At 43.1% G+C, this 72089-nt stretch overlaps 1 protein-coding gene and 1 non-coding gene across 2 annotated transcripts; both read right to left on the bottom strand.

Annotated features, from left to right (window-relative positions):
- Positions 1-42106: 42106 nt before the first annotated feature.
- Positions 42107-46929, bottom strand: LOC124606184 (cuticle protein 16.5-like). The gene is made up of 4 exons (XM_047138152.1): positions 46750-46929; positions 44427-44642; positions 44034-44189; positions 42107-42507 (listed from the first exon to the last, which is right to left on the bottom strand). The coding sequence occupies exons 1-4, from the start codon at positions 46927-46929 to the stop codon at positions 42253-42255; spliced, it is 807 nt and encodes a 268-aa protein (XP_046994108.1). The 3' UTR covers positions 42107-42252.
- An 11078-nt stretch (positions 46930-58007) lies between these two features.
- Trnat-ugu lies at positions 58008-58082 on the bottom strand. The gene has a single exon. It is a non-coding gene; the product is annotated as a tRNA-Thr (tRNA).
- Between the last annotated feature and the right edge of the window lie 14007 nt (positions 58083-72089).

The raw sequence follows: 72089 nt of genomic DNA, 5'->3' as shown, positions 1-72089 counted from the left end.
CGACTGTATGAGGCAAGACATTTTCAAGTGTAAGATGACGCTTTCTGGGCACCATCAAACGTACTGGGCAGTGTGGAAAGTGTAGGCGAAACTTCGGATAGTTCCATCCATCGCACTAAGTGCAGGCTCCGCTAGGGAGTCGACATACACATGACTACCAGAACTTGTCGGTGCCAACTACCGACGCTTCCTTTGGGTATCAACCAGTAGGAGGTCTCGATTTACAGCTGCAGACATTCTACAAGACGCAGACTCTAACGAAGATTTCAGAGAAGAACACTAACCTTATCATCCTGAAATACATAAAAATAACTTAATGCATGTAACTTACTTCCTGTGAGGTCTGTAATCAATATATAACTATCTAATCAATGCTAAAATCTGAAATTGTGACGCTGAATTATATTCTTTGTGTCTAGTTAGTAATACAAAATTGTCTATCAATAGAAGTGTATTGTATGTAGAACAGTACTAGACCCAGCAGACTGTACTAACTAAGGTGTTGCCAAGTCGCATTAGGTAATCCGAGTCTGATGCAGTAGTTTAGGAATAGTTTGTAGTTAAGATTTAGGAGCGGTGAGACTCGACTCAGTGCGATATCTCCACTAGTTGTAGGAGTAATATACGAGGGCAGTTCAATAAGTAATGCAACACATTTTTTTTCTCGGCCAATTTTGGTGGAAAAAACCGGAAATTTCTTGTGGAATATTTTCAAACATTCCCGCTTCGTCTCGTATAGTTTCATTGACTTCCGACAGGTGGCAGCGCTGTACGGAGCTGTTAAAATGGCGTCTGTAATGGATGTGCGTTGCAAACAACGGGCAGTGATCGAGTTTCTTTTGGCGGAAAACCAGGGCATCTCAGATATTCATAGGCGCTTGCAGAATGTCTACAGTGATCTGGCAGTGGACAAAAGCACCGTGAGTCGTTGGGCAAAGCGTGTGTCATCATCGCCGCAAGGTCAAGCAAGACTGATCTCCCGCGTGCGGGCCGGCCGTGCACAGCTGTGACTCCTGCAATGGCGAAGCGTGCGAAACACACTCGTTCGAGATGATCGACGGATCACCATCAAACAACTCAGTGCTCAACTTGAAATCTCTGTTGGTAGTGCTGCCACAATTGTTCACCAGTTGGGATATTCAAAGGTTTGTTCCCGCTGGGTCCCTCGTTGTCTAACCGAACACCATAAAGAGCAAAGGAGAACCATCTGTGCGGAATTGCTTGCTCGTCATGTGGCTGAGGGTGACAATTTCTTGTCAAAGATTGTTACAGGCGATGAAACACGGGTTCATCACTTCGAACCTGAAACAAAACGGCAATCAATGGAGTGGCGCCACACCCACTCCCCTACCAAGAAAAAGTTTAAAGCCATACCCTGAGCCGGTAAAGTGATGGTTACAGTCTTCTGGGACGCTGAAGGGGTTATTCTGTTCGATGTCCTTCCCCATGGTCAAACGATCAACTCTGAAGTGTATTGTGCTACTCTTCAGAAATTGAAGAAACGACTTCAGCGTCTTCGTAGGCACAAAAATCTGAACGAACTTCTCCTTCTTCATGACAACGCAAGACCTCACACAAGTCTTCGCACCCGAGAGGAGCTCACAAAACTTCAGTGGACTGTTCTTCCTCATGCACCCTACAGCCCCGATCTCGCACCGTCGGATTTCCATATGTTTGGCCCAATGAAGGACGCAATCCGTGGGAGGCACTACGCGGATGATGAAGAATTTATTGATGCAGTACGACGTTGGCTCCGACATCGATCAGTGGAATGGTACCGTGCAGGCATACAGGCCCTCATTTCAAGGTGGCGTAAGGCCGTAGCATTGAATGGAGATTACGCTGAAAAATAGTGTTGTATAGCTAAAAGATTGGGGAATAACCTGGTGTATTTCAATGCTGAATAAAACAACCCCTGTTTGAGAAAAAAATGTGTTGCATTACTTATTGAACTGCCCTCGTATTAGTAGCAGATGGAAATTACGTTTTATTTTTTCTTTATTTTTTATTTTAAAATTTTTGTGTGTGATAAATGCTAATTAATTTGTATTTGATGGGGAACCATATTTCATATCTGTACAATCTCCACGGCCTGCTATTGTAAACTAGACAGCAGATGATTGTAATGTAGGAAATAAATAAATAAGTCTACATTCTGCTGGACTGGTCATTAAATGTATGTCTACAAGTTTCTGTGGCGAACCGTGAACAGTAAAGTGTGGTAAGCAAACACGATAAACAACTGTGTACAGTCTTTATAGGCAAGATCACAGACGTCGAGTTCCGAGGCAGCTATTCGCTATGGAACATAGGAAGTTTACCAACAAGCTTTAATCCACGTTTATTCATATTTAAAATGTTTCCTAACAAATGGCAAGGTGGTACAGCAACCAGTACTATACGATGAAGAAACAGTCAGTTTTGGTTGCAGGAATGTATTAAATATTTGTTTACCTATGACGCTTTTCGCCTGATTCACTCGTCTTCAGACTGGACGAATATTAGATGGTGTTAGGTGCATGGGATGCCGAGCATACAGAACGTCCGAGCAAATCATTGCCCTCGTTTCCAAATATTTGACGAGGGCAATTATTTTCTGAAAATTCTGTATGCTCCAAGTCCCATTTACTTAACACCATCTAATATTCAGCCAATCAGAACATCCTGAACTGGTGAAACGCGTTACTGGTAAATAAATAATAACGCGTCCCTGCAACCAAGACTGAGAGTTGTTTCTTCATTTATTCATATTATACATTTGTGGGCGCGTCTTAATTCAGTACACAATAAATATGAATAATTACGCCTTCAGTCATAAAAAAAGTTTTAGTGTTTTGTTAGATCATACCCTAGGGGTCCATTACCATACACGAAAAGTATGTTCCAAAAGATCCAGGAGGAACATCTTTAACGCAGTAGTGTCAGAAATCGTTGATTTATCCATTCCGTAATTGTGCATCACGTCGCTCAAGGCACACACTTGTTACTATACTATGTGTTTCGAAGACCACAGAATTAAAAATTTTCTTCCTGGCTCGCTCAAGGGTGGACGTAAATAAATTTGTAAACGATTTGCACCTGTTGGCTGATCCACAGCGCAGAAATGCTTCGTGGATTTAATAAAACCAAACACGTTCTGCTCATCGAGATCTGGAACAATCTCAAATATATTTATTTCGGAGCATTCTTATACGTTAAGTTTAGGATATTGTATTGTCTGTGCGACCCGGCTGGTCATTAAGTAGAACTGCTTCATTTTTAATTGGTGCGATTATATTTATGAAGAATGGATTACAGGTAATGATTAAATTTGTTTTACCTGAGGCAGCAGTTTGATAATAATGCAAAATTCTTGGTTCGTCAGACATCCAGATCAGGAATCTTTGTGCTTTTGATTTTTTGCCAGGATTTATCGATCATTGAGAGAGAAATGAATTTAAGAATTAGATTTTGGAATCTTATTTAAGGAGACATGTACATGTGAAGTTCAATTTTCTTAAGTTCAGTTTTTGGGTAATGTCCAAGAACGCTTGCAAGCAATATATATCGAATGCACGACTGCAGTGGAGCAAGATATCGATTTTGTTTACAGCGATGACATAATCTGCGGCAAGGTACAAATGGTTCAAATAGCTCTGAGCACTATGGGACTTAATATTTGAGGTCATCAGTCCCCTAGAACTTAGAACTACTTAAACCTAACTAACTTAAGGACATAACACACACCCATGGCCGAGGCAGGATTCGAACTTGCGACCGTAGCAGTCGCGCAGTTCCGGACTGAAGCGCCTAGACCCGCGGCAAGGAATCTCTCTTCGAGCGACAACAATGACACATTTCAGTATTCTCTTAGATATGACTGAAGCGGCTACAATTCCGAGTAGTATTACTCTCAAGTGAAGGAATTTGTTTCCTAAAGAGAATACCGTTCAATATTGTTTGGATTACTGTTGGGAGTATCATCTGCTGCCTACTCTCGACACTAGAAACTGCATGGATTGAAATGGGCATAACAGTGTCAAATTTTATTAAAAACTAGTGATTTTGACCTTCCATTACACTTACATTGCACCCGACGTCGGAAAAGAACAAGTATAAGAAAAAAAAACATGTGGTTTGATGCTTCTAAACTTACAATACAACAAAATTCTTGTTGGGTTAAGGTTTACACACTGCAAAACACAGCTTCAAAAGCTGGGTTGTTGATTAATACTGTTTGTGATTACTACTAAGATATTGATGTCGAGTAAGGTAAGTGAAAATACATTTAATGTCAGTATTGGACGATATTCACGTATGGTTGTTCTTGTTACTAACTCTATAAACAAAATTCATATCGTTCACCTTTCGTCGTTATTGGTGCCATTACTGAATACAAAATCGATATCGCACTACCTGGCAGTCGCCATCAATTGCTGGTATGTCCGAATTTGTTTGCACAGATTAGTGTGTTTATATGAAGGGCTTATTTCAATAGTGGTACAAGTCCATTTTTGTTCGTTCTGAGATACAGAGCCCTAAAGTTAAATGAACGTTGAAAAATCTGCAGTTGAGATACCAGAAATATTCAAGTATATAAAATCTGCAGTTGAGATACTAGAAATATTCAAGTATATATATTTGAATGTTTCTGGTATCTCAACTGCAGATTTTTGAGCGCTCATTTAACTTTAGGACTCTGTATCTCAGAGTATATATACTTGAATATTTCTGGTATCTCAGGCGCAGAATTTTCAGCGCTCATTTAACTTTAGGATCTCAGAACGAACAAAAATGGACTCTTACCACTATTGAAATTATCCCTTCATATATTCTTAGAAATTATCGGTTTTTGTAATTCTCGGATTTTTGTTAGGTGATTTCAGAGAAATATTAAGCGTTCTTGAATTTTCATTAAGTGTTATGAAGTCAAAGGAAACGAAATTGGAACTGAGTTCATTTAAACCAGAGTCGCTGCCCACATCACAAGGGTTAATTAATTTTCAATTTAATTAAAAGCAGACATCAAAAATTACGAACAAGATTGATAGCATGTTCTTAGAGTACGCATTGCACCTGAGCGTTTCTCTGTAGTTAGATTTGGCAGTTCTATTATCGAGAAGCGCTGTAGCTACGAGAGCAGTTTGCACCGAAGTAAGACAAACCGTGTAAAGAGCAGATTCTTCGTTTAGTTAAATTTTATTGGAACAGGTTTACCTTCAAAGTAATCAATTTCCTTTTATCAAAGTTCACAGTCAGATTTTGGGATTACAATAGCTTTCAGACAGGGTACGTTTTTCTTAACCATTCTCGCAGTTAGATTTATCTGTGAATTCTCGCAGTTGAATTTTTGGTACCAACAGTTAGCGTTAAGCTAACTACAGATGTACTTTTACTTTTAGATCGACTTTCACATTAACTCGCAGAAACAAAACGAAACAGATAACTTTCAAGGAGAGCCCAGTCACTTCTAACTCTGATTAGTGACTAGATGTCACCTGAGCAACAAATCCGTTAGGGACATTTCAGTCCTAAAGTTGCCACGTCGACCGTTGGTGGCGCGATTTCGAAGCGGAAACGCGAAGGAAAAAGCACAGCTAAACAGCGGCCAAGCAGATCTCATGTAATGACGCTCAGGGACCGTCGAGCGTCGTGGAGGGTGGTTATAAAAAATCTCATGAAATCATCGAAGTGTCCACTCACGAGTTCCAAAGTAAGTGCTACCGGCAGTCGACATAGCACAATGACAGAGCGTAGGTAATTGAAAAGAATGAGGTATAGTGGTGCAGCAGCTACTCATAAGCCAAACATTGGCACTTGAGATGGGGTACAAAGCGACGCCACTGGGCAGTGGCTCACTGAAAACGAATAATTTGGAGATATGAATCACACTGTACCCTTCGGCAATCTGATGGAAGGATTAAGGTTTGGTGAATGTCTGGAGAATCAGAACTGCCATTACGTGTTTCATCAAGTGGTGTTAGGGTGTGGGGATGTTTTTCGTAGTTAGGGTGTGATCTCCTTATTGCGCCTAATAAAACAATAAATGCAGAAGGATATGAACACACTTTACAGCATACTGCACTGTATACAGTAAAACAACGATTCGGAGACGACAATTGTATCAGCATGTCAATGCATCCTGTGATAAAGCAGCATCTGTGTGTGAATGGTTTGAGGACAATAACATTCGTGAAGCGGAATCGACTGTCCGGAATCCCGACCTGAACCCAATGGAAAATATTTGGGATGAGTTAGAACACCGACTTCGCTGTAGGCGTCAGCGACCAACATGACTGCCTTCTGTGGTTTCCAATCTTGAGGAGGAATCGGTTGCCTTCAACCACAGACATTTATACACCCCACTGAATGTATTCCCATCAGAATTCAAGCCATAATAAAGGCGAAAGGTGGACAATCCGCATGTTAACTTCCGTCAATATATGTCCATCGGATAGGATATAAATTTTCGTTTGCTACTGTTGATGATATTAATGACTGACAATAATATTCACTCGTTATGGGGATTTAGGGGGTTCGTCATTGGAAATAAATAATTACTGCAGCTGGAGATTATCACTATGTACAAATCATCAGTTATCCAAATGAGTACAGCTGGTTACATCTTCTGGTTCAAAAAACTGGTTCAAATAGCTCTGAGCACTATGGGACTTAACAGCTATGGTCATTAGTCCCCTAGAACTTAGAACTACTTAAACCTAACTAACCTAAGGACATCACCTAACACCCAGTCATCACGAGGCAGAGAAAATCCCTGACCCCGCCGGGAATCGAATCCGGGAACCCGGGCGTGGGAAGCGAGAACGCTACCGCACGACCTACATCTTCTGGTATTTACGTATTTACTGCTAGTGTGCCCTTATGAAGTCTACACAGGAGTGACGAAAGTCATGGAATACCTCCAAATATCGTATCGGACCGTCTTTTACCCGGCAAAATGGAGCAACTTGACGTGCCATAGGCTCAACAAGCCGTTGGAAGTCCCCTACTGAAATACTGAGCCATGCTGCCTCTGTAGCCGTCCATAATTTCGAAAGCGTTGCCAGTGCAGGATTTTGTGCACGAATTGACCTCTCGGCTATGTCCCATAAATGTCTGATGGGATTCATGTGGGACGATCTAAGTGACGAAATCATTCGCTCGGATCCAGAACGTTTTTCAAATCAATCGGGAACAACTACGGCCCGGTGACATGGCGCATTGTCATAAAAAAAAGACAATTACGCCGTCGTTTGGAACATGAAATCCATAAATGACTGCAAATGGTCTTCAAGTAGCCGAGCGTAACCATTTCCAGTCTATGATCGCTTCATCTGGACCAGAAGGCCCAATCCATTCCATATAAACACAGCCCACAGTGTCATGGAGCCACCAGCAGCCTGTACAGTGCCCTGTTGTCCATTGGGTAGTGGGATCTACGCCACACTCGAATCCTAACATCAGTTTTGAACTAATTTGTCCAGTCCACGGTTTACTAGTCGTCCAGGGTCCAACTGATACGGTCACGAGTCCAGGAGAGGCGCTGCAGGCAATTTCGTGCTGTTAGCAATGGCACTCGCATCGTTCGTCTACTGCCATAGCCCATTAACGCCAGATTTCGTCGCAGTGTCCTAGCGGATACGTTCGTCGTACGGCCCACGTTAATTTCTACGGTTATTTCACGCGGTGTTGCTTGTCTGTTAGCCCTGAATAGTCTACGGAAACGCCGCTAGTCTCCGTCGGCAAATGAGGCCGTCGACCACTGCGTTGTCCGTGGTGTGAGGTAATGCTTGAAATTTGGTATTCTTGGCCCACTCCTGACAGTGTGGATCTCGGAATACTGAATTCCATAATGATTTCTGAGGTGGAATGTCCCATCCATGTTACTCCAACTACCATTCGCGTTCAAAGTCTGTTAATTCCCGTTGTGCGGCCATAATAAAGTCGGAAATCGTTTCACGTAAGTCATATCGTAAGTGGGCTGTTTAGGTTTTTATGTTGGTAACCCCACGTAGCGATCTGTATGAAAATCACTGACTGTGCTGTGTATAGTCTGTGGCTGATTGGACACACTTTTGGAATATTCGCTTGTGTAATGTTGGGCGGTTGGATGTGAACAGCGCGTAGCGTTGTGCAGTTGGAGGTGAGCCGCCAGCAGTGGTGGATGTGGGGAGAGAGAGGGCAGAGTTTTGAGAGCGGACGATCTGGACGTGTGTCCGTCAGAAAAAGGAAATTTGTAAGACTGGATGTCATGAACTGATATATACATTGTTTGTTCTCTATCAAAATCTTTCATTTGCTAACTATGCCTATCAGTAGTTAGTGCCTTCAGTAGTTAGAATATTTTATTTAGCTGGCAGTATTGGCGCTCGCTGTGCTGGAGTAGTTCGAGTAATGAAGATTTTTGTGAGGTAAGTGATTCATGAAAGGTATAGGTTATTGTTAGTCAGGGCCATTCTTTTGTAGGGATTATTGAAAGTCAGATTGTGTTGCGCTAAAAAAAATATTGTGTGTCAGTTTAGTGTTGATCAGAATAAGTAAAGAGAGAAATACCTGAGTACGTTCAGTTTTGCTCAGCTGTTTGAAAATCATATAACGTAAGAGGTTTATCAGCAGAGTCATTTATAAATTTTTCTAATGGGATGTTTCAGTATGAATAGAAATGACAACTCCACCTTTGCACTGCCCTTTTGTACCTTGTGTATGCGATACTACCGCCATCTGTATATGTACATATCGCTATCCCATGACTTTTGTCGACTCAATCTATCGCGTAATGTGGATACTGTCGTTCGATCCCTTGACATCTTGGGATTTGGAGGTGAATGCCTGTCTCTTGAAAGTATCTTGAGATGTGAACATAGATTTTTGGCTGATGGACAAAGTTCGTGACACCAGCAGTTAGTTGGATTCTTAGTTTGACGACTGCTTTATGAAGTGTGGTCTGCTGGCCGCCTTAACGAGAACAGCCGGCCAGGACGTGGTTCGGACGACCCTGTACTGAAGGATGGTCTTCACAACATCGAGAGTTTAAAACTGCGGTTCCGGATAACACCAGAGTCTATTTCGCAATCTTAGTTCTGGTGTTGTATGTTGTCTTGTACGTTGTCACTTTGAATACCTAGTGCTTTTAGGAATGAATAGGTGAGTCTTTGCCAAGTTTTGCCCTCTCTTCATTTGAGAGGTGTCCTAGGATCAGTACCATTCATCTTTCTTCGTAATGGCTAAGAAGGCTCTGTAAAGTAGATGTACTATTTTCGTTGCCTCTGGTGTCATGACTATACGCCAGGTAACGAGCGGGAATGTGTCGATGTGTATCTAGATCTACGTGAAAATCTGCTCAAACGTCCATAGGGCAGCATGCTGAATTTTGTGGTAATCAGTCTCTCATCGCTATGCTAAGAATTATGCATTGTCGAACGCACCCTGAGGCTTGTGCAGCGGTACGAATAGGCGGATAAGTCACCACATTTCCATAATGCCAACAGTCCATTAAAATGTAATTAAAACTTGTACATCATCAGGATGCACGACTAGAAAATTTAAGTCTATCTATTTATAGACTTACACAAGCGCATTCTGTTGTATCCGGACTCTCTACGTTCGCGGAGCGAGATATATAAATGCGGCCAAGGAAGCGCTAAAAGCGGATTACGAAAATGTTTGTTTACCATCTGATTCGGTCCCAGTAGCGTCGAATTTTACTGTATCTACTCGAGTCCCGGAAAACATAATTAGCATTACTTTCGCAAATCGTTCGCATAAATACACAACTTTCTTTGAGTAACCATGCCTCTGAGGCCGGGCTCCAAGACCACACGCAGTAACGCGTATAATGTGACGTAAAAAATTGTATAATATTCTTTGAAATGAAAGAACTGCTTTCGTTTTGTGTTGACACTGAAAGAAAATACTCTTATTTAACAACTCACAACAGTTCACTTGTATTAGATAAGCTCTAAACGTGTTGTTCAATGAGAAGAACTGGGGAGATCACGCTACGGAGAAAAAAGTGACAAATGAATCCAATAAGTAACGTCTCTAACATAAGTGTGGAACTTTGGGAATGGGTAGTGACTATAAACGCTTAATACCATGTAGTTACTATTGGTTCTAAAGAAATTATGAAATGATGAGTGTCAAGAAATTCTGCTGGGCGAATTGTTTCGGTAATCTCTAACTAAGTGGTATAAGTCGACCTACTGAAAAGAAGTTCAAGCAATTCATCACAAGGACACTGACCCAGGAACTGGACGGTAGTCACGATGAAATTGTTGTTCATCCCTTATATTATCCGTTTCTGTCCTAAGAGACTGATATTTTTAAGCATTCATATCCTACTTCACGCAGTGAAACAGTTTTAGCAGCAATTTCAAAGGCATTTGCGAATTATTTCTTCTGTTCAACGCAATGTAATTTAATGCTAGTGTCATTAATATGTAAGGTGCCTCTTACGTGAGGAAGACATTTTTACCAGTTTTAATAAATTATTGTCTCTTATTGATGTATTCACGATAGTTAGGAAGTGCTGTATTCCGTAGCCGGCCATGAATCGGTGAGCATTTCCCACGTTGGCTGGCTAGGTGACGAAGCGACCATATGTCGCGTGTAGTGGGGTGGGGCTCGGCGCTGAACAGTGGCAACAAGCGTCAGCCTGGGAAATATACATGACGGGAAGTACCACCATCTTGGCGCCAAAGTCACCGATTTTGTTTATTTATATTTAATAATTAAAGTCATTTATGACAACATGAATACTAGGAGGAGCCTCTGGATGTTTAAAGCTACTTATCATAATTTTGCCTCGTTAAAATTCACACTCGTTCATTAACAAATGCATATCTTAGTAAGTACGAACTTGATCGGAAATCCACGAACTGTGACGAAACTAGTAAGAGATACGGACTGCGCGCCAAAGTCGGCAGTCGGCGTTATGAGCTCTTCTTGTCTTGTTCGATGGTAGCCATGGTCTCGGTTACGAGTAGTTTGTGACATGAGTGTTTCATTATTGATCTAATAGGAATAAAAGTGATATTACGGCATTCTGAATGTTAATTTCGAGTAAATAGATACCCCAAAGTTGACCGACAGCAATTTCAGATAATTAGCTTCCACCGACAGAGACATCCAATGCACCAATGAAGAATCTGCACGGGACGACATTTGCGAGAGCTGCACCGCGCACAGGTAGGAGGAAATCCGACGACACGACCCACCAAGGCGGATCAAGGAAAGTCCGACATACACTCGCAAATTCCGGGTGGAAATGCTGACCAGTCATACTGTACGTCACATATTCCACCCTCTACGTATTCGCGGCTAAGCTGAGAAATAACAGTATCAGCGTAGAAGCGAGGGGATCTAGCAAGCAGTAAAAGAATAAATCTGTGGTTGTTTATAATTTCGAGAAATTAACTTTCATTTTCAATGAGCTATTACTGTTGAAAATTTCACTCGTATGTCAGAACGCACCAACGTAATATTTGTGTTACTAAATATTCTTCAGTGCTGCATACAGAGTAAACAGAAGCCTTTTGCTTTGAGTCATTAGTTTTCTGACTGATCTGCTGCGTCCTGCCACGAATTCCTCTCTTGTGTCAACCTTTCCGTCTCAGAGTAACACTTGCTACTTATGTTCTCAATTATTTGCTGAATGTATTCCAATCTCTGTCTTCCTGTACTACTTTTGCTCTCTACAGCTACCTCTAGTACCATGGAAGCTATTTCCTGGTGTCTTAACAGAGGTCCTGTCCCATCATCTTGTCAGTGTTTTCCATGTATTTCTCTCCTCTCCGATTTTGCGGAGGAACTCCTCATTACTTACCTTATCAGTCCACCTAATTTTCAACATTCTTCTGCAGTACCACATCGCAAATGCTTCGATTCTCTCATATTCCGGTTTTCCCACAGTCCACTCAAGCTACACCAACGAGATTTCTGAGGTTATCCAGACGTGTTCTCTAAGTACTTTAGTACAAGCGATCCATGGTCTCCAGAGGGTGGTTGCAGAATAATAATATAATTCCGATTTATTCGATTTGTTATCGTAACTACATTTGTTTCTGTGAAAATACCCTCGTAACAGTGAATATTCCGGTAATATGTCACCAATAAAGTTTGGTTGCCATTTCTGCAGGAACAGCTCGGCATAGCGTCGCTGTGCTGCTCTTCCACTGCATTCAGTGAATCCATACACGAGGTGCATATCGGCCAGTTTTGTCCATACTGCTCTGAATCGCTATTAATGAGCAACTAGCACTGGCGGAGTTACCTCCGTAGTTGAGTGGTCAGCGTAGACGGCTGCCATGCAGAGGATCCGGATCTGGGTCCCGGTACTGTCAATCATTTTTCCTTGGTAGGAGGACTGGTCTGAGGCGCTCTTAGCCTCGTGGTATTAACTGAGGAGCTACTTTACAGAGTAGTAGGGGCTCCACGGTGTAGAAAGTCTGCATAACGGCCGGGAGAGCGGCCTACTGACCACATGCCCCCTTATATGGCATCCATACGAAGATGATGACACGGCGGCCGATAGACGTCCCTAGGAGCTACACAGCTTGACGATGAACACAGCTGGAAAAACAAACCAGATATACAAGGGCATGCTCCAAAGTAATATCTCCGAACTTTTTATGTGAAAACTCTCAAAGCTTTTTAAACAATATGTTTAAAAATGTTTTTAAACATTATTAATATACTACATCTTTATTCGCTATGTCTACATATGTGTTTCTCAGTATTGTCCCTCTAGCGACGAACACATTTCTCCCAACGAGAGATAAGTTCGTTGATGCCGTCACCGTAGAATGTCTGACGTTGTTGACGAAGCATAGCGTCACCTCTGCTTGCACCACTTCGTCACTGTCAAAGGCATGTGATTGAAGGTAGGCTCTAAGTGTTGGGGACAGATGAAAGTCGGATGGAGCCATATCGGGACTGTATGGAGGATATTCGATGGCAGTGAACCGAAGGCATTGGATTGTTACATATCTCGCAGCGCCCTTGTGTGGTCTGGCACTATCATGCTCATGGAGGGATGCTTCATGTGTGGACAAACTCATCGAATTCGAGAAGTCGATTACAGCCCGTTGTTCCTCACTCATCCACATAGTTACGTTACACACTGCCATGTTACACACTACAAGTCGGTGCGCTCTGGAGGCAGAAGGTTGCATATATGAAGAATAAGGATGTAGAATATTAATAACGTTTATTTCATTTAAAAAGATGTACTTGTTTTCGCACTAAAAATCGGAGGTATTACTTTTCAGCACTCCCTCGCGAAACCGAATGACTGCAATAAATGCAAGCGTGAGGGCGAAGAATAAATTGGGCATTACTGTTGTAAAGAGCATGTTCCATAAGTGAATGGAACAAGCTTGTTCTCTAATTAGACACACAGTGTTTACCGTACATATTAGCAGTATTGTGCAGATATTTTGAGTGCAATACCGATATAGACACCAATACAGATGGGGCTGTTGATGAAACAAAATGAAGTTACCTGTAACGATCTGCTCGACTCCACGTTTTATCCTAATCTGCATAGGTAGAACACGGTTTATGATCACTTGCACTGCCACTGACACAGAGGCTGGCGGAACAAAGAGATGGCTCTTGTGGTCGACGACGGTGGAGTTAACGAAGTGAACTATTAGGCAGAGCATAGTCCAGAGCATGGTGGAAGTCGTCATAAGTGGGCGCAAACGGTCCATGAAGCAGTCGGAACTGAAAGTGAAAACACAGAAACGTCAGTCAGTTTACTAATCAATGGCACGTATCGAAGACCTCAATGAAATAGTGGGACTGACGGACAAGTGCGGGCCCGTAGTATTTGCTGGCGTCATCCCATCAGTGGCCGGGTGCCCCGTGACATGTTAATAGTCGTGGCGGCGGCTCTACGAGACCGAGTAATGTGAAGCCTGAGTGTTTCTGACCTCTCATCAGGATTGATATTCGGGCTGGGCAGGGAATCCGAATCACTGTCTGACACCAAACTACGTGTATCCTACACCAGAAGAGTCAGCAAACATGCCTCAACAAGCTTCAAAATTTTCTTCTTGGTGTTTGCATTCACCCTCCATATTTACCATGCACAGGTTCGTGTATAAGGATTTAGACAAAATAAACCAGTGTAAGGAGCTAACATAAAAGGTTTCTTTCCATAAAAGAAGATTGTGTCGTGTGGTGACTCTACGGAAGTAAGAACAGATTACGTGAGTTAGAAGTAAATTTGCAAACAGCGCGTTTTATTGGGGATGGTGAACCAGTCAGCCCGCTAGGATAAGGGCATTGTTCACGGTAGGCGTATCCATCTGAAAGTTTCAGAGTTACAGACACAAGTGCCCACTGCATTCCGCGGTCCTAACGACGCAGAAAGTGGAGTGCTTGAAGCAGGGAGTGGCCGTGCGGCGCTGTTTTGGACCTGGAGGCCGGCGGTCAGCGCTGCCGACCTTGTGCTCTGGGCGCGGCTGAGGCTGCGGCGGCGACCGCCGGCTGTCCAAAGCTGACGAGGGGAGCTGCCGGGTCACGCCCAGGCCAGCAGCGTGTGAGGGGAAACCCGACTAGCCCGGCGACGTGGACATTGATCAGCAGCATCACGCACATCTAGAGCAGATAAGCAGTTACTAGCATCCCACTTAGTAAATGAATCGACTTCATTTACTTCCGGTACGATGGACGTGGAAGAATTACGGGCAAATTTTAAACACATTGTAAATCACGCATTGGACAAGTATGCGCCGAAAAAGTGGGTTACGGACGGAAAAGACCCACCGTCGGTTTAACGGAGCAATTCGGAGACTGCTCAGGAAGCAAAGACAGTTGCACTTGCGGCACAAGGAAGGTCGGGAGAATGAGGACAGGCAAAAGTTAGTAGAGATTCGTGCTGCTGTGAAAAGAGCGATGCGCGAAGCATACAACCACTACCACCGTCATACCTTAGCAAAAGATCTTGCTGAAAACCCCAGGAAATTCTGGTCTTACGTAAAATCGGTAAGCGGGTCGAAGACTTCCATCCAGTCACTCACTGATCAGTCTGGCCTGGCAACGGAAGACAACAAAACGAAAGCTGAAAATTTAAATTTAGCATTTGAGAAATCTTTCACGCAGGAGGATCCTACAAACATACCGCGTTTAAATCTCGTATAGATTCCAGTATGGAGGACATACTGATAGACATCCCTGGGGTTATGAAGCAGCTGAATGGGTTGAAAATAAATACATTGCCAGGTCCTGATGGGATTCCAATTCGGTTTTACAGAGAGTACTCTACTGCATTGGCTCCTTACTTAGCTTGCAGTTATCGCGAATCTCTTACCCAACGTAAAGTCCCGAGCGACTGGAAAAAAGCGCAGGTGACGCCTGTATATAAGAACGGTAGACGGACGGGTCCTCAAAATTACAGACCAATATCCTTAACATCGGTTTGTTGCAGTATTCTCGAACATATTCTCAGTTCGAATATAATGAATTTCCTTGAGACAGAGAAGTTGCTCTCCATGGATCAGCACGGCTTTAGAAAGCATCGCTCCTGCGAAACGCAACTCGCCCTTTTTTCACATGATATCTTGCGAACCATGGATGAAGGGTATCAGACGGATGCCATATTCCTTGACTTCCGGAAAGCGTTTGACTCGGTGCCCCACAGCAGACTCCTAACTAAGGTACGAGCATATGGGATTGGTTCCCAAATATGTGAGTGGCTCGAAGACTTCTTAAGTAATAGAACCCAGTATGTTGTCCTCGATGGCGAGCTTTCATCGGAGGTGAGGGTATCATCTGGAGTGCCCCAGGGAAGTGTGGTAGGTCCGCTGTTGTTTTCTATCTACATAAATGATCTTTTGGATAGGTGGATAGCAATGTTCGGCTGTTTGCTGATGATGCTGTGGTGTACGGGAAGGTGTCGTCGTTGAGGATTGTAGGAGGATACAAAATGACATGGACAGGATTTGTGATTGGTGTAAAGAATGGCAGCTAACTCTAAATATAGGTAAATGTAAATTAATGCAGATGAATAGGAAAAAGAATCCCTTAATTTTTGAATACTCCATTAGTAGTGTAGCGCTTGACACAGTCACGTCGATTAAATATTTGGGCGTAACATTGCAGAGCGATATGAAGTGGGATAAGCATGTAATGCCAGTTGTGGGGAAGGTGGATAGTCGTCTTCGGTTCATTGGTAGAATTTTGGGAAGATGTGGTTTATCTGTAAAGGAGACCGCTTATAAAACACTAATACGACCTATTCTTGAGTACTGCTCGAGCGTTTCGGATCCCTATCAGGCCGGATTGAGGGAGGACTTAGAAGCAATTCAGAGGCGGGCTGCTAGATTTGTTACTGGTAGGTTTGATCATCACGCGAGTGTTACGGAAGTGCTTCAGGAACTCGGGTGGGTGTCTCTAGAGGAAAGGAGGCGTGCTTTTCGTGAATCGCTCCTGATGAAATTTAGAGAACCCGCATTTGAGGCTGACTGCAGTACAATTTTAGTGCCGCCAACTTATGTTTCGCAGAAAGACCTCAAAGATAAGATAAGAGAGATTAGGGTTCGTACAGAGGCATATAGGCAGTCATTTTTCCCTCGTTCTGTTTGGTAGTGGAACAGGGAGAGAAGATGCTACTTGTGGTACGAGGTATCCTCCGCCACGCAACGTATGGTGGATTGCGGAGTATGTATGTAGATGTAGATGTAGCAATCACCCACTTCAGAAGATAGGAGCATTGTTACATCGGGAGCTCAACCGACAAAATTCTGGAGGTGATTCAAGGAGTCTGTTGAGTATTTTGATACCAGGGACCCGTGGTCTCCGCCGGCTCGTTACGCAGCCATTACATTTCCTTTGATTTCTTACCCTCATTTATTTTTGTATCTGTATCGCACTCAGGACACCTGATCAACACTGTAAATGTCAACGACGCACACTTAACTTTTGTCGTTTCAGAGCAGACTTGTTCCATTCACCCATAGAACCTGCTGTTTAGAACAGTAATTCCCTCAACAGTTCAGTTCTATTCTGTTTCGGGTTTCATTTACCCAGCAGTGTTAGTTGTATGGCATTCTCACCAGGGAAGCCCCATGTGGGGGAGTTCGGTCACCGTATTGCAAGTCCTTTTTAGTTGACGCCACATCGGCGACTTGCGAGTCAATGATGATGAAATGATGATGAATGACACACAACATCCAGTTGTCTCGAGGCAGAGAAAATCCCTGACGCCGGCGAGAATCGAACCCGGGACCCCACGCGCGGGTAGCGAGAATGCTACTGCAAGACGGTGAGGTGACAATAGTCATGAGACACCTCCTAATACAGCGTCGGACCTCCTTTAGTCCGGTGTAGTACAGCAGCTTGATGTGGCACAGACTCAACAACTCGTTGGAAGTACTCTGCAGAAATACTCAGCCATGCTGCAAAAAATGGTTCAAATGGCTCTGAGCACTATGGGACTTAACAGCTGAGGTCATCAGTCCCCTAGAACTTACAACTACTTAAACCTAACTAACCTAAGGACATCACACACATCCATGCCGAGGCAGGATTCGAACCTGCGACCGTAGCGGTCGCGCAGTTCCAGACTGTAGAGCTAAGCTGCCTCTACGGCCGTCCATAATTGGGAAATGGTTGCCGGTTCAGGACTTCGCGCACGAACTGACCTCTCGATTATGTCCCATAAATGTTCGATGAGATTCAAGTGGGGCGACTTACGTGACGGAATCATTCGCTCGAACTGTTCAGTACCAATTGCGAGCAATTGTGGCCCGGTGACATGGCGCATTGTCATCCATAAAAATTCCATTGTTGTTTGAGAACATTAAGACCACGAATTGCTACAAATGGTCTTCAAGTAGCCAAACATAAACATTTCCAATAAATGATCACTTCGGTTAGACTAGAGGACCGACTTCATTCCATGAAAAGATAGCGCACACCGTTATGGAGCCACCACCACCTTTCAGGCTGCCTCATTGACTACCTGAGTCCATGGCTTCTTGAGGTCTGCACCACATTCGAACGCTAACATCAGATCTCACCAACTGACATTGGGACTTATCTGACCAGGCCACGGTTTTCGAATTGTCTAGCATCCAATCGAAATGCTCACGAGCCCTGGAGAGGCGCTGCAGGCGATATCGTGCTGTTAGCAAAGGCACTCGCGTTGGTTGTCTGTTGCCATAGTCCATTAACGCCAAATTTCGCCTTACTGTCCTAACAGATACGTTCGTCGTGCGTCCCCCATTGATTTCTGCGGTTATTTCACAAAGTGTTGCTTGCCTGTTAGCACTGAAAACTATACGCGATCACCGCTGCTCTCGATCGTTAAGTGAGGCCTTTGGCCACTGCGCTGTCCGTGGTGAGAGGTAATGCCTGAAATTTGGTACTCTCGGCACACTCTTGACTCTGTGGATTTCGGAATATTGAATTCTCTAACGATTTCCGTAATGGAACACTTCATGGGTCTAGATCCAACTAACATTCCGCGTTCAAAGTCTACTAATTCCAGTCGTGCACCCATAAGAGCGTTGGAAAGCTTTTCGCACGAATCACCTGAGTCCAAATGACAACTCCGCTATGCAGTGCCCTTTTATGTGTTATGTACACGGTGCTACCGCCGTCTGTATATATGCATATCGCTATTCCGTAAGTTTTGTCACCTCAGCGCACGTTAACACTGATAAGAAGCAGCTTGGGTAGGTTTGCTGGTGAAGAGTTGGCTGATGTGCATCTTGTGTGTGGATTCACTGAATGAAATGGAAGAGGGTCTCAAAGACACTACGGTGGGCTGTTCTCGCAGCGCCGGCAACCATATCACCGCTCTTTGGTAACTGTACGCCGCCCCTTTCTTTTTGTTTTCTGTTGAAACTTTTGCTGAATGTACATTACAGTGTGGTTCACTGTTGCGAAGGTATTTTCATAGGGACAAAGGCAGCTGACACAACAAACCGAATAAATCATTATAACGTTATCTGTATTACTAGACGGGTAAAACCCGATCCACAGCGCACGGTGCCAGTGGAATTGTTGAGACACAGAGGTGAGGCCGGCAGTTGTGGCCGAGTAATTCTAGGCGCTTCAGTCTGGAACCACGCAACCGCTACGGTCGCAGCTTCGAATCCTGCCTCGGGCATGGATGTGTGTAGTAGTTCTGAGTTCTAGGGGACTGATGACCTCGAATGTTAAGTTCCATAGTGCTCAGAGCCATTTGAACCACAGAGGTGAATAGATCAACCAAGATGAGAAGGTGGGTCAACGCATGAAAAGAGCTGTAAGACTAGTGACCATAGTTTAGCTGTTAGACATATCTCGTTTATAAAAAGCTATCTGATAACAGAAAGCAGAACATTAAAATAATTTTTGAGAGAATACCCAAAAGAACTTGGGAACAAAACCTATCAGATGCAGTTATGGGGTTTACTTTACTGTGAACGCGCTGCATCTTTCCACATTGTATCCATTTCACACCGATGGCTACGGATTCTACAGCTAATTAGGATAAAAACGTGTTTCTCTTAATTATGATGCTACAGTTTCCGAACTTTGATGCCTCACGTAGTCTTAATTATTTTTCTGTGGACAAGGATTACCTCGTCACAAATAAACGGTTCGACGTTCTGTACGATATTCTATACGCTGACTGTCTTCTGCACAAATTCTGGATATATATATATAATGCGGAAAGCCGACGGAATATAGCAAACATTTCATCATCGACAAACAACAACAAATGCCCAATAGAAAGCAGATGAACTCAATCATTCTGTCCACAGCATGTCGATTTCATAACAAGTCTCTAATGGAAGTCTTGAATGACTGTGTTTCTTGCACCAATAAAGAAAATACTGGATCTTAGGAATTATTACGAAAGAAAGATCAGATATTCTGAGCACTGTGAGGGTTTTGATATAAATGAAATTTAGTTTTATTCGTTGGAAATATTGTGCAATAAGATAAATCAAACTCAAATTTTATGAATGGAACAATATTGTTAATATACGTTATGGACGCTGAACACCTGTGTATGGTTCGTTTAGAATGAATTAAATATGATTACTGTGCCATCAGAAACTTTTTTCATCTTGAGCATTAATTAATCGCTTTAGCTGTATTTAGTTCTTTATTTTTATATCACTACCGGTTTCGCGGCACTAAAAGCCACATCTTCAGGTGAACTTATAACTGAAACATTAGAAGTAATTGTAGTATATTAGCTATATATTCACCAGAAGATGTGGCTTTTAATGCCGCGAAACCGGTAGTATTCTAAGAATAAAGGACTAAATACAGCTGAAGAGGTTTATTAATACCCAAGATGATTACTCATAGCTGTGGTTGCTCTACCTCGATGTTGCCTGCAGAAACTTTCTTGTTTTGTACGGCCAGTCGCCACTAGAGGCCAATGTTGGCGAATGTTTATAAGGAAACCTCTTTCAACTGCGAATAATGCACAGAGGAATTCAAAAGTTCCTTGGCCTTTGTCGTGGAGGACGTCTCAAAATTGCTGCTATAGGCAGAAACATCGAAAAAGGGTACAATGTGTTATTGGGTTATAAAGAATACACAGATACGAAACAGCTGTCGCCATAGGCGAATCAGAAGAAAGTGTTTTGCATGAATGATTAGCTATCAGAAAGCTTTGTCAAAAATGGTGCAACATTTCTTGAATGCTGACCAAAAGCTAGAGTGCAAGCGAATTTATAAGCAGTTTCCTGTCCTTAGAGAAAAATATCGACATTATTTTTTTATTATTGTAGATGAGACATGACGTCACCTCTTCATACCAGAAACAAACGAGGAACGCTCTAGTGGACTGTATGTAATAGCTCCGCAGAGAAAAAGAAAATTTTTTTCACTTTGAAGAATATGGCCATTAATTCCCAGAACGAAAAACGGGTTCTTGTATTTGATTATTTGATTCATCGTGGCTTTTCCTGTCTGGTTTGAGATTATCAGAGAAAATACAAATACACTATGTGATCAAAAGTTTCCGGACACCTGGCTGAAAATGACTTACAACTTCGTGGCGCCTTCCATCGATAATGCTGGAATTCAATACTGTGTTGGTCCACCATTAGCGTTGATGACAACGTCCACTCTCGTAGGCATACGTTCAATCAGGCGCTGGAAGGTTTCTTGGGGAATGGCAGCTCATTCTTCACGGGGTACTGCATTGAGAAGGGTTATCGATATCGGTCGGTGAGGCTTGCCACGAAGTCGGCTTTCCAAAACATCCAAAAGGTGTTCTGTAGGATTCAGGTCAGGACTCTGTGCAGGCCAGTCCATTACTGTGATGTTACTGCCGTGTAACCACTCTGCCACAGGCCGTGCATTATGAGCAAGTGCTCGATCGTGTTGAAACATGCAGTCACCATCCCCCAACTGCTCTTCAACAGTGGGAAGCAAGAGGGTGCTTAAAATATCAATGTAGACCTATGCTGTGATAGTGCCACGCAAAACAACAAGGGGTGCAAGCCCCCTCCATGAAAAACACATTCACACCTTAACACCACCGCCTCCGAATTTTACTGTTCGCACTACACACAATGGCAGATGACATTCACCGGCCACCTGCCATACCCACACTCTACCATCGGATCGCTGCATTGAGTACCGTGATTCGTCACTCCACACAAAGTTATTCCACTGTTCAATCGTCCAATGTTAATGCTCCTTACACCAAGTGAGGCGTCGCTTGGCATTTATCGCCCTGATGTGTAATTTATGAGCAGCCGCTCGACCATGAAATCCAAGTTTCCTCACCTCCCGCCTGTCACAGTACTTGCAGTGGATCCTGATGCAGTTTGGAATTCCTGTGTGATTGTCTGGATAGATGTCTGCCTATTACATATTACGACCCTCTTCTACTGTCGGCGGTCCCTGTCAGACAGCCGGCCTCTGTGGTCGAGCGGTTCTAGGCGCTTCGGTCCGGAACAGCACTGCTGCTACGGTCGCTGGTTAAATCCTGCCTCGGCATGGATGTGTGTGATGTCCTTAGGTTACTTAAGTTTAAGTAGTTCTAAGTCTAGGGGACTGATGACCTCAGATGTTAAGTCCCATAGTGCTTAGAGCCATTACTTATGTGTCAGTCAACAGACGAGGTCGGCCTGTCGCTTTTGTGCTGTACGTGTCCCTTCAAGTTTCCACTTGACTATCACATCGGAAACAGTGGACCTAGGGATGTTTAGGAGTATGAAAATCTCGCGTACAGACGTATAATATAAGTGATACCCAATCACCTGACCCCGTTCGAAGTCCTTGAGTTCCGCCGAGTCCCCCATTCTGCTCTCTCACGATGTCTAATGAGTACTGAGGTCGCTGATATGGAGTATATCTACATCTATATCTACATTTATACTCCGCAAGCCACACAACGATGTGTGGTGGAGGGCACTTTACGTGCCACTGTCACTACCTCTCTTACCTGTTCCAGTCGCGAATGGTTCGCGGGAAGAACGACTGCCGGAAAGCCTCCGTGCGCGCTCGAATCTCTCTAATTTTACATTCGTGATCTCCTCGGGAGGTATAAGTAGGGGGAAGCAATATATTCGACACCTCATCCAGAACCGCACCCCCTCGAAACCTGGACAGCAAGGTACACCGCGATGCAGAGTCTGCCACTTGAGTTTGCTAAACATCTCCGTAACGCTATCATGCTTACCAAATAACCCTGTGACGAAACGCGCCACTCTTCTTTGGATCTTCTCTATCTCCTCCGTCAACCCGATCTGGTACGGATCCCACACTGATGAGCAATACTCAAGTATAAGTCGAACGAGTGTTTTGTAAGCCACCTCCTTTGTTGATGTACTACATTTTCTAAGGACTCTCCCAGTGAATCTCAACCTGGTACCCGCCTTACCAACAATTAATTTTATATGATAATTCCACTTCAAATTGTTCCGCACGCATACTCCCAGATATTTTACAGAAGTAACTGCTACCATTGTTTGTTTCGCTGTCATATAATCATACAATAAAGGATCCTTCTATGTATTCGCAATACATTACATTTGTCTATGTTAAGGGTCAGTTGCCACTCCCTGCACCAAGTGCCTATCCACTGCAGATCTTCCTGCATTTTCTAATGCTGCAACTACTCTGTATACTACAGCATCATCCGCGAAAAGCCGCATGGAACCTCCGACACTATCTACTAGGTCATTTATATATGTTGTGAAAAGCAATGGTCCCATAACACTTCCCTGTGGCACGCCAAAGCTTACTTTAACGTCTGTAGACGTCTCTCCATTGAGAACAACATGCTGTGTTCTGCTTGCTAAAAACTCTTCAATCCAGCCACACAACTGGTCTGATATTCCGTAGGCTCTTTCTTTGTTTATCAGGCGACAGTGTGGAACTGTATCGAACGCCTTCCGGAAGTCAAGGAAAATAGCATCTACCAGGGAGCCTGTATCTAATATTTTCTGGGTCTCATGAACAAATAAGCGAGTTGGGCCTCACACTATCGCTGTTTCCGGAATCCATGTTGATTCCTACAGAGTAGATTCTGGGCTTCCAGAAACGACATGACACGCGAGCAAAAAACATGTTCTAAAATTCTACCTGGTAGTAGGTGTCAGCACAATGTACCTAATATGAAAAGCGTATGTTTTTGGCAGTGGCCGGATACTTTTGATCACATAGTGTAATAATAAGTAATGATAATAGTATGTGATCAGTTTATACAAACGTTGCGCGCTTGACAATGGCTTTTTTCGAAAGGTCCGTTCATTATGAGTTTTATCGTGAATGATTTTTCTGAAAATATTTCTTTATCGGACTTCTACATTGAATAATTCCAAAGCTTTGGTTCATATTGGATCTTTGATGTAATTTGTATCACGGAACCTTTAGTTTTGCCAAGGCCGTTTAATTGGAACAATAGCCTGCAACATTAATGAAACACAAGATTAAATAATATCACAGTATTCACAAAATATTATACTAAATTAAATTACTTAGACACTTATATTGATCCTGTAGCTGTGCAAAACTATGAGTACGCCTGGTAAGATTACGTCCCATAGAATAATGGGAGTGTGCCAAATAATTATCTGCAACAATGGCAGATATGCGTCCGATCAGGACGGCTTCCAGAACAAAATGGGTGCCGTCTTCTCTGCAAGACAACCGAATTGCGTAATTATTCTAATGTTTCAGCGGTTGCCTGCCATAATCGGTACAACCGCTTATACTGATAAATTTCTTAAGTAACTCTTTATTTCTATTCTGAACTTATATCTACGTTTTTGCTATATATCCACACTCATCCGGCAAATGTGCCTTAAATTTCTCCCTGAACTGCGAGGCGAGAGGACAAACTGCAGGCGAGCAATTCACCCTAAAGCACATTCAGTACAATATTTACATATATATTCAAATACAGTTCATGCTGTATAATATTTGAATGAGGCGCAAGCGCCCAGAAGATTTCAATGTCGGTGTTGCGGTTGCCGCTCATGCGCAGTTGCGTGTATTTCAGTCTGATGGTAGCCGTTTGTTGAGCTCGCGACACGGAGATCACAGTTTATATATATACAGTTCGTAAGTGCGTGTGCACAAGACATCACTGTGACAGGACATTCCAAGAAGGTTTTACAAAAAATATGCACTAACATTTAAAACAGGTACAACATTCTTAAGACTACTACATATGTTAAAGTAAAATGTATTTTATTGCTGGTCATTGTCTCTCATGGAAAGCATAGCATTTAAAATGTCTTTCTGTTTCAGATTAGCTGTCCTTGTACGATGTGCCGTCCTTTGCAGTTCATATATGTAATACATACAACAATACCGCAAAGTCGAGCTTGTTTTTGTAGTTTGCCTAACGTAAATGTTATTGCATATGGACGTCACTGTTCACAGATTTGACAACCGATATGTGGGCATGTTCACTCGTTGCAATGTTTATTTTCGCTGATAACTTCCTACGTCATGCGTCGCGTGATTGAAGACCAGTGGATTTCCATTCCGCAACATAAGGTATCGTGAAGGCATGGGTGCAAGACTTCGAACGGCAAACTGCTGGCATCGATCCTTGAATTGCCCAGGTAAGAGTGGCCGTCGTATTCCAACAGCATTACATTGCCTGAAATCCCATCTAAAATTCCTGCACCCGTGGAGTGTCTTCAATGATTTTGTGCGTCGCGACTGTCGGTGCAGTGGTTTACCAATTTCTTAATTTGCACGGCTGCATCGCGGTAAATATCATTAGGCGATGGACTACAAATGCTATTGCACTTTACATGCACAGTTCCAGCGCGCTCACAGTTTATCTGGCGACGTACAAAGAATGTTTGTTATTGAGTTTTTACATAAATATTTCATCGCGATAGTTCTCATAGTGATATACGAAGAATAGTTTTAACAATTTTGCACACAAACTTCATAGCGGTTTCAGGCATTGCGATGTATGTAGAATGTCTTTGAAGCAGTCTCTTTCACATAAATACCGTGGTATTACACATTTTGATACACATTACAAATTCTGATCACATTTACATACCAACATATTATATTTTGCTTTATATCAATATAGATAATTACACATAAATACATATATGACATTTTGGCTTTATATGGAATACAAGTATTTACATAATTTTACAGACATTACAGATTTATGAACCAAATTTTGCATTCGCGCAATGATGTCACTTGAAATTGGAAAGATTAGAGACAACATCTTGATACATCGGCAAACAAGCCCAAGCGCACATATTCTAGGAATGTAGTTACGTGAGAATCGTCTGATGGCTGCGTTAGCAGTTGCAGATTTTACGGCGTACTCCTTAACACGTTTAGAAAATTTGTCATAAAATGCTAAAATATACTTGTAAGCCCAACTGCTAGTATAGATTTCCTGGATATTAGCTTAAAGACAGAAGACAGCAATCATAAATTTAAAATTTATCGCAAAGACTCCTTCACTGTCATTCACCCCGGCATCCTCCCAACATCCTACAGCCTATAAACATGCGGCATTTAACCACTTGACCCACCATCCCCTTTCTATCCCATGTCCAAAGAAGACTTTGACCAGGAACTTAATACAAAAAAATAATTAACCATAAATAATAAATTGCCCCAAACATCATTGACGAAATTCGCAACAAAAAGATGAGGCAAGCCAGGTGCCTACTGTCTCCAACGTACAAACCGGAAAAGAAATGATGCGGATTATCTTTTATAGGGGAAACTTCAAACAGGATAAGTAACATTTTGAAGGCAAAGGCTTTCTTTGTTCATTTCTACGTCCCTCAGACTATAGGTAGTTGCTTGTTCAACGCAAAAGGCAAACAACCACATGTCAGAAAAGAGTGAGACTTGTAAGATCGTATATCGGGAGTGTCAATCTTGCTAGACTGGATGGACTGGGAGGTCAGTCTGCACATGGCGCTACAGTCTGGAACCGCGCGACCGCTACAGTCGCAGGTTCGAATCCTGTCGCGGGCATGGATGTGTGTGATGTCCTTAGGTTAGTTAGGTTCAAGTTGCTCTAAGTTCTAGGGGACTGATGACCTTAGAAGTTAAGTCCCATAGTGCTCAGAGCCAACCGAAACACAGATTCGCCGGGCATCACGCACTTATATTCAGAGGTATTGCCTTGCAGACAAGCGGATTTTTTACAGGTGATACCGGAAAATACAGCTCATTTAAGTCCAAAGGATGGCCGGTTCTTCCTTCAACTTCATTGTCAACGTGTGCTTCATCATTTCTGTGAATGTTGTGCACTAAGTTTGTGCAGTGAATTGTGTATTAACTTTTAGTAAGTTGGGAGCGTCTTGAATTTTTATCATGAAAATTTCAATCTGCCTGTAAAAATGAACACAGGGTTGGGAAAATAGAATAAATTTGGGAAGGATAATCATTACGGTGCAGGTGGATGTTTTCTTTCATCTACAAAAATTTGATCCGAAGGTGTCTGACCATTCTCCTCTCTCCAAGAGTCAATAAAGCGTAGAAATTTTTCTTGTTCCGCGTACGGAACAATGACAGATTTTAAAAACCCTTCGCAGTGCGCTTAAGTGAACTTTCCTGATTTCGTGTTGGTCACAATTATGTTTTATAATTTATCAGTTAATTCATCAACTCTTTTTTGAACAGACCGATCAGATTTCCCGGATGGTTCTTGCATACACACGAAGTCATGAGGAAATATATGATTTTCTTATGTTTTCTTATGGATACAAGAACCATGTGGGAAATTTGATCGGATTTTTCTTTTCCACAAAGTACCTACTGTACCTCGATTGGAACTTGCAGCTGGTTTGATCGGTATTAACATATTCGAAGTCAAAATTGGGGATTAGTATTTTGTCTGTATCTGGAATCTTTTCGTAGCTGCTAACACTTCTTCCGTCGTTGTGAACTTTTCTGAGCTGGACAAGAATTGGGAATTTTAATTACGAACCACAAGCGGAATACAAATTTTTAAGGAAGTTCACTATGTTGATTAATTTATTAATGAAATTACTGCGGCAAAAATGACTGCTTTTGAAGGATTTTGCATAAGATTTACTATTTAATAATATTCTGTACGGTGAAATTGAGAAAAAAAGGGGGAGGGGGAAAGTGATTAACGGTACAGATGCAGCAGGTGAGCATAAATCTTCAACATTGATTTTTCTCGGAAACTAGGAACCGTAGCGTGAAAAGCTGCTAGCCAGGTACTCAGGACACGTCCCTCTACAGCGTACCGACGAGTCATCAAAACCCGTGATTAACGGGTCTGATGGTCCCCTCGTAAGTGTTGTAGTCTTCTTCTGGAAAACCAAGATCATTGTATCCTCCTGTGCAACTCTTTCCTAAAGAAGACTACAACCATATTTTAAAGATCGTCTTCTAAAAGACTGACAATGTCAGGTAATTATAGAAGAACTTAAGTAATCTACCTAGTGGTTTTCGTCGTATATTGTTAATAAAATTGCAAACGAGATGTGTTAAACTTGCTACAATTATGTACAATACAAAAGATCCACTGCCAGTGGTTACACAAGGCTCTCAGAGGCTGATACTGCCATACGACTTATTATACAGTCGATTATGAAGTAATTACATGCAGTATAACAGAACCAGTAATTGTCATTATACAAAATGAGTAATTGTCATTATACAAAATGATCATCACTATACAATGAAAGCAGTTACACTAAACAAGTGTTGTCATTGAAGAAATGAAAGAATAAAAAATAACTGCACAATGTAGTTCTTGTCGTTTGTTGCTAACAAATTAAACTCTGTCGAATTTACTACATATGTGTACGATATATATATATATATATATATATATATATATATATATATATATATATATATATATATATATATAAGATGTTATCTGGAATTGGATTTTCACGTAAGATCTAAGAGATAATGTGGTATGTTTGCCTTCAGTTCCGGTGAGACATTCAGTCCCCGTTGCCACCAAGCAGAGCCGCAGAGTCATATACATTGGCAAGCGTCGCACATAGAGATGATTCATTTTGTTAAGGTTGTTTCAGTTGGACTCACTGCAGTGTATTCTTTATTCTGTCGAATTTTTAAAATCTGTTAAATCGAAGGTCTATGTGTATGTTGAGATGGGGACGATTAAGGCTACATAGCGCAAGAGAGAGAGAGAAAACCATGTGCACTGACGTGTCCTGGGTTCAAGAACTCTCCTGTACACGTCGTATAACTTATTTTGAACCTACACAGGCGCTCCACTTTTGCACAGGTTACATTTCTTTGTTGGTACTGTAACACACTTGAGATTATTTGTAATATTCATTCGTTTGAGATAAGGTTTTGCCTGTACTTTACGTATATTCTGTCATTATTTATATTTATTTCCGATTTTTTTGCCAAATATGAACCATTTCCATACATATAATGCGTGAAAATGTACTAGAAGTTGCTGATCTGTATATAAGGTCGATGGAATTGTAGTGGTAGAGAAGCTTCAAGGAGGTCCCCCAGTGTTGAGGAAGCAAAGGCGCGACAGTAGAAAATGTGGAGAGTGCGCAGAACTGACCACGAGTCAGGAGTCAGCCATTATAGTTAGGCTTACCATGTTTTTTAGATCGAACCCACGACAAATCGCCATTTTTCTTGGTTTCAACCCAGAATATTATTGTGAAATTACTGTGGGTCTTAACAGTTTATAGAAATACTAAAGATTATTTATTCAGTTGTATTTTTCACTAGACACACATTTTTTGGAAATGGTATGTTTGATGTAATTACATTACAAAATCCACAACAAGAAAGTTCTGAACTAATTTTAACATTTAGTAGATGTTTAATAGTAATAATGAATTTCTGTCCCATTACGCAGGCCAAATATTACCCATAACTGAAAAAATTCTATAAATTGGTGCCGATGTCCCAAGCAGACATCGCAAGCTCACCCATTTTAGAAATACTGCAAGATGAAATGACAGCCTTTTGAAACAATTCAAAGATTGCTTTTAACATTCTGATAACATTCTGATAACTCCAGATGCAGTACTAACGGGTGGACTGCATAACCCGAAAGTGCTGCTGCCGGTCCCAAGCCCGGATGAAGGACGAGGGTTGGCACCCAAATAAGCAGTAAAAGAGAAGCCAGGTCACATCTCAAGGCACCTCTGAGGCTAACTATCCCAGTTGTAACCCTGTCAACGCCTAGGTGTTGACCCCAACATAAATCATTCGATTCAGCATTATGGCAAGTTCGCTTATGGAAAGTACTACCCCCAGTGGTAATCAGTCCACCGTTGTCAATGAAAGCGTTAGAGAGCCAATGGATTCTGGGGAGCTCACACCAGCCTTCAAGAGATTGAAAAGTAAGATAGTGTCATACTTTGCTACCTTCAATGTTAACTCAATCCTCAAAACTGGAAAACTGAAACATCTTACTGATACTTTGGCCAGGCAAAAAATCATTGTAACTGCATTACAAGAAAGAAGATATACAGAAGAACCATCATTTGAATTGGAAGGATATCACATTCTGAAGGGAAAACCTGGCAAGAGAGTAATGAAGAATGTACCTCAACTGGGCACAGGCTTTATAATCAATAAACAAACCCTGGGAGTCATCACAGACTTCAGTACTAGAAACATTAGACTTTCCAGACTTACCTTTAGGGGAACAAGTAAGATCTATACCATGGCCAATGTACATACTCCCACAAATCAGACTACTAGAACCGACCCAGAGAAAGTAGAAGAACTTTTGGGAAGACCTGGAGGAAACACTATCCAAGATTCTAACTAAGAATGTTATCATACTACTTGGAGACTTCAATGCTCAGCTAGGAAATGAGAGAAAGTTCAGAAACATAATTGGGAACTATCCAGCCCGCAACAGGAGTAATCGGAATAGCGAACGACTAGTGGAAACTTGTGAGACCTTTGATCTCATAGTGAAATCAACGACGTTTAAACGCCTTCCAAGATACAGAAAAGATGGGTATCTCCCATTCCATTACTAGGAGAGTTCCAGCTTGACCATGCAGTGATATCAAGACATGCAGAGAAGGAAATTCAAAATGTCAAAGTCCTCAGGGGTGAAAATTTAGACTCAGATCACTTTCTATCCAAAATAAAAGTCAAAATTCTACCAAGAGCCCATCAGACCAAAAACACTACCAGTATTGTGAAGTACGATACAGAGAAACTTAGAACTAGCAGAGATAGAACTATCAAGTTTGGGAACAGCTGAAAGATCCACTGATTGACAGCGCAAAGGAAACACTTCGCTCGGAGAAGAGGAAGAAACATGCATGGTGGTCGGTAGAAGGATATAAAGCAATCGAAAAGCGTCGGAAAGCGCGGGTTGATTGGTACTCTCATAAAACACGAGAAAATCTAAAGTACTTACAAGCAGTAAGGAAAACCACTGCTAAAACTATCAGAAATCTCAAGAGGAAATATTTACAAGAATGTTTAACTCAAATAGAAGAAGACTTCCAGAAGAACAACACGAAAGACTTCTGAAGAACATTGAAGACCAACTTAAATAGATACGATCTTCCAAACCTCAGCTTTAAGAATAAAGAAGGAAAGACAGTGTATGGAGACATGGAAAACAGTCAGATCTTGGAGGAATACTTTGAAGACCTACTGAATTGTGAAGCGCCATCCGAGACATTCAATTACAATCAGAAAGAACCAAATCCCGACTCGGAACCACCAGCTGTAGAAGAGGTTAGGAACATTATAAGAACCTCGAAAAATAACAAAGGACCTGGGGAAGACGGACTCATCACAGAACTCTTAAAGTATACGAACGAGAATGTGATCATAGAACTAACACAAATTATACGAAAAATCTGGGAAGAAGGGCAGCTTCCAGAAGGTTGGACATCAGCACTAATGCATCCTATACACAAGAAAGGCGATAAGACGGAACCTGGGAACTACCGGGGAATTTCTTTAATACCTGTGACCTATAAGGTATTCTCAAAAGCACTGCTAAATAGAGTGGAAGAACAACAAACTCATACTCAGATACGTGAAAACTTTTATACATTTTTATAACAATTAAAAATTGTTGTATAAACGTTTTCACAGATCTGAGTATGAGTAAGAGTAACGAAACTTAAGGAGCTCTGTTAATATGTAGAAACGGTAAGAGTAATTTTGCTAGTGTGAAGACCAGAGAATGGAAACGTTTTCAGAAAAGTTCACATTATCTTTGGTAGACCTACTTTAAGAATTGGTTGCTCGGCCCATGCTGTACACATTTCAGTACACCCATCATGTGATTTTCTACCCTGATAGTAGAGGTTAATTGTTATAAAAACGTATAAACGCTTTCACATATCTGAGTCTGAGTAAGAGTAACGAAACTTAAGGAGCTCTGTGAATGTGTAGAAATATATCACAAAAAAATTATTATATATACAGGTTGGTCCATTGATAGTGACTAGGCCAAATATCTCACGAAATCAGCATCAAACGAAAAAACTACAAAGAACGAAACTCGTCTAGCTTGAAGGGGGAAACCAGATGGCGCTATGGTGCCATATGTAATAAAAAATTGGGTTCCTATTTTTAAAAAACGCAATTGATATCCGTTTGACCTATGGCAGCGCCATCTAGCGGGCCAACCTTAGCGCCATCTGGTTTCCTCCTTCAAGCTAGACAAGTTTCGGCAAGTTTCGTTCTTCGTGAAGTACGGTAGTGGCAAGACACAATCAATATATTCACTGTTAGATATCAGTGGTAATATTACCGATGACAGCGCGACTAAGGAGTTATTGAATTTAGTTATCCGAAATTCGTTCATCAAGAAGGACGAAATAAATATTCCAGAATTCGAATCAAGAACAGCTGCCAAGGTAAATGCCTTAGAAATAGATACCCTCGTTGCAGCGAAGAAGCTTAAAGCAGAATGAATTTTCACTCTACAACGTAGTGTGCCTCGATATTAAAATTCCTGGCAGAGTAATAGTGCGTTCCAGACCACGACTCGAACTCGGGACCATTGCCGTTTGCGGGCAAGTGCTCTACCGACTGAACTACCCACGACAAATTCTCACAGCTTTACTTGCGCCAGTAGCTCATGTCTACCTTCCAAATTTCACAGAAGCTCTCCTGCGAAACTTACAGGGCTAACACTCCTGGAAGTAAAGATATTGCTGAGATACGTCTTAATTACAAAAAATGGTTCAAATGGCTCTGAGCACTATGGGACTTAAATTCTGAGGTCATCAGTCCCCTAAAACTTGGACTACTTAAACCTAACTAACCTAAGGGCATCAAACACATCCATGCCCGAGGCAGGATTCGAACCTGCGACCGTAGCGGTCGCGCGTTTCCAGACTGTAGCGCCTAGAACCGCTCGGCCACCACGGCCGGCCGTCTTAATCACAGCGTGGGGGACATTTCCAGAACGAATTTCCTCTCTGCAGCGGAGTGTACGCGGATATGAAACTTCATGGCAGATTTTAACTGCATACCGGACCGAGACTCGAACTCGGCCAGAAAGATTCAAGTTTAAATCACATGATAAAGATCCATCTAAAATACCAGTTAGATTGCATTCCAAATATGCTGCAACAATAGCGTTGTTGTACAGGAGAATAGCAAGTAAGAGCAAGAATAAAATTTTGTTACAAATCGACGGAGATGTCGCTAAGTGGGGCGCGTCTTCCAGTTAACCAATTGTCAACCAGGGAGGCTCGAAGTGCAAACAAGCTGGTAGCTCGTCTCATCAGACTTTGTGAAAGGTTAGCCGAAAACAACAGATACAGCGCTTTGACAACAGTGCAATATAGACAGCACGCTCTGCCGTCAGTGGGCTAAATGTAGTAATTTCACTCAGAGATGTCACAAAAACGCCTTTCAGGATACAAACTTCTCATAAAGGAACGCCATGAAACCCTGACGTTAAACACTAGAGGAGCCGAGAACGCTGTCAGGCTCAGAAACGAGAGCACATTCGATCACCAGTGTGGGGGTCATCAAGTATACAGTTGGTGTAAAATCTCCGCCCTCCTCAAGCTCATTCTCAGAGTGAGGCCATTCCATTTGCATCAGAGATACCTATGGAAGACCAGCTCTATTAAATTGCGAGTGAGCTCAACAAGTGTCTGGTGAAATCAACAAGCTGCCGCCAACTTTGAGTTCAATGCTGCAAGTCCATAGGCGTCCAGTCGTGGAGGGGACTCCTGATATGCAAACCACAGTCGTGCCGGTCTCAAGGGTGAATGACTGAGGATGGTCGATCATCCGTAAGTGAAGAACCGATCTGCCCGTCTGCAGGCTGTTCAACTGTTACTGGAGCAGTCCTAATACCACCTCACCGGCTGTACACTGGGTCTGTCACTCGGCCAGTCCATCGTGTTGGCGCTGTGTCTTCCGACTACACGCCATGCCAACAACCGACAATAGGGGTATGTATATTTCTGGGGCCGAGCCTAGGCGCAGCTTCACTCATCGAGATTGTTGAGACTCTATCGGCAGCCACGCCAGGCAGCGGGGAAGCACGGCCGTTGCATCCTTATGCGACGGGTCTGCAGCACTGACCATCTCACGCTTTCAGTAGCAGGAACTCAGCACCGTCGGTGCTAGGTAGAACCGACAAGAAAACGGAGTGACTGTAAAATTCTCGCCAATAAATTACTGTCAGTTGAATGATGTTTCGTTAGCGCCCTGGCACTCTACAGGCTCACTTCCGCTCTTCTCGATTTCCTGATAAAAAAGCGACTTCACCCCGGGTCGTAACAACCCCATATTAGCAATCATATGGTCGCTTGACGAAAGTTCTGTGAATTGGAAAATGACTTCGACCCGATATCTGTGTGGTACGAAAAGTGGCGGTTGTCTCTATATAAGGAAAAGAAATGGTTCAAATGGCTCTGAGCACTATGGGACTTAACATCTGAGGTCATCAGTCCCCTAGAACTTAGAACTACTTAAACTTAACTAACCTAAGGACATTACACACATCCACGCCCGAGGCAGGATTCGAACCTGCGACCGTAGCGGTCGCACGGTTCCTGACTGAAGCGCCTCGAACCGCTCGGCCACTGCGGCCGGCCTATACAAGGAAAAGTGTGGGGTCTTCCACACGAGCACGGAAAGAAATCCGTTAAATTTCGGCTACACATTAAATCACACAGATTTAAATATGTCAATTCAACTACATACCTAGAAATTACAATTACGAACAACTTAAATTAGAACAAAAACACTACTGGCCATTAAAATTGTTACACCAAGAAGAAATGTAGATGGTAAACGGGTATTCATTGGACAGATATGTAATACTAGAACTGACATGTGATTACATTTTCACGCAATTTGGGTGCATAGATCCAGTACCCAGAACAACCACCTCTGGCCGTAATAACGGCCTTGATACGCCTGGGCATTGAGTCAAACAGAGCTTGGATGGCGTGTACAGGTACAGCTGGCCATGCAGCTTCAACACGATACCACAGTTCATCGAGAGTAATGACTGGCGCATTGTGACGAGCCAGTTGCTCGGCCACCACTGACCAGACGTGTTCAATTGATGAGAGATGTGGAGAATGTGCTGGCCAGGGCAGCAGTCGAACATTTTCTGTGTCCAGAAAGACCTGTACAAGATCTGCAACATCCGATCGTGCATTATCCTGCTGAAATGTAGGGTTTCGCAGGGATCGAATTAAGGGTAGAGCCACAGGTCGTAACATATCTGAAATGTAACTTCCACTGTTCAAAGTGCCATCAATGCGAACAAGAGGTGACCGAGAGGTGTAACCAATGGCACCCCATACCATCACGCCAGGTGGTACGCCAGTATGGCGATGAGGAATACACGCTTCCAATGCGCGTTTACGGCGATGTCGCCAAACACGGATGCGACCATCATGATGCTGTAAACAGAACCTGGATTCATCCGAAAAAATGACGTTTTGCCATTCGTGCACCCAGGTTCGTCGTTGAGTACTCCATCGCAGGCGCTCCTGTCTGTGATGCAGCGTCAAGGGTAACCGCAGCCATGGTCTCGGAGCTGATAGTCCATGCTGCTGCAAACGTCGTCGAATTGTTCGTGCAGATGGTGGTTGTCTTGCAAACGTCCCCATCTGTTGACTCAGGGATCGAGACGTGGCTGCACGATCCGATACAGCCATGCGGATAAGATGCCTGTCATCTCGACTGCTGCTGATACGAGGCCGTTGGGATCCAGCACGGCGTTCCGTATTACCCTCCTGAACCCACCGATTCCATATTCTGCTAACAGTCATTGGATCTCGACCAACGCGAGCAGCAATGTCGCGATACGATAAACCGCAGTTGCGATAGGCTACAATCCGACCTTTATGAAAGTCGGAAACGTGATTGTACGCATTTCTCCTCCTCACACGAGGCATCACAACAACGTTTCACGAGGCAACGCAGGTCAACTACTGTTTGTGTATGAGAAATCAGTTGGAACTTTCCTGATGTCAGCACGTTGTAGGTGTCACCACCGGCGTCAACTTTGTGTGGATGCTCTGAAAAGCTAATCATTTGCATATCATAGCATCTTCTTCCTATCTGTTAAATTTCGCGCCTGTAGCACGTCATCTTCGTGGTGTAGCAATTTTAATGGCCAGTAGTGTAGATAATGTTGTGAGGAGGCAAACGAAAGACTGTGTTTTGTTTGTTGAACAGTTGGGAGATCCAGCAGGTCTACTAAAGGGACTGCCTACACTGCGCTTGTCCGTCCTCTGCTAGAGTATTGTTGTACAATACGGGATCCGCATCAGAAAGGATTGATGAATGACATCGAATAAGTCCAAAGAAGAACAGCTCATTTTGTGTTATCGCGAAATAGAATTACTAAGCAAACATTCAAGGTAAACGATTAACTTTGGTGGTAGTCGATATTTCACAACGTATTATTAAAAGACTGCATTTGAGTGCGGCATTGCATGTTAAATAAAAAGAATCACAATGTCTAAAATTGCACTTAAGTGCGGCTTTTGCATATTAAATAAACGAGAAACACAGTACCTTAAGTTGCACTTGAGTGCGAGAATAATGCAAATTACGTGAAAGCGCCAAGAAGAATTTAAGGACATTAGTTATGAATATATGTCTGTAAAAATAAATTTAATTTAATCATAAGAAAAGGGTTTAATGATTTTCCCATTATCAATCACAAAATTTTCAGGGTCTAAATCGTGGTTGCTATGTGTCAAACGAAAATTACAGGTAGACTCTGGTGGAAGCTGTAGTGCATTTCAGCGGGCAGTGATCCGGCTGGTGGTGTCGCGGCGGAAGACGCGCTGCACGTCGTCTGGCGTCGTCTCTTGGCAGCGCGAGGGCAGCAACCAGGAGTACCGGGCCGTCAACTCCGAGAGATGTCGCCTGGGATCGGTTGGCCGTTTCTCCCGGCGGCGCTACGCGATTGCGGCGGGGAGCGCCGCCTCGATCTCCTCTTTCCCGGCTCGATCACACGTGTCCTCCAGGACGATGTTTTCACGCTCTCCAGAGCTCGTTCCCAGGGCGTGGCCATAATATTCTGCTTCCAGCTGCTCAAAATTACTGTTCATTGTCCTTTTTACATGCACCGTTCACAATTCCCACGGCTGGACGACCATACGCGGACCTATCTGTGCATGGACTTTCTTCTGTAGGGAAGCTCCGTGTCACCAGTTAAGCACGGATATCATGTGTTCTGTTCCACGTATGATAAAACCTCCTTCCATATCAGTGCGATCTTTCCCTCACATCTCCCAACAGGAGAACATTTGCTGTCAATAAAAGGCTCTCACAGCAAGCGTTCTTTCTCTTAGCAAACTTCATATCGTTCATTTCACATCGGCATTTCAGGCCCCTAAAGAGAAGTCAATTGTCATCTGATCCTTCGTCAGAAAATGGATCCTGCCGTGCGGGATTAGCCGAGCGGTCTTGGGCGCTGCAGTCATGGGCTGTGAGGCTGGTCCCGGCGGAGGTTCGGGTCCTCCCTTGGGCATGGGTGTTTGTGTTTGTCCTTAGGATAGTTTAGGTTAAGTAGTGTGTAAGTTTAGGGACTGATGACCTTAGCAGTTAAGTCCCATAAAATTTCACAAAAATTTGAACTTTTTTTTTTTTTTTTTTTTTTTTTTTTTTTTTTTTTTTTTTTAGAAAATGGATCCCTTCTAGTCTTCTCCTTTCCTCAACATCACAGGAAAACGTTATGGGGTGTAATGGTGGTTGCCTGGATGCCTAGGGGAGAGGGGACGGGTCTCTCTTCGGTCGGTTGGTGATTACCTGTCTCCCACAAAGGAAGTGGCCGGTTGTGGGATGGCCAAGCCCATGTCCTAAGGTCCCGTACAAACTTTATTTTTTTAGTATTTCATTGTCTATAAAGTGTGGCAAATGTATGTTCATTTATGTTTACTTGTGATTATGACACAGCTGCGTAAAGAAGTTAGGGCTGCACCGTAATTTCGTAGGTTAGGGTAGATGTTTCTTCGCTCAGAACCATGCAGAAAATTTTCATATCCGTTAATGCGAGGGAGCCATTTCCTGATTAATTAGTGTCTCACAATACATCACGTTGTCAATATTGTTCGAAAAAGTTTGTTCAACAGCTTTCTCGTGGAATAGTAGATATAGACGATCAGTTAACAACTGAAATTTTAGGTTCCATTATTGCAGTTTCATTACTCTTTAAATGCGTGGGCCGGCGACCGTAATTTTATCTTGCTATTATTCGTAATTACAGTTTTGTGCGACCTAACAGAAACGATTTGCAATGTGCATTGTTTTGTACACCGAGTACGATATGTTTTGGAGTTCTATATCACTACTGTTTGGATGTTAACGATAGTTTTCACTATGTAAGTCCAAATTGCCTAAATTAACCAGTGATAACAGGCTGATGGTGAAACTTTTTGTAAAATTACATCTCACACGACTTGTTTATTGCAGTGTAGAACAGGTGATAGTAGCACTAATTTCATGGGACTTATAGAGCACATAGCCTTGATTCCGAGTTTTTGCGCTGAACTTAGGTCCGCTCCAGTTTTGTAAGATTTGCAACACTACTTATGCTTTTTAATGCTCCATTACGGATCCTTCGTACAAATAATATTGATGAAATCTTGTGAATCCTACTGTCACCACACGGTTTAACTTGGAAATGATACAACAAACGTGTATGAGGAGTAATTGCTAGCCTGATCGGCTACCATTTAAAGCTCTTCTTGCGTCCTCCTACTATGCATTGCGTACATGATTGTAATATAATGCAGCTTCCCACATTGTCCACGTGGATTAAGGAAAGGCAATACACGGTAGTACGTAGTTCAGGACAGTTAAGTACACAGAGCTACACAGCAACATATCAAGTGTACGTATTTCACATTATGTTACTTTTTATGCCTATAATTATACTCTATAATCCACTGAACTTTTTAATTAGTTAATATTTTAATTCCAGTTTTAGTTCAAGTTTTGTGATGACTCATATGGTAGTGGTTCTCTTTTCTGGTAATTTGGGAAAATCTGGTACGTTTTCTAGCATGAGTCGAGAAATATTCTAAAGATCCTGTTTACCTTGGTGGATTCAAGGTTCGCAATTCACTCTAGGTACATCCCATAAATATGTAAACCTCTTTATGCATGAAACGATTTATATTTTGCAGTCGTCATGTGTTATGTACTTGTAAGCTCAAATCCTGTATTTACATTCAGCTCGTTGTTGTCAGGTCATTCAATGTAGGTTGAAACATTTTTATGTAAAATATTTACCTTTGTGTTCTTTAGAATGGACAGTCTTGTCTTTAACTCGTTGTCTCAGCGAACGGTACATCGGACAAGCACCTGATATTTATACTTTTATGTTTGTTCGTTCGCCAACGGCTAACAGCGCATCATTTTGGTCTATCAGGAAACTGTCTAGAGTAATTTATCTCATGTTTCACAGGCAGTTTTAATTTCAAGCACAATTGTTGAAATGAAATGTACGGCTTCTGATTCGAGAAAGTAGACTTGGCCAGAGCTGGTATCTGACCTCCAGCGAAGAACGCGAAGGCTGAGCATCTTGTCTTATTTAAAATGCAAGCAAACAATATTCTAGTCAAATTGATTAATTACTTGCAGTGCAAAACACCGATTGTGTAAAAGTGAAATTTTTGTTGAATCTGAATCATGAATTAGAACACCGTTGAGGTTCATTGCCGAATTTAATATACGGAACGGATTTCCTAATGCCATCATTTATTTAGGCCCTGGCAGCGAATCTGAAGGTGGGAGAATTGGTATAATGTTATTACTGAAAGGGGATTAATGTGATTATAAACTCAAGTTTTAGGTTACTCTGCGATTTATTACAAAAGACAATCGGAGTTATAAAGCATAAAGAAACAACTACGTGAGTTTGATATCATAAAAAATAAATGAACAAATGAAAAGAGGCGGGTGGAATGGCTTGTTGCCTTTTAACAGTTCATATTGAAGCTGGTGACAACTTGTTTCGTAACAAGTGAAATTCTGGAGTTTCATTTGTCTGTCTCATCACCTTTCCCATGGAATTGAAAGTTGTGTTTCGAGTTATAGTCGTCATATTTACTGTAAGGCGACTGTGTTAATGTTTCGGGTGGCTTTTCATGCACGTCTGTTTTAAAGTGAACCGATTTACTAATTAGAAAGCACATGGAACATGCAAAAGACAAGGTATCACGATTGTAATCACATAAAGATTGAACTAAGATATGATGTGATTTCATACAAGTCCTTGACAAGCTGTGTCCTAGAGCTTCAATTTTGAATATTCCTTCTATTTTATTGAAGTCGACGAAGATCTTACCACACCTTAAAATGTGAAATCCTTCATGGAGATGCTATATGATCCCCATCCCCAAATATACGAGCACACAGGTTAATTTCTCACATACTTTACTATAAAGTGACTACCATTCTCACTGAAAAGGAAAGGAAGAAATATTCTGGAGCTCCATAGCAGTGACTCAAATGAAACTTAAACCAGAATTGTCATTTCGTACCTGCACCTTGATTCTTCCGAAAGAAATGCCCTGTTTTACCGTAGTTTCTTCTGAGATTATTTTCAAATTATTTGAGCAGAAGAGAAAAATTCTATGGAGGATTAGCTTATATTCAGTCGCCAATAACTACTGGAGACGTATCTCATTCTTACTATACAAACTACTGTGATTAAATATAAAACAGTAAATGCTTTACTGTATTAAAGCGACGCTAATTGCGATTTCTCTACGTTGAACGTTACTTAGAAAAGTTTCGAAGCTTCTTTCACATATATTTTTCGTATCCGATTTGTAGGTTTACTTGAGAATGATCTTTAGTGCGACAAAGGACGAAATATTTTGGCCATTAGTATACTGGTTGCTCCTGTCTTTAGAGCACAACTACGAAGTGGACTCGCATCTAGCGACGGATCAACCAACGGTACCTGCGGGATGTTTACATAATGAAATCGCAGGTAGTTGACATTGACGACCAGGTAAATCATTTAGCAGGTAATGAGCGCCTAAAATTGTCGACGGAAAGGGCGTGGCCTGCTAGAAGCACTACTCTGACCTTGTCGGAATTTTAAACGCGTGACTCTGAGAGTGTGATGTAATTTCGTCACCTGCGTGCCGGATCTGGCTACTCGTGTAACATCAAGCGATCTGTTTGGAGTTATGCTCCCAACAAAGGTTAATACGTCTGTCCAATATCTTCCATTTCAGGGGAACTCTGTTTACAGCCAAGTGGTGCCTACCATAGCAGTTTTCCCTCTGTGTGCAGTCTGTGGCGACAGGAGTGCGAGGATCGAGCATAACTGTGATATTTCCAAAAAACTGCCATACAAAGGTAACGTTACAAACGATGAAGAATCGCTTAAAAATCACCATGTTGAATGTATACGTTTGTTTACAGAAATTGAAATCGAAATAACAGATTAAGACAAGTGCAGTATCTCGAGCAGAGAAAGAGGAGAAAGAAACTCTTGTAACAGGAGGCATAGGAGACCGATGGGAAGGAGAAAGTATGTAATGCCCTCTTCACATCGAAGTCGTTAGACTTTAAAGCGAGAGTGATAAAGCATTCCGAAAAAGATTACAGTGGCTTTTTATAATGGAAGCAAACTGGACATTCACCTTTAGTGACCTGAGAAAACGAAGAAAATTCTACATTCGGATTACTGGTCTGAGATGCTAATAGCGAGCACGGCTGTATAAAGTTATCTAAGTTTTGATATTCGAATGACACGTCTAAGTAACCCGGAAAATGTCATCGCTAAAATACAGCACGATAAAACTATTTTATATGGACGTTAAGCATGACATCAGATTTTCTATAAAGCGATACCAGAAAAGGGAAAAAATATTTGCACAAACAATGTTCAATAAGCTGTGCCGCGTACGGATTTTGGTCATAATGTTGGTGATTGTAGTGCTTTGCGTTTTGATATAGCTATCAAATAATATGAGAAAGTACTTGACAGAAGGACTTGCTCTAGATTATGCATTATTTAGTTCTGTATATGTTACATGCCCTTTACAATTGATTTCTTTTGACAAAGTTATTACCACCTTGTGCTTTCTCAGCGAGACATATTTCGGAATATTTTAACCTTCCGTTAACTTTAAATGTTCGATCAACAAAATTTATGGTACAGTGCAAGCGAAGATCGCTTTAGTAGAGGAATTAGGGAAAAAAGGAGTCATAACAGAAGAAGTGATTAAAGAATGTGTGATTTATTGTTGGAAATAGACTATTTATTCACAGCTATCGATCAGTCGAGGATACGAACAACTTCTTCCTTCACAGCATTATGCGTAATGAAAAAGTGGTTCGTCGGCAGTGAATGCAGCATCAGGTCTTCTAATGGATCTTGACGATGGGGGCGGCCAGTGTCTTGTAGTGGACGCCGCCGATGCCGTAGGCGGTGACGGCATGCCCAGCGACGACGGCGGGGGCGGCGGCGTACGCGGCGATAGCGGGGGCGGCGTGGGTGGCCACGGCCACGGGGGCGGCGATGGCGGCGACTGCGGGGGTGCGGACCTCCACCTCACTCACCACCGGCTTGGGCACGGGGACGTCCACTGGGACGCTCTGCACGCTGACTTCGGGCTCCACCTGCGCAAACAAAACAACAGCGATACTTCCTGAGCGGGACGTTCTTCAATATCAAAACTACATCAACTGTTTCTCGACGGTAACTTTTTTTCAAAGACATACATACATTTCATGAAAAGTTCTAACAACCATAACTTGTTGATACTTTGTTTAAATTTTATTTCCGCGAGATGACCCAAGATACAGCCCTCAACAGGCAACCGTGACAAAAAGACTTTCAGCCTAAGATTACAATAAAGTTGGCTAAACCTGAAACTTAGCTTTGCCAACTTATATCAAAGAAAAGTGGAATAATGATGTAGAAAACATTACATAGTGAAAACATCCAAACAGTAGTGATATAGAACTCAATTTTCATATCTTTTGGATAAATTTTGTCTGTGCGCTTTAACGATTTATGCAATGAAATTGACGATTTACACAAGATAGTCGAAATTCAACCAGCTACAATGATGGAAAAGAAAACTGCAGCACCAGAACAGAACCAGTACTGATAAACACAGTGAGAGACTTATCTAACACGCGTAATTGGCGGCAAACCATTGACGGAGATGCATTTCTTTTTCCCTGGGCGTTCCATATCAAACGTGAGGACTAAATATCTACTTTGTTATCATTTCCAGATGATGGGGTATGTTTCTTACAACAACACGGAAATAAAATTTAAGCAAAATTTGACTAGTAGCTGTATCGAAATGTGTATCTATAAAAGTTGTGTTATATACGAACTAAGTATCAGGTCACCAAAGTAGTATGTATCATTACCTGTCCGAAAGAACAGACGCCACACATATAATTGTATAGATATGCCTCGATGGGCATACGACACTTCGAATGCGGTTGCATACCAGCATTCGTTCCCTTGCGGGAATACAGTGAAGCTGCGAGCAACGGAGAATATGAACGGGCTGGTGAGCAGCACTTGGGAAGTTGGATCGGACGGGAAGAGTTTCCGGATAGCCGAGATCTTTAAGGCAAAGTATTTTACAGAAGCAGAACACCCAGGTTGGACTTCCGGTTCGGTACAAATTTTCACGTGAAGTTGTTGAATTCTTTCAACGTCCAAAACAGCTACATTGTACAAATTTCTCTTTAATTAGCGAAGAGTTACAATGTAAACTATTCAGATCATCTGATGAAGCTTAAAATCGAAACTGGTTATGGTACAACTTTTGTAACGTGAGGCTAAAATAAATAAAGTAGCAAAAATAAAAGACATTCACTGAGTTTCCCTAAGACATCCTGTATCACGCAGCGCATTGCCTGTGATGAAATACAGTAGCTGTAACGTTGGAGATTTCAACGATCGACCAAGAAGGAAGCCTGAAGTTTCTAACTAGGACTATAAGTTAAGAAATATGACATTCATCGTATCGTTCAAATACAATGAATAAAGAGCTACTTTGAGGCTAAAATCATTAGATTCAGTACTGAGCTTTCATTGCAGCAGTACGTGGTCAACATTATCACTGTAAAAAATTCCAAAATGTTGACGGGTTTTAGTGGTCGTTGGATGTGTCTCTTACCTGCGTGATCTGAGGGGTGATGGTGGCGACAGATCTGGCTGGGGCGATCACCTGCTCCTTGGACACGGTCTCAGCAGGTGTGGCCAGAGCACCCAGATTGGGTTTCAGAACCTGAGCGCTGTAGCCAGTCACCACGGGTGTGGAGGCATAGTGGACCTGCACAAAGAACGACACATTGAACATAAGCAGCGCACTGTTAAGCCGAAACACCTCTTAAATGAGGGAAGGGCGAAAGTCGATTGCTATAAGGTAGCCGTACGCTATAAATCAGAAAACAATAAAAAAGAAAATTGCTGGGCTCTGTTATCTGTTGAAGTGAATAGATACTGATTCAAGAGGATTATCTATGTGATTGTCTTTTCCGCTGACAACGGTCTTCGTAGGAGAGCTCACCTGCTTGGAGACGACGGTGGCGCTGATGGGGGCAGCGATGGCAGCGGGCGCGGCGTAGGCGATGGCCGGGGCGGCGGCCACGGCGGGGGCGGCATACGAGATGGCGGGGGCGGCGGCTACGGCGGGGGCGGCGTAGGATATGGCCGCGGGTGCAACGGCGCCGTGCAGGAAGCCGGGCTTGGCGGAAGCGAGCGCCACCAGGGCAGACAGCACCACCTGCAAGCACAGCACGCAGCCGCTACAGGGGACGGGATGCACAAGGGGCCGTTGGCACGGGTGTGGCGTGCTCTTCACACAGCGCGCAGAATTCTTCACTAATGAAGCGATATCGCCCAGAACAGGAACTTCACTCCTTACTATGTTTGAGACCTTTGACTACTACTCTGTCCTAATGACCTTCCAGAACAGTAAAATCAAATAACTGGCAGAATGGCTTATCCCTCATAATCAACTCCTCGGATCATGTTAGAGGAACGAACAGATTTTAGGAAAAGCGATACTTCTGTCTTGAAACTGATTAAGTAAACAGACAATAACATCAACGGTACAGAATTCGTGATTTATAATTCGTTTCGAGAGACTACGGTCAGTACCAAGTAACTAAACGTAATTTTTAATTTGATCGCGGACATTGATCACTTGATAATGACCGTAATGGGTAGTAAGCGGTCGGGAATAAATGAATTATGTACATTGGTGAACAGTTGTCAACCCTGTCATGGACGATGATAAAATTGGATACAGAGCTGTGTTTACGAACCGCCTCTCAATCTCTCTCATATTTCCCGAATTGCTCCCACAGAAGAACGAAAATATTCCATGATAGATGCGATTTTTTAGCTTGCAAAATGAAAAAAAGAAAAAAAGGTTCAAATGGCTCTGAGCACTAAGGGACTTAACAGCTGAGGTCATCAGTCCCCTAGAAATTAGAACTACTTAAACCTAACTAACCTAAGGACATTACACACATCCATGCCCGAGGCAGGATTCGAACCTGCGACCGTAGCGGTCGCGCGGTTCCAGACTGAAGCGCCTAAAACCGCTCGGGCACACCCGCCAGCTTTGCAAAATGAAAATCAAATTTTTGTACTGCAGTTATCATATTTATGTGCCACTAACATGTTGGAATACTGTCGCAGAATATTGCATAAATCAGTATTGGTATCATCAAAACAGTTTTATTCATAAGTGGTGAGTTGTTTCGACCCAATGTGGATCATCTTTAGTGATGACGCGCGGAAACAATGGCATGTAGCAGGAACTGTGGATACGACCCAGCGATGTCGACCAGTTGACAAAAGAGGGTGGTTTCTACAGTTCCTACTCCGTGCCATCGTCTCGACACGTCATCAGTCTGAAAATTATCCACACCGTCTCGGAACAGGTCACCACTTATAAAAAAAAAAGTCTATTTAGACGATCAAGACTGTTCTTTACAATATTTTATTTTTAGCTCAATAGGTTTACATGGAGTTTTTGTAAGATGGCAAATGTATCTCCTTTTTTCGTCTATATGTTGCTCTCTGGGCTGCTGATTTGGAATCTAATTGTCTTTGGGAGTAGCGTTAAAGGGTAGCAACGAAATAATGTAGCAACGTAAATATTTTAAGCTCTCACTAAATATTTTGTTCTCAATCAGATACAATTACGAGTGAGCTAATTACTTGCGTCCTCTCGATATCTCCAGAACAAGCGCAAACTCTAGAACTGTATATTTTTTTTCGCGGCAAATAAAAATGTGTCGCCAGGAAAGGTACGTTTTCGTACAAGTGAGCGCCTAATCGATGGCAAAATAAAGCTGAACGGAAAAATAATAAAGAATAACTCTATATTGCAAGTAAGCGGCCTGCGTTATGTAGCAAGCGTGGAAAGTGCTATATGAGATACATAACGCTCAATAATAAAAAAAAAAAGTCACGACTGACTTGCCGGTTTAGAAAGAAGCACGAGCTGAATGAAAAACTGAGAAGATAGTCCGCCACTAGGTATGACTATTAAACGTGTTCTGATTGTTACAATTACTGGCCTTCTCAGAAAATAGAGAAGCATCCTGATCGATGACAACCAAAAGAGTTAGCTACTTCTATAAACAATTTGATATTACATTAATGATAACACGTACGGACAGAGTCTCAATTTCAAATTGCACCAGTTTCTTCTTCCTTATCCAGAGATTACTATAGCGAGCAGAAGCATCGAAATACATTCGTAGTTCATTGCTGCTGTCCGTAATGTGTCTGTACATAAGACGAGGAAAGCGCGCGTGATTTGTGAGATTTGTCGCGTGTCCTGAAACGTAGTGAGGGGAAGCTGCGCCACTTACCAGCTTGATCATGTCGGAGAGTCCTGAGTGCTGTGCGGAGCGTCCAGAAGTGCCGTCAGTGGCCGCGCCGCCGCTTATATAGGGAGGAGGGGGCCGGCTCGGCGGCGCAGGGCGTGTCTGGCTGTGGCCCGCGCGGAGTCCCGCCGGGCAGCGGCAGCGGCAGCCGGCCTTGGGCCGCATCTGCCCGCGGCCTTGGGGCGGTCCGTAACACTACCCCCGGTCCGGCCAGGGGCGCTACCATCTGCTTCCTACTCGGTTCCGATGGCGCCGCTTCTGTGTCTGGCGCCCCCAGAAACATTTACGTGTCGTGGTGCATGACCCCGTACACACACTAGACTTTTCTGGAGACTGGAAATCTACTCTGTAGCAATCAGCATGGATTTCGAAAAAGACGATCGTGTGAAACCCAGCTCGCGCTATTCGTCCACGACACTCAGAGGGCCATAGACACGGGTTCCCAGGTAGATGCCGTGTATCTTGACTTCCGCAAGGCGTTCGATACAGTTCCCCGCAGTCGTTTAACGAACAAAGTAAGAGCATATGGACTATCAGACCAAATGTGTGATTGGGGTGAAGAGTTTCTAGGTAACAGAACGCAGTATGTCATTCTCAATGGAGAGAAGTCTTCCGAAGTAAGAGTGATTTCAGGTGTGCCGCAGGGAAGTGTCGTAGGACCGTTGCTATTCACAATATGCATAAATGACCTCGTGGATGACATCGGAAGTTCACTGAGGCTTTTTGCGGATGATGCTGTGGTATATCGAGAGGTTGTAACAATGGAAAATTTTACTGAAATGCAGGAGGATCTGCAGCGAATTGACGCATGGTGCAGGGAATGGCAATTGAATCTCGATGTAGACAAGTGTAATGTGCTGTGAATACATAGAAAGAAAGATCACTTATCATTTAGCTACAAAATAGCAGGTCAGCAACTGGAAGCAGTTAATACCATAAATTATCTGGGAGTACGCATTAGGAGTGATTTGAAATGGAATGATCATATAAAGTTGATCGTCGGTAAAGCAGATGCCAGACTCAGATTCATTGGAAGAATCCTAAGGAAATGCAATCCGAAAACAAAGGAAGTAGGTTACAGTACGCTTGTTCGCCCACTGCTTGAATACTGCTCAGCAGTGTGGGATCCGTACCAGATAGGGTTGATAGAAGAGATAGAGAAGATCCAGTGGAGAGCAGTGCGCTTCGTTACAGGATCATTTAGTAATCGCGAAATCGTTACGGCGATGATAGATAAACTCCAGTGGAAGACTCTGCAGGAGAGACGCTCAGTAGCTCGGTACGGGCTTTTGTTGAAGTTTCGAGAACATACCTTCACCGAGGAGTCAAGCAGTATATTGCTCCCTCCTACGTATATCTCGCGAAGAGGCCTTAGGGATAAAATCAGAGAGATTAGAGCCCACACACATACCGACAATCCTTCTTTCCACGAACAATACGAGACTGGAATAGAAGGGAGAACTGATAGAGGTACTCAAGGTACCCTCCGCCACACACCGTCAGGTGGCTTGTGGAGTATGGATGTAGATGTAGATGTAGAAATGAGAACCATTTCACTATGAAATTCAAAGATACAGTATCGACAGCGATAGATAGATTCATACCGCAGTAGTTAATAAGAGACGAGACTGATCCACCATGGTGCACAAAACACGTCTGAACACTGTTGCAGAAGCATCGAAACAACCATGCCAAATTCAGAAGAACGCAAAATCCCTAAGACTGGCTAAGTTTTACGGAAGCTGGAAATTTAGTGCGGACTTCAATGCTAGATGAATAGTTTCCACAATGAAATATTGTCTCAAAATATAGTATAAAACCCAAAGAGATTCTGGTCGTATGTAAAGTACACCAGTGGCAAAAACAGTCAATACCGTCACTGCGGGATAGCGATGGAAATGTTACCGATGATGATGCCACTAAAGCGGAGATACTAAATACAGTTTTCCGTAATTCCTTCACGAAAGAAGACGAACTAAATATTCCGGAATTCGAAACCAGAACAGCTGTTAGCACGAGTGACTTAAAAGTAGATATCTTAGGTGTTGCGAATCGACTCAAATCACTTAAGAAAGGCTAATCTTCCGGTCCAGATGGTATACCAATCATGTTTCTTTCAGAGTAAGCACACACAATAGCGCCTTTCTTAGCAATCATATAGAGCCGCTCACTTGACGAAAGGTCTGTTCCTAAAGACTGGAAAGTAGCACAGGTCACACCAATATTCAAGAAAGCATCTGGAGTAACCCAATGAATTACAGACCCACATCACTGACCTTAATTTTCAGAAGGATTTTGGAGCATATACTGTACTCGAAGATTATGAATCACCTTGAAGAAAATAACTTATTGATATATAACAAACACGGATTCAGAAAATATCGTTCTTGTGCAACACAGCTAGCTCTTTATTCCCATGAAGTAATTAGTGCTGTCGACAAGGGATCTCAGATCGATTCCATATACCTAGATTTCTAGGAGGTTTTTGATACCGTTCCTCACAAGTGACTATTAATCAAATTGCGTGCATATGGAGTATCGTCTCAGTTGTGTGACGGGATTCGTGATTTCCTCTCGGAGAGGTCACAGTTCGTAGTGAGAGACGGTAAATCATCGAGTAGAACAGAAGTGATATCTGGCGTTCTACAAGGCAGTGTCATAGCCGCTCTGCTATTCCTGATTTATTTAAATCATCTAGGTCATAATCTGAGCAGCTCCCTTAGATTGTTTGCAGATGATGCTGCAATTTACGGTCTAGTAAAATCGTCAGACGATCAATTCCAAGTACAAAATGATCTAGAGAGAATTTCTATATGGTGCGAGAAGTGGTAAACAGCACTAAACAAAGAGAAGTGCGAGGTAATCCACATGGGTAATAAAAGAAACCCGATAAATTTTGGGTATACGATAAATCGCACAAATCTAAGGGCTGTCAATTCGACTAAATACCAAGGAATTACAATTACAAGTAACTTAAATTGGAATGACCACATAGATAATATTGTGGGGGAGGCGAAGCAAAGACTGCGCTTTGTTAGCAGAACACTTAAAAGATGCGACAAACCCACTAAAGAGACAGTCTACATTACACTTGTCCGTCCTCTGCTGGAAAATTGCTGCGCGGTGTGGGATCCTTAGCAGGTAGGATTGACGGAGGACATTGAAAAAGTGCAAAGAAGGGCCGCTCGTTTCGTGTTATCGCGCGATAAGGGTGAGAGTGTCACTGATATGATACGCGAGTTGGGGTGGCAGTCACTGAAACAAAGGTGGTTTACTTTGCGGCGAGATCTATTTACGTAATTTCAATCACCAACTTTCTCTTCCGAATGCGTAAATATTTTGTTGACACCCGCCTACATAGGGAGCAATGATCATCATACTAAAATAAGAGAAATCAATGCAAGAACGGAAAGATTTAGGTGTTCCTTTTTCCCACGCGCCATTCGAGAGAAGTAGTATGAAAATGGTTCGATGAACGCTCTGCCATGCACTTAAGTTTGAATTGCAGAGTAACAATGTAGACGTAGATGTAAATGTAGATGTAGATGAACATCTTGACCGAACGCTACAGAAGTCGCATTCCAATATTTCCACGTCTGTGGAATATGTTGACTAGCTGCAAGATTATTTTCACCACAGAAGAAATATACAGGGTGTACATAAAGTCCGTGAACACTTTCAATTATTTATTGCACAAGAATTAAACATTGTACAGATGCCATACATATTTTTTTTTTTTAGAAACATTCGATATGCGAACCATGAGTAACTCGGCAACCGTGAAAACGATAATCGAATTCTTGCCATACCCGTCCCAGGATGGCATCGTCGACTGGCAGTCGCTTCCCGTATTCCCTCCCGGAGCTCTGCTACATCACGTGGTTGAGGCGGTACGTGCACCAGATCTTTAATGTGTCCCCAAAGAAAAAAGTCATACAGAGTGAGATCTGGTGATCGGGGAGGCCATTTCATGAAACAGCTGCCCCTTCTGTAGTACGGCCGATCCATCGATGTGGCAGCTCCGTGTTCAGTTAGCCACGAACTTCACGATGAAAATGGGGTGGAGTCCCATCCTGCGAAAAGATGAACGGACAATTCGATTGCATTTGAGGCATCAGTCATTGCTGCAACATGACCGAGTGGGAATATCCAGTGACAGTGCTCTCGGTGAAGAAGAATGGGTCGTACAGTTTGCGACGTGACAAGGCACAAAACACATTAACCTTTGAGGAATCACGCTAAATTCAATGCATTCGTGTGGATGCTTTGTACCCCAGACTCGACAGTTATGCCTGTTCACTTTCCCATTAGTGTGAAAAGTGGATTCGTCTCTAAAAATTAAGCGATCAACAATGCTATCCCAATCCTCATTCAGTTGTTACAACTGTGAACAAAACTCAAGACGCTTGACTTTGTCATCGCCATTGAGCTCCTGCACTAGCTCCATTTTGAATGTTCGCATAGACAGCTTCTGTCGCAGGACTTTGCACGCTGCCATTGGAGCAATTTCGGGTTCACGTGATGCACGACACACCAATTTCTTTGGACTCCTTATGAATGTCTCTCGCACGCGCTCCACATTCACTTCACTCACACTGGGACGTCCGCTTCTCGAGACCCCCTCCTCTCCAACTCTCGGATTCGTGGTGCAGGGAGCTACTGGGTGTGACAGAAGGACTGATTTGGTATTTGTTGAAGAGAGACTGCACGCTTACCAGCAAGTGTCAAGAATGAAAAAATCCCGTAGTCGCACCTGAATGATCAGGATACCAGATAGGATATTCCAGCAGGATAATGCAAACTCAACATTTCAGCTCTCATCACAAACTCCTTGAGCAATGTACGAATCCTCGATTGGTCTGCCCGACATAATTTGTCACTCATAAAGTGTGTCTTGGATGCGAATGGAAGACTTATACTTTCACATCAGTCTCTAGTAATTTATCTTCATGAGCTGACACAACATGGCAAGAAATTCCTCAAAATGATGTTCAGAGGCTGTTTGCTTCCATGCCGTACCGTGGCGGGTCCACTTCAAACTGTAATTGATGATGGATATCAATTCCGCATGGAATGAAAATTTAATAATCTAATATCCTTCATACGATGAAAATTTCTACAACCTTTGATAGTCATCAAAATGACACTTCATGGCATAGTACTTTCGATTTCACTGTGTATACGTGAAAACTCGTTGACTGTCCAAAAGAACAGTCGTTCGCACAACACTTACTGTAGCTACAGCCGATAAGACTCACCCAGGTGCTGTGAACTACTGCTGGTATCTGGAGACATGCTGCTTTCCGTGCTTCACGGAACTGTTCTGGGATATTTGAAGGAAGATTCCCAAAGCAAACTAGACGAAAGGGGTGGTCCTAGTGTCTCATAAATGATAAGGTGCTAGGATAATTGGGGTAAGGACGTACTTGCAAGTCTTGATTGTCCCTTTCCAGCCACGAGCCGTACCAAAAGAGACACTACGTTTCCTATTGACACCACCCATCTCACTGAGGTAGTTACCATGCACGAAAGAAAGTGATTTACAAAGATGGATTCGTTACTGGCTTAGACAATATCACAAAAATGTTCTCCAGTTCTTATTTTTCAATTACAGACCAGTGAGGTGCTGCAGTGCTTAAGAAAACCCGCCTACGGGAGGAGTGACGTTCAAATCCCTGTCTGATGAACTGATGGCCCTTAAAATTCCAAGACAGGCAGGCAGCAAACGTAAAATTGGCACAAATTTTACTCCATGTCTGATACATCGTTGGCATCTACAATCCTATATAAGGAAATATTACGCACTCTGAATATCTTTCAGAAGGAAAATCTGAATGTTTGATTGTTTGTGAAAAGGTGAGTTTATGCGTCGTGCATGGAGGAGGAACTTCAACCAAACATGCCGGAATTTGACAAGGGAAGGATCAAGGCCTATGGGGACTGCTATTTATCGTACGTCTTCATTGCTGTGCTTGTTGATCGCTATCTTGCTTGTCAAGCAAATATGGATTCGATGGATTCGGGAGAGCCGTACTCAAGGCCGTCTGGATCTCAAGGGTCCCACGTGACTAACGCCTGAGAGGACAGGCACTTTGTTCGCTAGGTCATGCTCAATCCTATAGACTTGTGTAGGGAAATAGGTTTGCTTGCAGACAGATAACTACCCGAGCGGACAGTGTGACAGCGTCTGGAGCACCAAGAATTGTAAGCGTGGTGATCAACGTTGTGGCTTTCCTTGATTCAGTAGCAGAGAGAGGTGCAAAACTAAGATGTGCCTAACAGCAACACTAGACACAGGAGTGGCACCATGTATCATTGTCAGACGAGTCCCAGTTCTGCATATAGAATCGCAATGGATGTAATCATGTACGGGGTCTCCAAGGATAACGAACATTGAGAGATTTCATTCGCATCGCTACACGTGTTGTGATGGTAAGGCGTACTACCGGGTACACAAAACTATCACCCTAGGTTCGCAAAGCCGGTAATTTGGGCAGGAGGCGTTACATTTCAGACGCGAAAAGACTGGCGGCTGGACACTAACTAAGAGAGCTCCGTGACGTTGCCTTCGACAAAGTAACGTAAGCCAGCCTGTTATTCGTGCTGTCCTGACATACACTACGTGATCAAAAGTATCCGGAAACCTTGCTGAAAATGACTTACAAGTTCGTGGCAGCCTCCATCGGTAATTATGGAACTCAATATGGTGTTGGCCCAAACTTAGTCTTGATGACAGCTTCCACTCTCGCAGGCATACGTTCAGTCAGGTGCTGGAAGGTTTCTTGGGGAATGGGAGCCCATCCTTCACGGAGTGCTGCACTGAGGAGAGGTATCGATGTCGGTCGGTGAGGCCTGGAATGAAGTCGGCGTTCCAAAACATCGCAAAGGTGTTCTATAGAATTCAGGTCAGGATTTTGTGCAGGCCAGTAAATTACAGGGATATTATTGCCGTGTAACCACTCCGCCATAGGCCGTGCATTATGAACAGGTGCTCGATCGTGTTGAAAGATGCGGTCGCCATCCTCCAACTGCTCTTCAACAGTGGGAAGCAGGAAGTTGCTTAAAACATCAATGTAGACCTGTGCTGTGATAGTGCCACACAAAACAAAAAGGGGTGCAAGCCCCCTCAATGAAAAACACGATCACACCTTAACACCACCGCCTCCGAATTTTACTGTTGGCAGTAAACACGCTGGCAGATGACGTTCACCGCGCATCCACCATACCCACACCCTACCATCGGATCACCACATTGTGTACCGCGATTCGTCATTCCACATAAAGTTTTTCCACTGTTCATTCGTCCAATTTTTACGCTCCTTACACCAAGCAAAGCGCCGTTTGGCATTTACCGGCGTGATGTGTGGCTTATGAGCAGCCGCTCGACCATGAAATTCAAGTTTTCTCACCTCCCGCCTAAATGTCATAGTACTTGCAATGGATCCTGACGCAGCTGGGAATTCCCGTGTGATGGTCTGGATAGATGTCTGCCTATTACACATTACGACCCACTTCAACTGTTGGCGGTCTCTGTTAGTCAACAGGTGAGGTCAGCCTGTACACTTTTGTGCTTTACGTGACCCTTCATGTTTCCACTTCACTATCACATCGGGAACAGTGGACCTAGGCTTGTTTAGGAGTGTGGAAATCTCGCGTACGGACGTATGACACAAGTGAAACCCAATCAACTGACCACGTTCGATGTTCGTGAGTTCCGCGGAGCGCCCTGTTCTGCTCTGTGACGATGTCCACTGACTACCGAAGTTGCTGATATGGAACAACTGGCAGTACATGGCAGCACAATGCACCTAATACGAAAAACGTATGTTTTGGGGGGTGTCCTGATACTTTTGATCACATAGTGTATCTCGATACAGAGCTTCTTCGACGGTTTCACTGGTCAGCTCGTTTCTCCTTACGCCTCAACCATTGAAGACATTTGATCTTGGGTTGCAGAGAGACTGGGATATTACCGCTCGCCAGCCACTACTCTGGTAAAGAGCTGAAGCAAAACGTAATTTAAATGGCTTAGAGCCATTCTTACTCCTAGAGGTGGCAGCTCTATGTACCAAAATTCGCATCCTGCATATCCCTGATTTAACTACAAATTAAATCATATGGTCTTGCTTCTATACTACTGTTGTTGCAATGAAGTTAACTGATATAACCAGTGCTAGTGTATTCATACAAATGTCTATGATAGTTGGAGGTACTGCACACGCGCTACACACATCGCCTGCAGCGTCTCTCCTGGCATCGTGGCCACATCAGTTGGACCCTAGACAACTGGAAATCCGTGGACTGGTTACGTGAGTATCGATTTCAGTTGGTAATAGCTGATAGTGGGGTTCAAGTGTGGCGCAGAACGCACGAAGCCATGGACCCAAGCCATAAACAAGACACTGTGCAAGCTGGTGGTGGCTCCATAATGGTGCGGGCTGCGTTTACGTGGAAAGGACAGGGTTCTCAGATTCAACCGAACGGATCATTGACTGGAAATTGTTATGTTCGGCTACTTGGAGACCATTTACAGCCATTCATGGACTTGACGTTTCCAAACAACGACGCCATTTCACTGGGCCACAAGTGCTCGCGATTGGTTTGAAAAACATACTGGGCAGTTCATGTGAATGATTTGGGCACCCAGATCGCCCAGCGTGAATTCCATCGAACATTTATGGGACGTAATCGATAGGTCAGTTCGTGCACAGAAAGCTGCAACAGTAATAGTTTCGCAGTTATAGACGGCTGTAGAGCCAGCATGGCTCAATGTCTCTGCAGGAGACTTCCAACTACTTGTTGAGTCCATGCCATGTCGAATTGCTGCACTACGCCGGGCGAAAGGAGGTCTGACACGCTTGACACACTATTAAGACACATGCCATGACCCTTTTCACCTTAAGGTATATATATATATATATATATATAACAGTGCAACGGGTATAAGTGCAGATATTTGTATTTTTAGGTTGACTAGTACCTCCGAATACACGTGGAAAAAGCAAGTCATTAAAGCTTATTTTCCCCTCCGAGTGGACGCAATGGTTAGCCTATTACGACAGGCGTAATGCAGAGAACTACAGGTCGTAAAGTTTGTGATGTGTTTGTGGAAAGAGGTTGTGATGAGAACGAAAAACAACCAACACACTAATATATCTATATATAGGGTGTAAATTTGAAGTTGAGAAACCAGAATAACTCGAAAAATAAGCTTCACACGAAAAAATGTGTAGAATCCAAAGTTGATTGTTTTCGTGGGGGACATCTGCTGGTGCTGAAATTAGCCCGTCACCCCTGCTCCCTGGGGGAGGTGTGGGAGGCAACTTTAAAATTTCAAATGGTAATCCCCATTTTTTATTGAAACTACGGAAAAATTAATATTTGGGTCAACATTTGTAAAACTCTAATTCCTCTCTCTTAAACCCCACATTATGGGGAGAGAGGGAGAGTTTTAGTTTCAGCGAATCAAAATTTACGAAGTGAATAAGTATTTTTTATTTACCCGTAACCATTTTGCACGCAAAAATGAGAAGATGGATTTTCTTGAATAACTGGGCCAACTACCAAGAATCAAAACAAATGTTTAAGACAAAATGTACGTAGTTTTTTATGTAGAATCTGATTCTACGATAAAAACTGAAAGTTCCCATCTGAAATTTTAAAGTTACCTCCCGCCTCACCACCAGGGGACTATGGTGGTGGGCTAATTTTAGCACCAGCAGATGTCCCCCTCGAATGTAATCTACTTTGGATTCTACATATTTTTTTGTGAGAAGCTTATTTTTCGAGTTATTCTGGTTGGCAACTTGTATATATAACTCAGCCGAATATTTTTATTTATATTAAAAAAAATATTCGGCTGAGTTAATTAGCTTTGAGGTTAGTCAATAAGGCCCTTGCACTCAAATTCAAGCGGCTCTCCAGGTACAGGTAGTTGTTCTCAGAATGTAGCTGCCCAGCCTTTGGGCCGGGTTCGATCTTTACTACCGTCCCATGTCCAGTTTTTGTATCGCTCCCTTGTTTGGGTTTCGGAACCCAAACCAAGAATTCGTTTGGCGAGACTGTCTTTGGCGGGCCGCTTGTACTTGCGCACGAAACGGTCTGTTGGCCAACTTCACTGCTAATTAACTAGGAAACGGTGCAACATGTCTAATTTTCTTCCCCTTAACAATTATTTCTCAGCTCAACATATACAAAACACCTTTACATGCTTTTCAAACGGTTTCTGACCGGTCTTTATACACATACCACTCTATCATCTGACCTGAGGATGAACATTTCTCTGCATCTACATAAAATTTTTCTTTATTTCTCGTTTTTCTTTCTAAAAAACTGAGCGTCCACAGTATAAAGATAAAGCCATGGGCTTAGAAAAATTATAAATGGCAGGAATTTTTTCCACCAGAGATCTTGGGATATTATTTTCCAGTATAATGCACTATTGTGTGAAGCAGTATTATACTGTGGCAGATGTTTTTTATTCTTGGTTTATGTTATTTTATCAACTTCTTATTCCTCATAACTAAGTAATCTTCTACTGTATCGTATACATAATTTAAGAGGGATGCCTTCACTTCACGTTGCAGTCTTAGCTCTGTGGCGGATTCTAGCACATCGAATAGATCGGATCGTGTACCACGTGTGTTGAACGTGAAAGGCAGAGGCCTAGGTTGGAACCGCGGTTCGGAAAACAGTTTGGATTATAGGAGCAGACGTGTTCTCGTGCAGCAGGTACAGAGGGCGGCAGCTGGCGGCGCGACCTTGCTGGCGACCTAGACCCGCCGGGACTGAGCGCCCAAGGCCTCGGGGAGCGTTGCTCCGCTGTGGCAGACCACCACACCACACACTGCGGCAGTCCTGCCATCCAAGGGAACTTTCCTCAGTAATCGGAAACCAGGATACGTCATATGCGGTACAACGGTGAAACGAAGTCGGAATATATATAGATGACATAAATGTAAACGAATGGTTGTTAGTTATTTGTTCCCTGAGTCAGATTCACGACAAATGTTATAATTTGGCACTTGTTAACAGAGCAAACATAGAACACTTACGTACAACTAAAATAAAAAATAAAGAATAATAATATTTATATGACTATATATGACGGTAGTATCTGTTCCCGAAAGAACGGTTACCGTGGATGACCATGCAGCTTTGCTAGAAATGAAATGATAATTAAATAGACACCCTAGCTGCAAGCAGGCGTTGATACACTTCATTGGGGACATGTTGAAAATGTGTGCCCCGACCGGAACTCGAACCCGGGATCTCCTGCTTACATGGCAGACGCTCTATCCATCTGAGCCACCGCGGGCACAAAGGATAGTGCGTCTGCAGGGACTTATCCCTTGCACGCTTCGATACAGAAGAAGCCACTGCAGGCAAAAAGTGGGCTGAAGGTGTCCATCGAAACTATGTCGCCAAATGCGAGGAAAAAACAAATCTTCCAATGCCTAGCAAAGGTACCTGTGAGCTGAGGAGCAGTCCATGCTAAAAAGAAAAAAGCTAACCGAAGCAAAGGAAAAAGAAACCTAGAACTATAGCTCCACCTGTCAAAAGGCATTGTTTAGGAGACTCTGCGGGAAAGCCACCACAGAAACGCATTCGTAAGACGGAGGAATGGCGTAGCGAGGTGTGCGAGGAAGGCAGAATGGAAGATATGATCACATGCATAAAATGTAAAATGTGTTTTTATGTAAAGTGCGCAGGATTGGGGAAAGGAGGGAGAAAATTATATAGCAATGCTGCAAATAATGCTGTGAGAACTGAAATATGAAACTTTTCTTTAACTTAGACTAGTACAGTTCTTTAAGCTCGGGGACATGGTTGGTAAGGGCAATTTATGCACCCATGGTACACATTAGAGGACCAGATTTATTAATTGTACTACTTGCTGACATTTAGAAAATTAAGTATGGAGCGTTTATTTTTCTCAGAATTTTATCCTTAAATCAGATATCAAGAACAACATCCTGCCTTTGAGGATGGCATTTTTTAGATAATTTTGTAATTTGCTGATTCGGCTATAATAAATAAAATCTCAAAAGTAGTACAATTTGGGCAATTCTCCCAAACATTACTTCTGGTATCTGTCAACCATTTCATTTCCAACGGTACGTTGTCAAAGAGTTTTATAGCTGCATATTTCACCCTTTTCTATGAAAAAGTTAGTTTCACTAAAGGGTAGCTAAGGTCGTTGTTGTACTTGTGAATATCAGTGTTACTCTCAAACTTAGATGGAGTTTAGATAACAAATTTCATAAGTGAACAAATGTAGTGTAAGACTGTGGTTCAAATTCCCAGATGTTCGAAGACGTAACTGCAAGATGTACGTGTGTGAACTCCACACATAATTCTAATTACTTTTCTGGTACAATGAAAACTTTTAACTAAGGGAGGAGTTAAAAAAGAATATTATCCCATAAGAGATCAACGAAAGAGAACATGCAAAATGTATTAACTAACTGACTTCTGAGTCCACAAAGTTAACACTCTTGTGGAAAAAGTAGCCGACCGCAAACGTTGCAGCAGGTCTACTGTATGGTTTTTCCAGTTTAAGATTTCATCAATATGCACACCTAAGAACTTCCAACTTCTGTTTATTATATCTTGCTGGTGTACTACTTAACAGGAGGATGGATGTTATTGACAATACAAAACTGGATGAACTGCACTTTTTCAAATTTTGAAGCTAGCCCATTTGTACAAAACCATTTAGCAACTTTCACAAAGACGTCATTTACCGTTTTCTCTGTTGAGGCTTGTTTGCTCGGCTTCTGAATGCTGCTTCTATCGTCTGTAAACAGATCTAATTCTGACTCCTAATTCGAATAAAATGGCAGATCATTACCATACAGCAAGAACGGTAGTCGGCCAATCTTCGAACGTTGTGGAAGTCTCCATTGTAATTTCTTCCTGTTCAGATGCTGTGGCATCCTTCTTTGTATTAATCGAACAGCCTAGACTCTAGAGTAGCTTTCTGCTGATGTTTCTTAAATAAGATCTACTTATTACATAAAATTTAACTTCCCTAATATAATGTTGTGACTGACACAATGAAATGCCTTGATAAGTCACTGAGAGATTTTATTATGTGCTCAGTAAATGTAGAAATAGCTGACTCAATAGAATGGCTCTTTTGAAGTCTGTGATTGGTGTTTGGAAATTTGTGGTAAGTTCCTAAGGCACCAAACTGCTGAGGCCATCGGTCTCTAGGCTTACACACTACTGTGATTGGTGAAGTCTCCCATTATTATCCATTGCTGCACATGATACATCAGAGTTTATTTAACTGGTGTTGCTTATGGAACCAACATGTTACCTTGCGTTAACTTCTACAAGGTTTTGAAATGTGAGCTCAATGTGTAGTCCATTAATGCACCATCCAACCAGTTGCATTATCGAAAATATCTTTTTAGAACAAAATGCAGTGTTATGTAAATTATTCTGCGCTATTAGTTGCTGATTTCCGAAAAAAGTTCTAGAGAAATCATGTGGAAGCCATTGAATTCTTTTTGCAGAAAAGTTCTGACATTTTTCTTCTTTGATATGTGAATTTGACAGTACAAACTGACGTAGTAACTACGTGATAGTTGCATCAAACGATGCTGAGTTGCCCAAACGTCTACTAAACAACATAAAACGTATCGCACTTGTTCCTTCAGAAATTGGAAGATACATGAGAAAAAAATTAAAAAAATGAGATATAAAAACATCGCGAATCAATATGTCACGGTTGGAATAAAAATTAAGTTTTTATGATAGGGGTAAGGGCTGTGGCGCAAGCCCGTGACAGGGCTATTGGCCTTTCTTCGGAGGGGGTGGGTGGCGGGCTCATGGCCGCGGCTACCTTTTACCCCCGAGAAGGATCCTTGGTATTTTTTTGCAGCAGGCTAGGGACGTCCTGTGGGAAATCCGCACCTCTCTCCGGGATTGACCCTGTACCTACAGGGTACCTACAGGCTCTCCGCACTAGACCACGACGCCTACTAAGAGAGGGACTTCAGTAAGTTACGCATGTCGCCTCACGCATTGACAGAAGAGAGTACATGATCCGGGCAACCTTCATAGACAGTTCCGCTGCTGTACATGTAACAGGTGCATCAATGCGTGGGAGTGAAACGGCGCGGTAGCTGGAAACGTAGCTGAAATACGCGGGACAGTGTGCACACATCGCCGTGCAATTCTGGAAGTATTTGGATCAAATGCAATATCGATTCCAACCATAGTGAAATAGTGCCAGAAACTTGCCCATTGCTCTACACACATATGTTACTCTGATCAGAAAGGAAGGCCATCGACATCGACCACAGACAACAATGTCCAGGTAACCGAGGAACTTATTCGCAGCAATCGCAGAGTTTCCGATTATGAGGAGTTCAGAATGCGCTTCTCGAATGCCCAAGGAGCGGGTTTCTTTCATCGAAGAACTGAGTGACTGGTGGAACGTTTCGATCGTTGTTAACGGAAACTGGATGACTATGTTGAAAAGTAGTGTCATGTAGGTACGTCAACTTCAATTGTATACTCTGAAGTCCCCTCATTTGTACTGCAATTAGTGACTGGGAGTTCGAGGAAAGCCGCAAGTTTGGTATGTGGCAGATAGGGTTTAAAGATAGTTCTCCACTACACAATATCTACACATGAAAACTCAGCTCTCCTCAAACAACTAGTTTGCAGAAGCCAGTGCAGACCATCTCAATCGAACTAAGAATAATTAAACCAATTAGGGTTGCCAAAGAACTTCTTAATTTTTCTTCAATAAAGGACACTGAGTTAAGGAAACCTGAAGCTCACCCAACTGCGCGTCCGGCGATGTTATAGGTAGTTATATTGACTGATGCGAATGTTACGCCAGTCAGTAAAGTAATTTGATCAAAGAAGCAAATTGTAATATTTATCAGTCATGCAATATACTCAGACTGCACACGCTTCGACTTCACCAGATGGTTCAGACTGCAATGATTTGGAAACAGAAAACTGAGTTGCTTGTTTGAGTAGCAACAATAATCATAGTACTGTGACAACTTTGCTGTTTATTGGTTTTGCACCTTATATATTATTAAATATGTTACAGCCTTTCTAAAGAATGTTTTGAGCAAACTAAATGTCTCGTGAGATAACTACATAAGGTTTCTGTAAGTTACATACAGTGATGTAAGCGATTTTTTATCTGCCTATCTAAATGAAGTTAGATATACCTAAAGCCAAGCGTTTCACTAGAAAATGGAAAAAAAATTAGTTAAGCCACTGTGTCTGTTACTTAAAGATATGAATGACCTTAAAAATTTACATAAATTTCAACCAAAAAATGAAGTTTTTCTGGTCAGACCAGAGTTACACTGTGAACCGGTATGAATGGCACAATGTTGCAAGCAAACTGCTCCGTATGTTAGTTAGACATAGGCGAGGGAAGGAAAATTTGAGATTCATGTCCAGTGGATGAGGAGGTAATCAGAGACGGTACAAATATTTCCGACTATACTAATTACTTCCCACAGTCGACCTTTTATGGTCTTCATTGACTGGAAATTTTACGCCACCAGCTTATTCGTGCACTTACACATTGTAAAACTGACGTTTGTGTAAATTTTACCTAAAATTTTGTGAATTTTAACAGCATAATATTAACAATTAGATCGTTTTGTTTGTCTGGTGTTCTGACAATCAGTGTTCTTTTAGAGGTTAAGTTTAACTCGAATTGTCAACATCATTACCTTTTGTTTAAAGTTTGCAAAAAGTCTTTTTCCGTTCATTACACGCGAAGGCATTTTAAATTACCAATGTTAACAAAATAGCTGATTGAGCCGGTAGCATTACATTCCAGTCAATGAAGACCAAGAAAGGTCTAATGTGAGATATACTACACGTAGCCATAAATAACATACGAGTTTGGACGGTAGGAGGTGAGATACTAGCGGAAGTAAAGCTGTGATGAACAGTCCTGAGTCGTGCTGGTTTGGTTCAAGCCCCGGTCGGGCACACAGTTTTAATATGCCAGGAAGTTTCAATATATTAAAAATATGGAGGTGCGCTTGAAGGCCTCTTCTATTTGTTTTTCTTGAATAACCTGGAAACTGCGACCTCCCCGGTACGAAATTAAACTGCATCAAATTGCCTAAAGAGGAGTTCCTATTCATTTCCTTTTCTCTACGAGTGATAGGTTGCGCTTAGAGAGCGAAAGAATACGAAAACATAGCGCTCTGCGTATGCGCTGTAGCTTCGTTGGCTTTTGTATTCGAATTTAAGGTAATTTCCCCATTCAGTAGTTCGCATAAAACTGTTCGTCCCGACTTCCTCTACATCATTGTGGCACTTTGTAAACAACTGTAGTTTACACCCTGTACAGCAATTTAAATTACGGTCATTAGCACAAATGTAACATTTGTTACTCGCTGTGAAATTGAAATAGCGGCGCTCCACGAGTAGAATTCCTCCAGTGCGCCAACCTCTTCATCTCAAGTATCACTTGCACTCGATGTCATCAATAATGTATTAGATGTACTTGGACCTCTGTCTTCCCCTACAGTTTTTACCTTCTACAACCGCCTCCAGTACCATACAAGGTATTCCTTCATGTGTTAACACATGGCTTATCAGAGTGTCCCTTGCCTTATGTATGCCATCAGCGATCCTCATCACACATGTTCTCTCACACACACACAGTTTTAATCCCATTACATATTCCAGTTTCCTGCAAACTACGATTTGATAAGTCTGTCCGTTTGACAGGATCTTAGGTCGGTTAGCGAAGATTGTTTTTCTAGGGGAAGAGGAGGGCAGGTGTCCTCTCCTGCCCCTAGCCAGACACATTATGGCGGCTCAGAGTTCTTCGAAAGAAAAACGCAGTGGTCATGCCAGTTAGAACACAGTAGGATGACTGCGCAGAACGAATCATTCGGACACGCCACGGCCGTGCTACCGTGCGCTAAGAACACCGGTTTGACGCGCCGATCAAAGGGAAGCCCCGCCCTTGCCGGGGGCCGTGGTTCAAGGCCGGCAGGAGGGCGTGTCCTCGCAGAGTCGTCGCCCGCGCGCCGACTCCCGGACGCGGACGTTAGCAGACCGCCGCCGCCGCCGCCCACGGCCGCGGCAAACACGTCACTCGGCGCGACGAGGCACTAAATATCTTCTGCCCCCCTACTCTGCACGCGGTGGCACAGGAGACGTGCCGGGGACAAGCACCGAGTGCTGCCACAAAAACCAGGAGAACAACGGATCCAATTTGTCTCCTTCACCTACACCAGGCTTGGACAACCTTCGGTGGCCTGATGGTCTAATTCACATACTTGCTTGTGGGAGCGGCCGGCTCGTGACGTGGGGCGACAGCAGCGCTGCTAGTGCATAATGGCAGAACTATGTCGACTGTGACGTTAATGTTTATGGAGCCTGGCCAACGGGATATACGGTCCTGCTACGTACGTCACAGCACGTGACACTACAGATCTTACGAGTGCCAGTGGCCTTCTCCAGTGGGGAGCTAGTAACTATTTCAGACGAGTTTAATAATTCTTAACTGCGCGTTGAAATACATGCAAGCTCTCGATAGCACACGACAAAGTTAAGACCTTTAGTGAGTAACTTTTCATTGACATAGCGACCCGTCCCCCACGTGGATCCTCTACCACCTGATTCCTTTCCCCCATCTGTTCCTATTCCTCGACATATCTACATACTCTATACCTCCCGCCGCCTTGATCCCCCACATCCCCTGGTTCTTCCTCTCCTCTCCAATCCCCGCCCTTTGCCTCTCCTTCACTGTTGTTACCCCACTATTCTCCATCTCTACACCCTTCATCTCCTTTCCCAAGGTGGCTTCTGTCAACTCCCCCTCCCGGATGATGCCCTCTCTCCCTCCATTTATCCCTCGTATCAACTCTGATCCTCACCTCCCCCTCCCTTCCTCTGTCCTTTTCTTGGGCTCCCTCTCCTCCAGTTTCATCCTGTTTTTTCCCTGCCTACCCCCCCCCTCCCTTCCTCCCTTCTCACCCCTGAGTCCTTCTGCATTTCCCTCGTCTGCCTTTCCCCATTCCCTCTCGCATCTGCCCTGCCCCCCCCCCCCCCCACCCTTATGAGACCTCTCACTCCGTCGGTTCCCTCCCCTTTCGTTTTTCCTCTCCTCCCCCCTTTTTTCCCCTCATCTGTCCAGGTCCCCCCCCCCATCTGCCTTTGGCTGTGGTGTGCCATCTTCGTGCCAACTTTTTAGTGCAGTGTTTCCAGTGATTGTTAAGTGTTGTGCGTCTTTTCTGAAGTGTTGCGAACGTACATCATACTGTCGGTGGGTGTGACTTTTATACCTCTTGCGAACAGAAAGCAGACTGTCGCTGTGTTTTTTAATTGTCTGTCTACTATTTTACCTGCCTGCTTCCTGTGTATTTTATTAGCATCGCCGACCCTTTGTTTTATGTTTTAACTCTCCACAATTTTCCGCCGTTTTACAATTTAAGTCACCGTTTTATCGCCTGCTTTTATTGTTTCTTATCTTCTTCTTACGTTTTAAAAAGTCTGTCGGCTGCAGAGCAGCGTACTAAGCTGCTGCCAGCCCGCTCCCTAGGGGGGCGTAGAAATTCAATAAAGGGGAAAAAAAAAATGACATAGCGATTTCCCGACAGCAGTGCACGAAGCCAAGCGTTCGCGATGTAGAGCGGGCAAGGCGACTAGCATGACGTCACAATTTGGTTGCGAGCTCTGTACTTATCGCGAGCTCCGTTGTAGAGTAACGCACCGATATGAATGGCATCTCTTTCCCGACAAGACTCGCCAACAAATTATGTCTCGAAATTCGCGTTTTTGAAAGTACAATCATGTTCAACACCTCTTCAGATGTTTACATTTATTTATACAAGTCGCGAACATTTTTTCTTTACTTATAACGTACAACAATAGCTCTCTCGAACATTTCCATTGCAAAATTCTGCAACGCTCTTAGTTGCCAAGCGTATTTATTTATTTAGTCATATGGCTAGGGCCCCCTGTCGGGCAGACCGTTCGCCAGGACCCGGTCTTTCAATTTGACGCCACTTCGACGACCTGCAGTCGATGGGGATAAAAAGATGAGGACAGCACAACACCCAGTGGGGCAGAGAAAATTCCCTGACTCAGCCGGGAGTCGAGCCCGTGCCCAGAAGATTGACAATCCGTCACGCTGACCATTCAGCTACCGGGGGCGGACACTAAGAATATTGAAACGTCATCATGGAAAAATAAACGCCTGTAAAAGCGACTGGTTGCAGTTAATTCATCATAAATTACCTTCAGTTTCAACTTTAGCACTACTCTAATAAGTCCACAATAGACAATAGTTAATACAGGGTGTTTCAAAAATGACCGGTATATTTGAAACGGCAATAAAAACTAAACGAGCAGCGATAGAAATACACCGTTTGTTGCAATATGCTTGGGACAACAGTACATTTTCAGGCAGACAAACTTTCGAAATTACAGTACTTACAATTTTCAACAACAGATGGCGCTGCGGTCTGGGAAACTCTATAGTACGATATTTTCCACATATCCACCATGCGTAGCAATAATATGGCGTAGTCTCTGAATGAAATTACCCGAAACCTTTGACAACGTGTCTGGCGGAATGGCTTCACATGCAGATGAGATGTACTGCTTCAGCTGTTCAATTGTTTCTGGATTCTGGCGGTACACCTGGTCTTTCAAGTGTCCCCACAGAAAGAAGTCACAGGGGTTCATGTCTGGCGAATAATGAGGCCAATCCACGCCGCCTCCTGTATGTTTCGGATAGCCCAAAGCAATCACACGATCATCGAAATATTGATTCAGGAAATTAAAGACGTCGGCCGTGCGATGTGGCAGGGCAACATCTTGCATAAACCACGAGGTGTTCGCAGTGTCGTCTAAGGCAGTTTGTACCGCCACAAATTCACGAAGAATGTCCAGATAGCGTGATGCAGTAATCGTTTCGGATCTGAAAAATGGGCCAATGATTCCTTTGGAAGAAATGGCGGCCCAAACCAGTACATTTTGAGGATGCAGGGACGATGGGAGTGCAACATGGGGCTTTTCGGTTCCCCATATGCGCCAGTTCTGTTTATTGACGAAGCCATACAGGTAAAAATAAGCTTCGTCAGTAAACCAAATGCTGCCCACATGCACATCGCCGTCATCAATCCTGTGCACTATATCATTAGCGAATGTCTCTCGTGCAGCAATGGTAGCGGCGCTGAGGGGTTGCCGCTTTTGAATTTTGTATGGATAGAGGTGTAAACTCTGGCGCATGAGACGATACGTGGACGTTGGCGTCATTTGGACCACAGCTGCATCACGGCGAACGGAAACCCGAGGCCGCTGTTGGATCACCTGCTGCACTAGCTGCGCGTTGCCCTCTGTGGTTGCCGTATGCGGTCGCCCTACCTTTCCAGCACGTTCATCCGTCACGTTCCCAGTCCGTTGAAATTTTTCAAACAGATCCTTTATTGTATCGCTTTTCGGTCCTTTGGTTACATTAAACCTCCGTTGAAAACTTCGTCTTGTTGCAACAACACTGTGTTCTAGGCGGTGGAATTCCAACACCAGAAAAATCCTCTGTTCTAAGGAGTAAACCATGTTGTCTACAGCACACTTGCACGTTGTGAGCAGCACACGCTGTCAGCAGAAAGACGACTTACAGAATGGCGCACCCACAGACTGCGTTGTCTTCTATATCTTTCACATCACTTGCAGCGCCATCTGTTGTTGAAAATTGTAACTACTGTAATTTCGAAAGTTTGTCTGCCTGAAAATGTACTGTTGTCCCAAGCATATTGCAACAAACGGTGTATTTCTATCGCTCCTCGTTTAGTTTTTATTGCCGTTTCAAATATACCGGTCATTTTTGAAACACCCTGTAAGTGATCGTTAGGAAATTCAATATCCTGAGATTCATATTGCCAAGAATGTGCCGAGAATACCGAATTTGCCGGCCGGAGTGGCCATGCGCTTCTAGGCGCTACAGTCTGGAACCGAGCGACCGCTACGGTCGCAGGTTCGAATCCTGCCTCGGGCATGGATGTGTGTGATGTCCTTAGGTTAGTTAGGTTTAATTAGTTCTAAGTTCTAGGCGACTGATGACCTCAGAAGTTAAGTCGCATAGTGCTCAGAGCCATTTGAACCAATATCGAATTTACCTCTCGCCACGGGAAAATTTGTGGTCGACGGTCTTCATTCAACGACAGAAAGCAGTGGTGCTTGCGTAGAATTGTCAATGCTAACAGACAGGCAACACTGTGTGAAATAAGCGCAGAAATCTATGTGGGATGTACGAGGAACGTATCTGTTGGGACAGTGCGGCGAAATTTGGCGTTAATGGGCTATGGTGGCAGACGACTGACGTGAGTGCGTTTTCTAACAGCACAGTACTGCCTGTAGCGCATCTTCTGGGGCTCGTGACCATATCGGTTGGGCGCAAGACGAATGAAAAACAGTGACCTGGTGAGACGAGTCCCGATTTCAGCTGGTAAGAGCTGATGGTAGTATTCGATTATGGCGCAGGCTCCACGAACCCATGGACCCAGGTTATCAATAAGGCACTGTGAAAGCTGGTAGTGGTTCCATAACGGTGTGGGCCGTGTTTTCATGGAATGGAATGGGTCCTCTGGTCCAACTGAACCCATCATTCAACCATTCTTGGACTTCGTGTTCCCAAACACGCCACCGGGCCACATCGTTTAGCGACTTGTTTGAAGGACATTCTGGACAATTCGAGCGAATGATTTGGCCACCCAGATCACCCGCCATGAATGCAACTGAACATTTAGGGGACATAGTAAAGAGATCAGTTCACGTAAAACACCCCGCACTGGCAAACTTTCGTAGTTACGGAAGGCTAAGGAGTCCGCATGACTCAAGATTTCTGCGGGGGACTTCCAACGAGTTGTTTATGCCTCGTAGGGTTGATGCACTAAGCCGTGCAAAAGATGGTCCTACGTGATATTAGGAGGTATCCCATAACTTTTGTCATCTCATCGTGCGTCGGCTGCACTTTACAGAAGCCAAAGTAGGAAAACGCGAATAAAATGACAGCAAATATCTGAAAATGTGTCATGGTGGAGTACAATGTTAGTACTTCGCTCTATCTCTCACGAATTTCTTCGGTGGGTAGACTGATATCAATCACGGACCGTATCCGGCCCGATGGCCACCTTTGCCCACCCGTGATTTCATTTGCAGCAGAAAGGTTTTGCTCCTAGCTCTTCCTGCCTGTCACCGTGATTAGGTGGCTAAACAAGTCTCAGTCTTGGCTATAAAAATTTTTTTCGGCTGAACTGGTGTAGCTCAGTTGCGCGAACAACTCGCTTCGGTTCGGCTGGGCTTTGGATGGGTAGGAACAATCCGTGGATCCTAGCGGTCGGGGTCCGCAGCTCGTGGTCGTGCGGTAGCGTTCTCGCTTCACACGCCCGGGTTCCCGGGTTCGATTCCCGGCGGGGTCGGGGATTTTCTCTGCGTCTTGATGACTGGGTGTTGTGTGATGTCCATAGGTTAGTTAGGTTTAAGTAGTTCTAGGGGACTGATGACCATAGATGTTAATTCCCATAGTGCTCAGAGCCATTTCAACCATTTTTGAACCTAGCGGTCGGTGACCCTTCTTATGTTCAGAATGCGCTGCAAGGTGCTGATCCCTGACTGATTTTTCTGATGTGCCGGTTTTCGAACTCCAGATCCGCTATTCTCTTGTGTTACCCGATCCATCTCGTTCTTACGTGTTTAACTACGCTGGGAGCGCGTGATCTAACCAATGCGTGACACGATGGCGCCCTGGTGCTGTATACTTCCAGGATGGAGTGTTATTGCATTGCTACCCTCCAAATGCAGAAAACGATTACCGCACAATACACCATTTTGTTAATGGCCTGTGTCACTTTGCTCTGGCGTCTCTAGTGGCACGCTGAGGTGTCATGGCGCAGGGATTTCATTGTTCAACACCACTGTAGACTTGTACCTGCAAATTAACAAAAAATAATTTCATAACTTATTTTTACTACGATGTAACTGAAAACTTGTGATTACCCTCGTACAAGTTCGGAAACAGACCTCTTCTTTGCAGAACATAGCATAGATTTTTTTACATATTATTTTAGCCTTTGGAATCGTGTACACAACAGAACAATGCTGAAGAGTAGATAGATGCGTGTGCGTGTATGTGTGTGGTGTGTGTGTGTGTGGGGGGGGGGGGGGGGGTAAAATCATAGAGCGAGACCAAGAGATTACTACAGTAAGCAGATTCAGAAAGATGTAGGTTGCATTAGCTACTCGGAGCTGAAGAGGGTTGCACAGGATAGAGGAACATGGAGAGCTTTATCAGACCAGTCATCGGACTGAAGACCACAAAAACAACAACAAAACATCGTCTAACACAACGTGCTGATTTAAAGGCAACCAAAAAAATTGTTCAAATGGCTCTGAGCACTATGCGAGTTAACCTCTGAGGTCATCAGTCGCCTAGAACTTAGAACTACTTAAACCTAACTAACCTAAGGACATCACACACATCCATGCCCGGGGCAGGATTCAAACCTGCGACTATTGCAACTTGCACTTGAGAACAGCTATGAATCAGAACTCGTGACTGCGTGAAATAAATGAACAGTAATTTACGGTTTAATGGTGTAAATTTCTTTTAAAGTGTTTGCGTACATAGTGCGGTTACATTTGCAAACTTGTGTACTCGCTCTCCATTCTGAGCGAGTCGACTCCCCTTGTACCCGTTAACGGACTCAAGTGATAAATGGGCAGCGGCGGAGGCTCACTAGTGGCGTCGAGGGTCACACGGAGACAGCGAGTTCAGAGATGACCTACAGGACTCGCTGGCGAGTTTAAAGCGAGTATACGGGGCTGATTTCCGATCTGTAGTGTGTACTGGTGGCGTATCCTTGGGTTTCGCACGGCTATCAGTTACACAGGTCGTGCTGGGTGCACTCGACATTGGGCTGCTAGAGCGCTTGAAGATCAGTAATTGGCATTTTGGTTGTTTGTAACGGCATTTTTACCTCGATGTTGACTTTCGCCACATCCCTGGCCGTTCGTATTAGGTCGTCAGGTTGGATTTTTTTTCCGTCTATCAGCGTATATTTATGGATTTAGTCCTGCTTTTTTTTCGGTCACACCCTATGTAAGCCGGGTCTCACCGACTGACCCCACATTTTTCATGTCCGACCGTCCTAAGTAACAGATGTAAGTTATATAACAATATAAGAACTAATCGTTTAGCAGTGAATATTTTTCTGTTTATACATATATTTATATAGATAAAATGTTTTCGAAGACTACTGTAAATTTATATTAATACACGATATCTATTCAGAGCATGTCTAACAAATTACTTGTTTTGTAAATAAAACTGCCTTTTCCTGCTGCTACTTACTTTATTTATCCCAGCCGCGTTTCGCCTTCTCCTGTTCTAAGGCATCATCAGTGGGATCTATAACGATAGAGTTTTCTTAGTTTTAGATTATTAAACAGTTCACTTCACGATTTTTTTTGTAAAAAAAAAGTAATTACTTGCGATTTGCTGATCTGCGTTTCCTCACATCTGGTCTGGAGGTCGCACTACCACCTTTATTAAATGGTTGAAATGGCTCTGAGCACTATGGGACTTAACATATGAGGTATTCAGTCTCCTGGAACTTAGAACTACTTAAACCTAACTAACCTAAGGACATCACACACATCCATGCCCGAGGCAGGATTCGAACCTGCGACCGTAGCGGTCTCGCGGTTCCAGACTGAATCGCCTAGAATCGCTCGGCCACACCGGCCGGCCCACTTTTATCACCGCCATATAATCACATCTTTGTGTTCTCACCTTCCACACACTGTTCACCATGTTTCTCACTCTTTTTTGTGGTGGACTACTGTTCTTTTGTCGCTTGATACAACTATTTTGTCGTACACTGTTTTTCACAACGTAAATATTGCGACTGCATTACGTGTTTCATCTTCTTTGGTATGGTTAGCTATTTGTTGCCAACCTAACGAAGTACACATTCGAGACTAGCTTCTATATATGATGTTTATACCGTGTGTGTGTATGAGTACGAGAGTGAGGGGGATAGGGCCGACGAGCGTTTTTCTTTTTTTTTTTGTGGGGGTGGGGGCCTGCTGTAGTAGCTGTTGAAAACTTTGGTGGCAGCTGCTTACTTTGACTTTTCGTTTCAATATTCTTTGGAGGGGTTCATGGATGAGTGAATGTAAAGATGTTGGCTTCTGTTATTATTATATTGGTCAGTATTGTTATATTAATACTTTTTGCGAACGTTATTCTATTATTTTATCTATTAGTGTAAATAATGAATTGTTTGGCATGTGTACGTGATCAT

The sequence above is a fragment of the Schistocerca americana genome, chromosome 3 (genome assembly GCF_021461395.2).
Source record: "Schistocerca americana isolate TAMUIC-IGC-003095 chromosome 3, iqSchAmer2.1, whole genome shotgun sequence".
Taxonomy (NCBI): Eukaryota; Metazoa; Arthropoda; class Insecta; order Orthoptera; family Acrididae; genus Schistocerca; species Schistocerca americana.
The sequence above is the reverse complement of the archived record's forward strand: the minus strand, read 5'-3'. Positions and strand labels throughout refer to the sequence as shown.

Excerpts from the sequence above, each read along its gene's own strand:
- LOC124606184 (XM_047138152.1), bottom strand. The coding sequence starts at position 46,929 with ATGCGGCCCAAGGCCGGCTGCCGCTGCCGCTGCCCGGCGGGACTCCGC. Across the intron at positions 44,643-46,749 it reads TCTCCGACATGATCAAGCTG|GTGGTGCTGTCTGCCCTGGT; the intron begins GTAAGTGGCGCA and ends CTGTGCTTGCAG. Across the intron at positions 42,508-44,033 it reads TCACCCCTCAGATCACGCAG|GTGGAGCCCGAAGTCAGCGT; the intron begins GTAAGAGACACA and ends TTGTTTGCGCAG.